General features: G+C 44.8%; 1 long non-coding RNA gene across 1 annotated transcript; it reads right to left on the bottom strand.

Moving 5' to 3' along the window:
* Positions 1-15,577: 15,577 nt before the first annotated feature.
* Positions 15,578-60,610, bottom strand: LOC105375302 (uncharacterized). Its single transcript, XR_001745217.1, has 3 exons — positions 60,413-60,610; positions 27,212-27,316; positions 15,578-15,809 (listed from the first exon to the last, which is right to left on the bottom strand). It is a non-coding gene; the product is annotated as an uncharacterized LOC105375302 (long non-coding RNA).
* Between the last annotated feature and the right edge of the window lie 11,479 nt (positions 60,611-72,089).

The following is a 72,089-nucleotide window of genomic DNA, read 5'->3' as shown; positions in this document are numbered from 1 at the left end:
TAAGTTTTGTAATTTTAGTAGAGATGGGGTTTTGCCATGTTGCCCAGGCTGTAAATTTTTGAGGGAAACAAAGCAACATTTGCTGGAAACCTTAAGAACTACTAGCCTGAAGCAGTTCATAGTTTCAAAAGTAGTTAGTTAGAAGTGCATTTCTTTACCTTTAAGGTGGGTGTTGTTAATCACCGCGATGAAAGCAAGTATTGTGCTAAAGTCAGTGTGGAATAGGAATAAGGTCCAGTGGTTGAGATCCAGTCCGATTTTAAGATTTGAAAAGTTGTGCTGTGTGCCCAACAGGCACAAACATCCCATTAGTAAGTAAATTGTGCTTTTTTAAGAAAGAAACAAAAATACTGTTTCTACTTCCATCGCGTGTTATTTTTTATGTGTACTTGCAAATCCATCACCAAAATAAAAATAATGAACATATCTAGCACTCATAAAAGTTTCCCCTTGCCCTTTTATAATCCCAAACTTTCTGTATCTTCCTACCTTACCACTCTCCCTGGCAATCACCAATCTGTCACTATAAAATAGTTTGCCTTGTCTAGACATTTATATAATTGAAATGTAGTATGCACCCTTTTTTGGAGGGGTCTGGCATCTTTCACACAGCATAATTATTTTGAGATTCAGCTATATTGCAGGCATCAATAAGTCATTAATTTTATTACTAAGTAGTATTCTATTGTGCAGATCGGTCACAACTTACATATCCATTTGCCTGTTGATGGGTTTTTGCATTGCTTCCGGTTTTGGACTTATACAAATACATTTGCAATGAACATTCATGTACATAAGTTCCTATAACTTTGAGTAAATATTAGGAGTGCAATAGCTAATAGGTTTAGGTTTAGTTTTAAGAGACTGTCAAAATGTTTGCTAAAATGGTTGTACCATTTTATATTTTTATCAGCAGTATATAAGAATTCCACACTCTTGCCAACACTTTGTATGGGCCTTCTTTTAAAAGTTTAGACATTTTCATGTGTGTACAATAGTATTTTATTGTGGTTCCATAATGCCTAATAACATTTAGTATCTATGTACTTACATGCCATCTGTATATATTTGGTAAAGTGTATGTTCACTTTTTTTTTGGCTTCTTTTTTTGTTTTTTTTCTTTGCTTTTTTTCTCATTATTAAATTTTAATAGTTTCTTTATATACTCTGGATTCAAATCCCTTATTAGATATGAGACTTGCCAGTATTGTCCCCTTGACTTTTCTTTTTTGTTCTCATAACACTATCTTTCAATTAGCAGATGCTCTTAATTTTGATGGGGTCCAATTTATTAATTGTTCTCATGCATTTGGTTTCTGGGGCTTCATCTAAGATATTTTTGATTAATTGAATATTATGAAGTTTTTTTTTCTTTATTTTCATCTAAAAGTTCATAGCTTTTAATACTTTATTTTATATTTAAGTTAATGGTCCTATAAGTGACAGAGCTTTAACCCAAGTCACTGTCATGCATAGGTGGACCCAGGGGCTTATATAAGATCATCAAGAAATGTTCTCCTTCTTTCTCTTGACACTTTTCCTTTTGTTTTAGCCTCATTTTTTCCTTCTGAAGGTGACTCTCTTCTCTCTCTGTAGCAAGAGATAGTGCTACAAATAACCCACTTTACTTTGTCCTCGCAGACCACAGTGGTAGAAAAAGCAAGAGTCCTTCCTGATGATTCCAAAAAAAAAGTACTGAAACAGTTGCTATGATCCAAGGGTAGAGTCTTTTGCCAGAGCTGGGCATCATGATCACCTCTAGGGCTGGGGCTGGTAGGTTGGGTCAGGCCTAGTTGGTGCCCATTGAAATGGTCCTCAAAGAAAAGGGGGGCTCTCAAGAGGAGGGTTGCTGAACACCCCACCAAAAAATAGCCACTGTGTACATACCTACAATTCCTTGCCAGTTTATAAGCAACTGGTTGGGTGGAAAATGACTAGAAATTCAGTTGTCATTAACTTTCCTTTATAATGTCAGTAGGATGAGCCATACATTTCACATGTTGTGGGTTATGTCCATGATAGTCATTTCTGTGTATTAGGTATCAATTTGGAGTATCATCTGAAGAAATATACTATTTTGTGATGTTATCCTTAAATTAATATTTTTAGGATAAAGAATTATAGGATGAAAGAAAAGTGTAGGATAGAAATAAAAGAATAGAGAAAATGAGAGCATGGATATACTGCAGAAAATGGCCAAACAGGAAAAGTACTTGTGAGAGGTACTGAAGTACATAAGTGATATCACATAGACCTCCAGGAAATTACAACTACTGGCATAAGAACAAATTATCCGAATAGTCTTTGCTAATACTGAGTCTTTTCTGCTTGCAAAAGAAGTAAGAATGGTAAGGAATCGGGACATTGTTCAGATAGGCCTCAATGCATTTATTCATTTACCTGTTGATGGGGTTTGGGGGTATTAATGAAGGATGTTAAAAAATAATAATGGGCATGCTAGGTAATCATAATTGATTTGTCCATTTGGTGTGAAGAACATTTTGCCTACCTTCTTTTTTGTCGAGGGATTCATTTTTAATGTCATGTTGGATTCTATGGCTTACTAAATGTGTAATTGCCTATTTATGGATTCTGAAGAATTTTATAAAATGTATTTGCCAAACATTTTGAAAGCTTAGAACTTCTCCAAGGAAGAAGTTCTTTAGTGCTTTAGTGCTGCCCTGACAAATATGGTAGCCACAGCCATGTGAATATTGAGCATTTGAAATGTGGCTAGGCTGGATTGAGATGTGCTGTCAGGGGAAAACACACACCAGATTTTGAAGACTTAGTAGGAAATAAAATTAAACATATCTAATTAATAACTTTTATATTGGTTAGACATTGACATAATATTTTGTATGTATTTTACATATAAATATACATTCATGTGTATGTGTAATTAATATCTTCACATGAAATACTTCTCAATTACAATTGGAAGAATGATGACTTTGTGGTGGAGAAATCTGGCACAAACTTGATCATATGCCTCCTGCTGTGATGTCCTAGGAAGACCACAGCATTATTTCTGTGGTTTTCTTGTGAAAGATACATGACCTAAGTCTGGATATGGAAACCCATCAGATGGAAAAAGGTGAACACATCCTTCATAAATGCTTATGATCTTTAAAACTCTTAAGGTTATGAAAAATAGGGCAAAAGAGAGGAACTGTTTGAAGTTGAAGGAGCTTAAGAGACATGACAATTAATGCAATGGGAAATCCTGGATTGGATCCTGGATTACAAAGTTCAAAAAAAATGTATTTAGGGCGCCACTGAGAAAATTTGGATGAGATTATAACATCTGTTGATTGGACAGTAGTGTTGGGTGAATGCTGATATCCTGACATGGATGATTATGTTCTGGTTATGAGAACTTTTCCCAGATTCCTCATTGTTTGCCCATTGCGTTCATGGACAATGTGGTGATGGTAGCAGGAGAAGATGCTGCATGTTTCCAATAATATGAACTTCCCTGCAGCAGTGCTGCCTACTGCCCAGATGAGTGCCCTGACTGCCGACAATAAGCAATGCTGAGACCCTGGAAAGAGGAACTACCTTGCCTAGACCAGACAGATTTCTGGTAATGTTGTAATAATATTTTTTCCCTTCCTTCATGGAAGTGGTAAAGAATTGCCCTCACTGGAATAGATGCATATCGGAATATGGACTCCACTTCATATGCTTCTCATAGCATCAAATTATTTACATTTGCTGAGTTCTTATTCTCTGCTGTCATACAATTACTACTGATGATGGAGCTTATTTTACAAAAAAAAGGAGTGATGCGATGGGCTTCAGCCCAGATTTATTGGTCTTGTGACATCCCACATCACCCAGAGGAACATGACCTCAAAAGAATCAGTTACTTCACCAACTGTGAGACCCTGAGGGGCTGGGTTTCTATCCCCCAAGATGTGTTAGATGCCCTGACCCAAGAGCCCTCCTACCCAGAATGCATGGTTCCATGTAGCAAGGATCAATGTGATGGTGGTGATGATGATGGTGAGGATGGTGACGGTGAAGGTGGAGGTGGTGATAATGAAGTGATAGTTATGTTGAGGATGATGAAGGTGATGATGATGATGAGAATGGTAAAGGTGAACATGGTGATAGTGAGAATGGTGATGGTGGTGATTGTGATGGTGATCATAAGGATGGTGATGGTGAAGGTGGTGATGATAATAGTGATAGTTATGGTGAGGATAATGGTGATGATGATGAGGATGATGATGGTGAGAATGGTGATAGTGATGATGATAGTGATGGTAATGATGATAATGATGATGATTATGAGGATGGGGAGGGTGACAATCATTATTATGGTGAGGATGGTGATGGTGAAGGTGGTGATAATGATAGTGATAGTTATGGAGAAGATGCTGGTGTCGATGATGGTGAGAATGGCGGGGGTGAGAATGGCGGAGGTAAGAATGGTGATGGCGATGATGATAGTGTTGGTGATTGTAAGGATGGTGATGGCGATCATGGTGATGATGATGATGGTGCTGACTGGGCTATGAGGTAATGGAGGCAGAAAAGTGGAAGTTTCTAGGAAGTATAGAGCCAGCTGGGAACTGCAAGGCAACCTTAGTGGGGGTGGAAGATGTCGGGCCCCTGCCTCATTTCTAGACATCTGGGGAAAGCTCACCCCTCACAGTAGTTCCAGGAACCCCTCCATCCAGCATTTCCTTCTCGCAATCAGCATGGAGCTTTTGGGGTGCAGAGAAGTGTCTTCTATTCACTGCACTCTGTGGGAAGGGAAAATGGGGAGTGCTATTTATGAACCCAGTATAATACAGTAGGGTCTTATCTAATATATTCTGGGAGAATTTTCAGCTGAAGAGAGCAAGCCTCAGAGAAGTCAGGTAACTTTATCTTCAATAGCATCCAGTTGTGATTTATTGAGCAGTTACTATGTGCCAGGCAACATGCTGGGTGGTTCCTTATATGTTATCTCATGAAATCCTACAGCAACACAAGGAGACAGGCATAACTACCCCATTTTAAAAATTGTGGTAAAATTAACTAAAATTTACTGTCTAACTATGTTTAAGTTTACATTTCGGTGGCATTAAATACATTCACAATGTTGTGCAATCAATTTCCAGAATGCTTTTCATCTTGTAACACTACCATTCTGTAACTCATTTAAAAACAACTCCCCAATCCCCACCCTCCCCAGGACCTGGTAGCCACCATTCTCCTGTCTGTCTCTATGGATTTGACTACTCTAGGTGCCTTGGAAAAGTGGAATAATACAGCATTTGTCTTTTTGGTCTGGCTTATTTTGCTCAGCCTAATGTCCTCAAGGTTCATTCTTGATGCAGCAGGTGTCAGAATCTCCTTCCTTTTCAAGGCTGAACACTATTCCACTGTATGCAGAGACAGCATTTTGTTGATCCGTCCGTCCATCCATGGACACTTGGGTTGTTTCCACCTTTTGGTTATTGTGGATGATGCTGCTCTGAACATGGTTGTGCAAGTGTCTCTTCCAGGCTAGCCCCATTATACAGAAGAGCATAGAGAGATTCTGGGAAGGGGCATGACCTGCCTGGGGCCTTTGGTGAGGTCCTGGTGGAGGATCTCCCAGACCTCAAAGGCAGAGCTCCTCTCCTCACCCCACTGCCTTTCTTAGGACCTGCCTCCTGCTCCACCACACAGTGCCCACTCCCTGGTACTAGACTTGCTAAGGCCTCTTTTATTTATTTATTTATTTATTTATTTATTTATTTATTTATTATTATTATACTTTAAGTTTTAGGGTACATGTGCACAATGTGCAGGTTGGTTACATATGTATAAGGCCTCTTGATACCTGAAAGTTCAGGGACAGGAACTGGTGGGCACAACTACAGTCACTCACTTCTCTGTCCCCTACTTCAGATTCTGTGCCAAAAAATACATGACAATGACCTGCTTTCTACTCTTTCACCAGATGTGGATGAGGCTCTTACTGCATGCCAGGCATGTGTGGGCACTGGATGGAGACCCCTGGGAAATGAGATGTGAGCTCCTCAAGACCAGGGGCATCCCTTTCACTTGCTGCTACCCTGTGAGGGATGGAGGGGAACCCTGAAGCATTGGAGAAGTACATGAGTGACCTAGCTCAGATGATGATATCATAGTAACCCTGTTTATTATGAGCTACCATGTGCCAGGCATTGTGCAAAGTACTTTGCACACATTACCTGCTGTAAAGCTCAGAGACAACTGTAGGAGTGAATCTGTTATACCTCCCACTTTACAGGGGAGGAAACTGACCCCCAGAGAGGTGAACCAGTCTTCCCCAGGCCTTGCAGCTAGTCTCTGGGATGTGGATCCAGGTGGTCTGACTCAGAGATCCCCTCATCCTCTTGGTTTTTGTCCCTGCAGCCCTCTGGCTTGTCTCCAGGGCCCCGTACCCTTGGCCATCCCCAAGATGACCTGGACATGGGCTTCAGCAAAGGCAGCAACCCGAGCACATCTCCTTTTGATAGGGAGGAACCTCAGGCCCACCACAGGAGCCCTGGGCTGCAGGTGGTGTAGGTGCTGGCTGAACCACGGTGCACCCATGTTGGAGGATGCACCCTAGGATGGGCAGCAGCAGGAGGTCTCCCTGCCCAACAACTGGTAGTGGTACCTGAGAACAAAGGAGGATGAGACTTTGGACACAGGTATGGAGAAGCCCAAGAGGAAGAAGATTTGGACTATGGGCTGCTGGATGGCCTCAAGGACCCCCTCCCAGAAAAGGAACTTTGAGACTTATACCCAGGGCTGAGATGAAAGTGCTCCCTATTTTCTATCCTGGAACTGCTGCAAACCTCAGTGTGACATCACAGGGCCTCATTTCCCTATTTGTAAAATCGGATTTTATGGGGGTTCCAATGAGACAGTGGACCCAGAGCATTTTGGGAATTGTAAAAAATGTACAGTGAGGGAATAATTATTATCAATGGACCATTGCTCTTCCAATAGTTAGTATTCTTTAGCAAATATTTGAAGGTAAAATATGATTTGTTGAGGAGGTTTGCAGCAGCTGAGGCCCTCAAGAGTCTTTTCTGTCTCCGTTCAAATCTGGCCTCTGACAGGGACCTTCTTGGGGTTACCCCTGGGCCCCTCATCCTTTGTGCAGGCTTCTCAGGGTTCTTATTTCTATTGCATCTTGTGGTTCCCTAGTGGATGGCATGCTCCGTCTTCACTCAGAGCTAACTGCATCTCCTCCAGGTCCATGTCCCTCGTGCAGCACCCACTGCTCCCTCACCAGGATTCAAAACCTTCTGTGACTGACTTCTGCTGACCTCCCAAATTTATCCCCCCTCATTCTTTCTGCTCCTCCAGTTCCATGCCTGCACCCCTCAATCCTGTGACTCACACTCTCACCCAAGCTGTTCTCCATCAGGATTTCCTTGGCTCCCTTTTCTGCTAGGCAAATTTGTGTTCATCCTTCCAAGCCCTGCACAGATGTCCTCCTCTGAAAGCTCTCCCTGAGGTCACAGAGTCCTGGAACAAGGCAGTCTTTGCTCCTCTGCTGCCTCTGGGTTTTGTGCCTTTATCACTTTGGTGTGACTGCCTGCCTCCTGCTGAAGGGAGGCATTTTGGCTTTACTCACCTCAGTATCTCCTGGGTCCAGCTGGGTGTCTGGCCTGGCCCAGAATCGGTGCTCATCGAAGGTGTATAGAACTCACAAGGACCCAGGAATGTTTTGCAAATAACACCACCCTCCCACACTTCTCCAATGTTTACTTTCTAAGCTCCTTTACTCTTTGACATTCAAATTTCTAAATGGCCTGTATGTATTTACAAAGCCTGGGAAAACGCCCTCAGAGGACAAACACACCCCACTGGCAGAATGTATTTGCATTGACTAGCATTATGGATGAAATTCAGCTTTCTGGCAAATGAATCATTTGGCATTGACTGAGTATCTGCTCTGTGCGGGATACTCAGCTGTGATCTCTAGAAAGAGACGTGAACTAGTGACGCGGTCCTTGACCCCGAAGAGCTCAGAATCCAGTGAGCTTGATTTCTTGTAAGTTAGAGACAGAGTTCAGAGCAGAGCTCAGGCAGGAGAAGAGAAGTAAGGTGGACACACCAGAGGCAGTGACAGACACACAGCTGTCTGGGGACACTGAGTGCAGCAAGAAATAGCTTAGGCTGCCTTGGCAGCCCACGAAGGTATCACAGTCTCCTATTGCAGCATCTCAGTAATGCTTTTGTTATGCTGATCTCTGCAAAGCCCCGCTGTGCCCCAGCCCAGGATGGTGGCAGCCATGCTGTAGAGAAAAGGGCAGTGACCAGGACCACAGGCTCAGAGCTTGCACCCTGGACAACCTGGGAATGGGAGCCCTTCACATGTTCTCTGCCTCTGTGTTCAGGTTGGGGGGGTCTTTGTCAAGGAAGGGAGATGACCCCCATGCTGGGTCAAAAGGACACACTCCCAGGAACAGACTATCTCTTCTTTCTGGGTAATTTCTGCCTCTGCAGTGAATGGTGAAACCAGACACATCCTCTGTGTTGGTATGACACAAAGACAGGCATTCCTGCTCATGGGCTGAATCTTCAGATGAGGGGAGGTGTAACACACTCCTGTGCTCTGCTGACTAAGGCAGGGACACATGTCACCCCATCAGAATGAGTGCCAGACCAATGGCTACAATAAAATCATTTCCAATATTCAAAGGAGTCACCTTCATTCATCTACAAATACTTTTCCTTTTCTTTTCTTTTCTTTTTTTTTTTTTTTTTTTTGAGATGGAGTCTTGCTCTGTCGCCTAGGCTGGAGTGCGGTAGCATGATCTTGGCTCACCGCAACCTCCGCCTCCTGGGTTCAAGCGATTCTCCTGCCTCAGCCTCCCAGGTAGCTGGGACTACAGGCACCCAACACCACATCTGGCTAATTTTTGTATTTTTCATAGAGACAAGGTTTCGCTATATTAGCCAGGCTTGTCTTGAGCTCCTGACCTTGTGATCCGCCCACCTTGGCCTCCTAAAGTGCTGAGATTACAGGTGTGAGCCACCGTGCCTGGCCCAAGTTTTTTTCTATAAAACCACCTATTGCACTCAGGGTAGGGTAAATGACGCATCATGCCTGCTGGCAACATGGGCCCTATCTGGAAAGTGAGTGCCACCACCATGGCACAGTGCTGTGCAGTGCCTGTGTGGTGCTGAATCTCAGGAGCAGCCCCCATCCTGTGAACCACAACTACAGGGAAAGCCGAAAAAAGTGGTGGTGCCTAGGCCTGTGCCCGGTGGAAGGGGGGAACAAGTGACATTTCCATCACAGCAATGAAAAATTAAAGAAAAGCTGGGAACCAGGAGGGGGCTTGTAACTGACCAGAGCCAAATTTTGAAATTCCTGCCAGAGGAGCAAAGAGGTTTCTGCAAAATTCACCCTACTGCCAAAGCTCCATCGCCCAGGTAGCCCTCACACAACGTCCGCTGCAACAAGCCCCAGTCCCAGCCCCAGCCCCAGACCCAGCCCAGTCCCCTTGGTTCCCTGACATTCGTTAAAGCCAAAAGATCCAGGGAGTCAGTCCACCCAGGAGCAGAGGAGAGGATGTCCCTCAAGAATGAGACAGGAAGTGCAGAGGAAATGTGACACAACCTGTGCTAGAAGACAAGGCAAGGCCAAGTCGGCTAGAGCTCATTCTAGGCAATCCACCCACCCATGAAGGGAAACATGGAGAACAAGCAAGCTTTTCTGTCTGAGACACTTATGGGAGCAAAGAGCTCCACGGTCACTAGATCTGCCCAATCAAGCAGAAACATGTTTGGAGAGAGAAACAATCATAACAGGGATCTCCAGGAAATGTCTTCCTGACAGAGTGGGAAGTCAAGGACTGGGAAGTCCCTCACGGACAGGGAAGACATGTGGCCAGAGCAAGAGGCATCTAGGACAGGGGAGGCAGAGCAAGAGGGAGGAAAGAGCAGAAGGAGCAAGAGGGAAGACAGCGCAGAGGGAGGACAGAGCAAGAAGGAGGACAGAGCAGAGGCCGGCGCCCAGGCAGGATACAGTATCGTGCCACCGCCACGGGTATAAGGGGAGGGGTTCCAAAAGGGTGGCTTGTCCAGAGAGGCCAGCGTTCCAATGACAGGGATTGTTGCCATCTCCGATTCCCAGCTTCCTCCTGCAGACTGTATTGTAGTGTGGCTTCATTTCTCAGAGAAGAGCCGTGAAAAGATAAAATCATCTTCTCTGATGTGGGTCCGCTCCTCTCTTGCGGGACAAAGAGCTCCTGTAGGGCTCTTGTCCTCGGCTGCAGTGTGTTCATCTTGATCCTAGAAAAGAGGCCGCTCAGGATGGGGATGAGATTTCAATTGCTCCGGGACCGACGCATCTCCTCACATGGACCAGGTCTTCACACACCCAAAGCGGCTTCGCAGCGGCAAAAACAATTGACAACCAGTCTCATGACCCAGGCAGAGATGCAGAAAGAGGCTCACCAAAGACAGGCCGCCATGAGAGAAATCGCTTTGTGGTGCAAAGGGCACATTCGGACAAAGACACACACACACATGGACACACACACACAAACCGACAGAGAGAGGGAAAGAAACACACAGAGACTGAGAGACAGAGAGAGAAAAGAGAACCGGACACACACACAGACACACACACACACACACACAAACACAGACACACACAGACACACACACAGAGTCATACAGCAGAGGCATTGAAACACACACCCCCAGGCAAGCCCTGAGGCTGCGGGGTTCTGCTCTCGAGGAGAACGACACTCGGGTGAGAGAGCAGCCCAGGGGCATGCAGGCAGACCTGTCCTCGAGATGACGGCGGCACGACTTTTGGGGAGACTCACCCCAACCAACACCGTCTGGGCAGGCCTGAGGCTGGGATGCCGTGCTGCCTCCCCCAGACTCTGCCTGGGGCTTCCTCATCCTGGTCGGCCCTTTGCGACTCCTGGCATCCGGAGACGTCCCGGTCGACCCCGTGGAGAGGTCAGGCCGGAGTCTCAGAGCCCCGACACCCAAGCACTGCCACGGAGGGCTCCTGTTAGCCAAGCCTTGGGGACTGGTTTCTAAGACAACCGTGGGAACCACTGTGAGGGGAGAAGGCGCTCACGCCTCGCGCGTGCGCATTGGCTGGGCCAACTGGCGCTCCGCTCCTGGCAGTCAGGCCGCGTCCCCTTTAAAGAACGCCGCGGCGGCGGCGGCGTCTGGATCCGGAGTCCAGTTTGGGGTGGCGTGGGAGAGGGGGCTGTGGGTGTCTTGTCCTGTCCCAGGGCCAAACCCCCAGGAGTCCTGCCCTCAGGACCTCCTGGAGCCGACTTCCGCCGAGGGAGGGGGAGCTTCAGGACGCCTGCTGTGTTCTCAGGACTCCCCTGAAGATCCGATTTTGGCCCCCTACGAGGGGGATAGGATGGGCTCACCACATCTGGTGAGGCAGGCAGGGCCTCGCTGCAGCACAGAATGATGCCATAGGTCTCAAGGCCTAGTGTCAGCTGTAACTTCACTGATCCATCAGCCCTCTGCGCCCCTCGTCCTTGGAAAGAGCAGTGGCCTGCCCCGCTTCTAAAAGCCCTGGGGCTCCGGAAAGCTGACGGCTCTTTACAGGACTCGAGCAAACAGGAACAGGGGCGAATCCGAGGGGGAGACCATGTGACCACACGCGGCACTGGCATATCCCACAGCGGATGGTGTGAACGTGTGTCACCGGAGGCATACAGGGCCACCGTGAAACAAACGGTGGTGTCCAGGCATGTGCCGGTGGAAGGGGGGATCGAGGGAACTTTCCCTCAATGCCAAGGAAAATCAAAGAACACCTGGGACCTGGGGGGTAGGAGTCCTGTTCCTGACCCAAGCCACGTTTTCCAGTGCCTACCAGGGAGCAAAGAGGTTTCTGCAAAATTCGCCCCACCCCCAACCCTCCACCGCCCCGGTAGCCCTGACGCAACTTCGGCTGCACCCAGCCCCAGCCCAGTCCCTTTGGTTCCCTGATATTCGTTTCGGCCAGAAGATCAAGGGAGTCAGTGCACCCTGGAGCGGAGGAGAGGATGTCCCACAAGAATGAGACAGGAAGTGCTGAGGAAATGCGACACCACCTGTCCTGTAAGACAAGGCCAGTCACGGTCGCCCAGCGCTCATTGTAGGCAATCCACCCACCCATGAGGGGAAACGTGGAGAAGAAGGAAGCTTCCCTGCCTGAGACAGGAATGGAAACCAAGAGCTCCAGGGTCATGAGACCTGCCCAATCCAGCAGAAACACGTTTGGAGAGAGAAACAATCGTGTGACACGGATCTCCAGGAAGTGTCTCCCTGACGGACTGTGAAGTCGTCTTTCTTGAAGACATTTGGCCAGAGCGAGAGGCATCCAGGCCCCTGAGAAACAGGGGACGCAGAGTAAGAGGGAGGACAGGGCAGAGGCCGGAGCCCAGGCAGGATACTGCACCGTGCCACCGCCGCGGTCATAAGGGGAGGTGGTCCCAAAGGGTGGCTTGTCCGGAGAGGCCAGCGTTCCAGTGACAGGGATTGTTGCCATCACTCATTCCTGGCTTCCTCTTGCAGACTGTATCATGGTGTGGCTTCATTTCTCAGAGAAGAGCCGTGAAAAGATACAAGCATCTTCTCTGACATGGGTCCACTGCTCTCCTGCCGGACAAAGAGCCCCTGTGGGGCTCTTGTCCTCAGCTGCAGTGTGTTCATCTTGATCCTAGAAAAGAGGCCGCTCAGGATGGGGATGAGATTTCAGTTGCTCCGGGACCGACGCATCTCCTCACGTGGGCCAGGTCTTCACACACACAAAGCGGATCCGGGGCGGTGAAAACGATTGACAACCGGCCCTCATGACCCAGGCAGAGGCGCAGAAAGAGGCTCACCAAAGACCGGCCGCCATGCCAGAAGCCGCTTTGTGGCGCACAGGGCACATTCGGCCAAAGACACACACGCACACGGGCACATACACACAAACCCACAGAGAGAGGGAAAGAAACACACAGAGACCGAGGGACAGAGACAGAAGAGCGAATGGGTGACACACACAGAGACACACACACACAGACACACCCAGACACACACACAGAGTCATACAGCAGAAGCATTGAAACACACACCGCCAGCCAAGCCCTGAGCCTGCGGAGTTCTGCTCTCAACGAGAACGACCCCTGGGTGTGAGAGCAGCCCAGGGGCACGCAGGCCGACCTGTCCTCGAGATCACGGCGGCACGACTTTTGGGGAGACTCACCCCAACCAACACCGTCCGGGAAGGCCTGGGGCTGGGATGCGGTGCTGCTTCCTCCGGACTCCGCCTGGTGTTTCCTCATCCTGGTCGGCCCTTTGTGACTCCTGGCATCCGGAGAGGTTCCCGTCGACCCCGTGGAGAGGTCAGGCTGGAGCCTCAGAGCCCCGACACCCAAGCACTGCCACAGTAGGCTCCCACTTTGCCAAGCCTCGAGGACTGGTTTCTACGACAACAGTGGGAAGCACTGTGATGGGAGAAGCCGCTGGCGCCTCGCGCATGCGTATTGGCTGGTCCGACTTGCGCTCCCCTCATGGCAGTCAGGCTGCATCCCCTTTAAATAACGCCACCGCTACTTGGCAGCGGCAAGGCTCCTGATGCAGCTGAGGTGGTGGCTGGATCCGGGGTCCAGTTTGGGGCGGCGTGGGAGATTGGGCCTTGAGTATCGTGTCCCAGGGCCAAACCGCCAGGAGTCCAGGCTTCAGGACCTCCTTGATCAGACTTCCACCGATGGAGGGGGAACTTCAGGGCACCTACTGGGTTCTCAGGACTCCTCTTCAGATCCTAGTTTGGACCCCTCCTTGTTAGAAAGGATAAGCTCAGCACATCTGGTTATTCAGGCAGGGCGTCGCTGCAGCACAGAATGTTCACATGGCCCTGAAGCCGTGGTGTCAGCTGAAAGTTCACTAATCAGTGAGCCCTCTGCCTCCCTCCTCCGTTGAAAGAGCAGTGACCTGCTCCGCTTCTAAAAGCTGTTAGGCTCTTGCAAGCAGACATGGCTTTCCAGGATAGGTGCAAACAGGGACGGTGCAAATCCGAGGTGGAGACAATGCGATCACGCATGGCACTCGCGTATTTCACAGCAGATGGTGTGAATGTGTGTCACCGGAGGCATATGTTGTGATGGCGAAACCAACACTGGTGTCCAGGCATGTGCCCAGTGGAAAGGCGGAACAAGTGGCCTTTCCCTGAGCTCGAAGGAAAATCAAAGGACACCTGGGAATAAGGAGGAGGCCTGGGCCTCAGTCCAAGCCGCATTTTGAAATGCCTGCCAGAGGAGCAAGGAGTTTTCTGCAACATTCACCCCACCCCGAAGCCTCCCCTGCCCAGGTAGCCCTGACACAACCTTCCCTGCACCCAGCCCCAACCCCTTCCCCAGGGCCAGCCCAGTTCCTTTGGTTTCCTGACATTCGTTACAGCCAAAAGATTCAGGGAGTCAGTCCACCTATGCGCAGAGGAGAGGATATCCCTCATTTGTGAGACTGGACGTGCAGAGGTAATGGGACACCATCTGTCCTAAAAGACAAGGCCAGTCACGGTCACCTAGCGCTCATTCTAGGGAATCCACCCACCCATGAGGTGAAACAAGGAGACCAAGGAAGCTTCCCTGTCTGAGACACGTATGGAAGCCAAGTGTTCCAGGCTCATCAGACCTGCCTAATCCAGCAGAAACAGGTTTGGAGAGAGAAAGAGTCATGACACGGATCTCCAGGAAGTGTCTCCCTGATGGACTGGGAAGCGATCTTCGTATAAGTTATTCAGCCAGACCAAGAGGCAACTAGACCCCTCAGAAACAGGGGAGACAGAGCAAGAGGGAGGACAGAGCAGAGGCCAGAGCCCAGGCAGGTTACAGAACCTTGCCATCGCCACGGGCATAAGGGGAGGAGTGCGAAACATGTGACTTGTCCAGAGAGGCCAGTGTTCCAGGGACAGGGATTGTTGCTGTCTCCCATTCCCGGCTTCCTCTTCAGAATTGTATCGTGGTTTGGCTTCATTGCTCAGAGAAGAGCCGTGCAGGGGTACAACCATCTTCTTGAAGGTGGGTCTGCTCCTCTCCTGCCGGACAATGTGCTGCTGTGGGGTTTTGTCCTGGGCTGGAGTGTGGTCCTCTTGATCCTAGAAAAGAGGCCGCTCAGGATGGGGATGAGACTTTGATTGCTCTGGGACCGACGCATCTCCTCACATGATCGAGGCCTTCACAAACCCAAAGTGGAACCACCGTGAAAATGATGGGCAACCGGCCACAGGACCCAGGCAGAGACACAGAAAGAGGCTAACCAAAGACTGGGAGACATGCAAAAAATCACATTTTGGCGAACAGAGCACATTCTTCCAAAGACACACACGCACACGGGCATACACACACAAACACATACACACACACGCAGACCGATAGAGAGAGGGAAAGAAACACACAGAGGGTGAGAGACAGAGAAGAGATAATGGGAGACACACACACACACAGAGTCCCACTGCAGTGGCACAGAAACACACACTCCCAGGCAACCCCTGAGGCTAAATAATAGTGGAAAATATGTATCTAAGAATACACTTGGAACAGAAATGTGAAAAACCAAAAGTAAGACATATTATGAAGGATCAAATATAAAATGACCCAGTGCTAAAGAGGCAACAAAGAAAATTGTAGAAGAAAATGACAAGAGGCATTGTGCCTTAATGAGTTTGTGCTACTATATAAGAAAATACACTAGGTTGGGTAATTTCTGAAGAACAGAAATGTATTTCTCACAGTTCCATAGGCTGGAAGTCCAAGATCAAGGTGCCAGCAGGATTGGTGTCTGGTGAGGGTCTGGTCTCTGCATCCAAGATGCTATCTTGAGCACTGTGTCTTCAGGAGGAAATGCACTGTGTCCTCACATGGTAGAAGGTGGAAGGGCAAAACAGGGGAAGCCCACTCCCTCCAGTCCTTGTGTAAGGATCCTAAACTCATTCGTGAAGACTCTCCCTTCATGACTGAATCACTAGCTAAAAGCCCTACTTCCTAATCCTATGACATTGGTGATTAATTTTAGGGGGACACATTCAGAGCATAGCACCCTATATTCAATTTCTTAAAAATTATTTTGTTGTTTTGCTTTTCTGTTTTTCAAATGGCTTAAAGTGCACAAAATTGGATTAATCATAATCCTTGGCTCATAGCATACCTTGGCTCCATTTCATCCTTGTCTGTGCCTGGGCCTCTGTGTAAATGTATTTGAACAACATGGTAATTACTTGTGAACTTACAACACAACCAAAGAACTAGGGTTCTGACCCTAACATCTCCTCCTCTGTCCTTTTTCCCGATTTTCACCCTTCAGCCCGAGGGTAACTACTACCCTGAATTTATGTTTAGGATTCTCTTCCTTTAAAAAAAAAATTGTTTTATTGCATACATATGATTACCCTAAATGACATATTATTTAGTTTTTAAGGGTATAATTTATTTACCCATTCTCCTATTAATTTACCCATTCTCCTATTAATGAACATTTGGCTTATTTCCAGATTTTTGCTATTATGAATGGCATTACATGAGCATTTTTTTTTTTTTTACTACTTCTTGTACATATGGGCAAGAGTTTCTCCAGGGCCTATGGTAGAGGAATTACTTTGCCATAACATATGAGAATGCTCAAGTTTATAAGAATCCAAATTGCTTTCCAAAGTGGTTGTTCTAATTTAAACTCTCACCTCCTGTATTAGTTCGAGATGATCTTGTTGATCCACAGTCTCTCCATATTTGGTGATATGGTTTGGCTGTGTCCACATCCAAATCCCAGCTTGAATTCTATCTCCCAGAATTCCCACATGTTATGGGAGGGACCCAGGGTGAGGTAATTGGATCACGGAGGCCAGTCTTTCCTGTGCTATTCTCATGATAGTGAATAAGTCTCATGAGATCTGATGGGTTTATCAGGAGTTTCTGCTTTGGCTTCCTCCTCATTTTCTCTTGCTGCTGCCATGTAAGAAGTGACTTTTACCTCCTGCCATGACTCTGAGGCCTCCCCCACCATGTGGGACTGTAAATCCAATTACAGTTCTTTTTCTTTACACCTCTTTTTCTTCTCAGACTTGGGTATGTCTTTATCAGCAGTGTGAAAACAGACTAATACAGTAAATTGATACCAGTGGAGTGGGGTGCTCCTGAAAAGATACCCAAAAATGTGCAAGCGACTTTGAAACTTGGTAACAGGCAGAGGTTGGAACAGTTTGTAGGGCTCAGAAGAACACTGGAAAATGTGGGAAAATTTGGAACCTCCTAGAGACTTGCTGAATGGCTTTGACAAAAATGCTGATAGTGTTTTGAACAATAAGGTCCAGGCCGAGGTGGTCTCAGATGGAGATGAGGGACTTATTTTGAACTGGAGCAAAGGTGACTCTCGTTATGTTTTAGCAAAGAGAATGGCAGCATTTTGCCCCTGTCCTAGAGATTTGTGGAACTTTGAACTTGAGAATGATAATTTAGAGTATCTACTGGAAGAAATTTCTAAGCAGTAAAGCATTAAAGAGGTGACTTGGGTGACGTTAAAGACCTTCAGTTTTGTAAAGGAAGCAGAGCATACGGTTTTGGAAAATTTGCAGCCTGACAATGTGATAGAGAAGAAAATCCCATTTTCTGAGGATAAATTCAAGCTCTCTGCAGAAATTTGCATAAGTAACAAGAAGCTGAATGTTAATCCCCAAAACAATGGGGAAAATGTCTACAGGACATGTCATAGGTCATCACAGCAGCCCCTCCCATCACAAGCCTGGGGCCTAGGAGGATAAAATGGATTTCTGGGTTGGGCCAGGTTCACTGTGTGGTGTGTACCCTAGGGCCTTGTTTCTCTGCGTTTCAGCCCCTCCAGCCATGGCTGAAAGGGGAAAACATAGAACTCAGGCCATGGCCTTGAGAGTGCAAGCACCAAGCCTTGGCACCTTCCACGTTGTGTTCAGCCTGCACATGCATAGAAGTCAAGAATTGAGGTTTGGAAACCTCCACCTAGATTTCAGAGGATGTTTGAATACACCTGGATGTCCAAGCAGAAGTTTACTGCAGGGGTGGTGCTTTGATGGAGAACCTCTGCTAGGGCTGTGCAGAAGGGAAATGTGGGGTTGGAGCCCCTACACAGAGTCCCTACTGGGGCACTTCCTAGTGGAGCTGTGAGGAGAGGGCCACTCTCCTCCAGACCCCAGAATGGTAGATTCACTAACATCTTGCACCATGAGCCTGGAAAAGCTGCGGACACTCAACATCAGCCCAACTCAACATCAGCCCATGAAAACAGCCACGAGGTGGGCTATACCCTGCAAAGCCACAGGGACAGAACTACCCAAGGCTGTGAGAGGCTGCCTCTTGCATCAGCATGACCTTGATGTGAAACATGGAGTCAAAGGAGATCATTTTGAGCTTTAAAATTTGACTACCTTGCTGGATTTTGGACTTGCATGAGGCCTATAACCCCTTTGTTTTGGCAAATTTCTCCCATTTGGGACAGCTGTATTTACTCAATTACCTGTACCCCCATTGTATCTAGGAAGTAACTAGCTTGATTTGGATTTTACAGGGTCATAGGCAGAAGAGACTTGCCTTGTCTCAGATGAGACTTTGGACAGCAGACATTTGGGTTAATGCTGAAATGAGTTAAGACTTTGAGGGACTGTTGGGAAGGCATGATCTGTTTTGAAGTGTGAGGACATGAGATTTGGAGGGGCCAGGAGCAGAATAATATGGTTTGACTATGTCCCTACCCACATCTCAACTTGAATTGTATTGCTCAGGATTCCCATGTGTTCAGGGAGGGAAGCAGGGGAAGTAGTTGGATCTTTGGGGCCGGTCTTTCCCATGCTATTCTTGTGATAGTGAGTAAATCTCACAAGATCTGATGGGTTTATCAGTGGTTTCGTCTTTTGCTTCTTTTTCCTCCTTCTCATATTCTCTTGCCACTGACATGTAAGAAGTGTTGTTCATCCACCGCCATAACTCTGAGGCCTCCTCAGCCATGTGGAACCCTTACTCCAATTAAGCCTCTTTTTCTTCCCTGTCTCGGTTATGTCTTTATCAGCAGTGTGAATATGGGCTAATACATTTCGTATTGTCAAACTTCTTAATATTTGTGGAGAGAATAGATGTGTAGTATCTTGTGCATTTCCCTGATTACTAATGAGCTTGAGAAAATTTTTATGTTTTGCAGGCTTTCTCTTTTGTGAAATCCCTATTAATGTCTTTTCCCAACTTTCTGTTGGGTTGCTATTTTTAAAATTAATTCATAGGAGCTCCTTATACTTAGTTGATACGATATTAACTCTTTCATAGGTTTCAGTTACTGCAAATATCTTCTCTAATTCATAGTTTATCTTTTCACTATTTTACTTTATTTTTTAATTTCTATTTTTTGTTTTTGAGACAGAGTCTCACTCTGTCATTCAAGCTGGAGTGCAGTGGCTCACTGCAACCTCCACTTCCCGGGTTCAGACCATTCTCGTGCCTCAGCTTCCCAAGTAGTTGGGATTACAGGTGTCTGCCACTAATACCCCGCTAATTTCTTGTATTTTTAGTAGAGATGGGGTTTCACCACGTTGGCCAGCCTGGTCTCAAACTCCTGACCTCAGGTGATGTACTGTTGGGATGACGGGCTTGAGACACTGTGCCCAGCCTATCTTTCCACTTTTTGATGTAAAAAGTTCTTGATTTTGTGATAGTCAAAATGTCTAATCTTTTTTAATGGTTAAATGGCTTTTTGTGTCTCATTCACTTACATTTTCTACGAAAAGTTTAAAGTTTTGTTTCTGACATGTAAGTCTTTTGTCCGTCTGGAATTTAATGTTTGTATATAGAGTGAAGTAGGAATATAATTTCATTTTGTTTCTTATATCGATAACCATTATTTTTCTATTCTATTTATTGAAAAGCCCTTTCTTTCCTTGCTGATCTGCCATTTCACCTACATCACATATCAAAGATTAAATTTGTGGAGATTTGCTTGGGAACTCTCTATCCTGTTTCATTAGTCAATTTATCAGTGAGAACCACACTGTCTTAATTGCAGTAGCTTTATAAAAGTTCTGATATTTGGCAGGACAAATCTTTCCTCTTCTTCAATGTCTTTGATATACTTGGCCCCTTCCCTTTTCATACACACACACACACACACACACACACACACACACACACACACACACATATATATATATATATATATATATGTATATATATATAGAGAGAGAGAGAGAGAGAGAGAGAGAGAGGTCTCACTTTGTTGCCCAGGCTTGAGGACAGTGGTGCAATCATAGCTCACTTCAGACTTGAACTCCTGGGCTCAAGAGCTCCTCCTACCTCAGCCTCCCACATAACTGGGACTCTAAGGCATGCATCACCACATCCAGCTAATTTTTTTAAAAAATTATTATTTTTTGCAATGATGGGGATCTTGCTATGATGCCCAGGCTGGTCTCAAACTTTTGGCCTCAAGCAATCCTCCCATCTCAGGCTCCCAAAGTGCTGGGATCACAAGAGTGAGCCAACACACCTGGCTTCATTTTCCATATTTTAAGACCATTTTTAAAAAGCTGCTCAAGACTTCTTTTTTCTCTTGGTGTTACTTGCAACCCCCTTACTTAGCCTTGGAAATACTGTTAGTGAAGAAAATCTAAAGAGTCAAAAAATAAAATATTATTTCTTTTCTTCCCATTGCAAAAGAGCCAGACACCCTCCTGAATCATAAAGCTAGTTTTGATAAATTGGTGAACTAAGAGCATACACAGTATTATTAATTCTGTTCTAATTTCTGCTTCACTGTGGAGTGTCTTCACAGAGTCTTAAAAGATTATTGCTGTGAAATATTCTTATACATGTAACACATAAGCTCTACAATTCTGCAATTGTACTTGTCTGTCTTACCTAATACTCAGTTGCTTTGCTTCATGATATTTAAATTGGCATCTCTAATTTCCAAAAGGCATAAATACTAGTATAGATTTTTAGTTAAGCCAGAAGAAAGTAGCCTTTATTTACTAACATATCTTATATGTAAAAGTTTAATAAATCTCCCTGCTTCTTTTCTTTTGCATCATAACAACCACTGAAAATAGTATTTCTATAGCAGTTGGGGGTAAATGGACAATGACTTTTGTGGCCAGAGGTGAATGGCCCAGGGGCTTCTGCACTCCAGGTCCCACTGAGCCTGCCACACAGCTGAGGGCATCGGTATTTCCACACACCTATAGTGCACGCTGTCCCAGAACACAGATCAGATGCTCTCCTTTATTCAAATGGGGAGTTGAGAGTATTGTCGTTGTACTTAAATTAATAAATACATATTTATACACTGTTAAAATCTGGTTGGATTTGTGTCCCTTCACAAAATGAATTGCTTAAATGATACCACAGAGTTAATATAATTGAGTACATTTGCTTCTATGAGATGCTCTTTTAAATGGAATTATAATCTAATTTGAAATGTCAATTAAAAGTTTAAATATTCAACTCAATTACATTTAGATTTTTGTTTTGTTTTGTTTTGAGATGGAGTTTAGCTCTTGTCACCCAGGCTGGAGTGCAATGGCACAATCTCAGCTTACTGCAAGCACCTTCTCCTGGGTTCAAGTGATTCTCCTGCCTCAATGTCCCAAGTAGCTGGGATTACAGGTGCCTGCCACCACACCCGGCTAATTTTTGTATTTTCAGTAGAGATGGGGTTTCACCATGTTGGCCAGGCTGCTCTCGAACTCCTGACCTCAGGGGATCCACCCACCTCGGCCTCCCAAAGTGCTGGGATTATATGCATGAGCCACCATGCTCGGCCTTTTAGACTACTTTATTTTAGTTACTTATTTTTATGACTTTATTGTTATAAAAATGCTAATTTTAAAAAATCAATCAATATAACAAAGAACATAGAAGATGATCAACAAGCATTCCCACCTCTGTAATCTAGAAATAACTGTCATCAATCCAAAAGCTTACACATGGCGGGTCCCTTCACATCAGTTCACAGTACAAAGTAACTCCTTTCTTGTAGAAAACATTATTATTATCATTATTATTTTTGAGATGGAATTTGACTCTTGTAGCCCAGGCTGGAGTGTGATGGTGTGATCTCAGCTCACTGCAACCTCTGCCTCCCAGGTTCAAAGGATTCTCCTGCCTCAGCCTCCCAAGCAGCTGGGATTACCGGCATGCACCAAGATGGCCTGCTAATTTTTTGTATTTTTGTAGAGATGGGGATTCACCATGTTGGCCAGGCTGGTCTTGAACTCCTGACCTCAGGTGATCCACTTGCCTCAACCTTCCAAAGTGTTGAGATTACAGGCAGGAGCCACCACACCCAGACTAGAAAACATTATTCAATAGCAAACAGTAGCAGTATGCTTGGGGGTTTTAGGATTGATTATTTTCAAATCTCTAGAAAAGCTCAATGCATTACCTTAGGCTATAATCTCAGGGCAGAGTCTCATCTGTTAATGGGGGGCTGGTCTAAGGGTCCTTCCACCTCTCAGATTAATGGTTTCCCATGTTGAACTGCTCCCTGTCACCCACCCATCCTCAGTTTTGTTTGTTTGTTTTTACAGAGACGAGATCTCACTATATTGCCCAGGCTGGTCTTGAACTCCTGGCCTTAAGTGATCCTCCTGCCTTGGCCTCCCAAAGTGCTGGAGTTACAGATGTGAGCCTCTGTGCTCAGCCCATCCTTGGCTGTTCAATTGTGGAGGTAAGTAGTAGATGCCAAGTTTACCTCCAGGTCAGAAGGGGCAGATGCCCCAGGGCAGAATCATAACCATAACCAGGCCTCCCAATGCATGAAGACATTATGTTCTGAAGCTTAAACCTGGACAAAGTTCTGACCAGTAGCACTGTGTTCATGAATATCGGGTCAAAAATTTAAAACTGGGACTATCCAGAAGAACCTGGTAGATGCAGGTGCAGTCTACAGTCCAATGGTCAGCCATGATAACAGGCCACCTGTACTTTCTCTTTATCATGGAGTTCTTGATGTAAAAATTGATGACACTTTCTTCCTTCTGATGTGCTTCCCTTTCTTCTTCATTTTCCATAAGTAGTTTCCTCCATCCCACCTCCCAACAGGCCACAGTCAATTCAGGACATTTTAACCATGAAAATGAGTGTCCATAACATGAATTTAGAGGCCAGACAGGGTGGATCATGCCTGTAATCCCAGCACTCTATGAGGCTGAAGTGGGAGAATGGCTTGAGCTTGGGAGCTTCAGACCAGCCTGGGCAACATGGTGAAACCCTGTCTCTAACAAAAAATAATTAAATAAAAAAAAATAAGCCATGTATGGTGGTGCATGCTACTAGTCCCAGCTACTCAGGAGGCTGAGGTGGGAGGATTATGGGGCCAAGGAGGTCAAGTATGGAGTGGGCCAAGATCATGCCACTGCAATCCAGCCTGTGCAATGGATTGAGACCTTATATCAAGAAAAAAAAAAAAAAGATTTAAAGGACAGGCTGACTTTCTTGTTACAAGCCAATGCTCATTTGCTATTCCATAAATCCTAGGGCACCTCTTAAGAATTATGCTAAATCTACTCTACCCATGCTCTATAAATGGAACAACAACACTTGGATGATATCAGAGCTGTTTACCGCATGGGTTACTGAGTATTTTAATCCCACTGTTGAGACCTACAGCTCAGAAAAAAAGATTCATTTCAAATACTTCAGCTTTTTGACAATGTACCTGGTGACTAAAGAGGTCTAATGGAGATGTACAGGGAAACGCATGCTGGTTTCATGCCTGCCAACACAACATCTATTCTGTAGTCCATGGATTGAGGCATCATTTTGACTTTCAAGCCTTATTATATGAGAAATATATTTTATAAGGCTGTTACTGCCATAGGTCATGATTCCTTTGATGGATCTGGGCAAAGTCAATTGGAAACCTTCTGGAAAGGATTCACTATGATAGATGCCACTATGAACATTCATGATTCACCAGAGGAGGTGAAAATAGCAGCATTAATAGGAGTTTGGAAGAAGTTGATTCCAACCCTCATAAATGACTTTGAGGGGTTCAAGACCTTAGCAGAGGAAGTAACCACAGTTGTGGTGAAGATAGCAAGAGAACTAGAATTACAAGTGGAGCCTGAAGATGTGAGTGAATTGCTGCAATCTTTTTTTTTTTTTGAGATGGAGTTTTGCTTTATTGCCCAGGCTGGAGTGCAATGGCGTGATCTCGGCTCACCACAACCTCTGCCTCCTGGGTTCAAGTGATTCTCCTGCCTCAGCCTCTTGAGTAGCTGGCATTATAGGCATGTGTCACCGCATCCAGCTAATTTTGTATTTTTAGTAGACAAGGTGTTTCACCATGTTGGTTAGGGTGGTCTCAAACTCCCAACTGCAGATAATCCGTCTGCCTCAGCCTCCCAAAGTGCTGGGATTACAGGCATGAACCACCACACCCAGCCAAATTGCTGCAATCTTAATGGAAATAAATGGAATTAGATGGAAAAAGTTTAGCCTGGGGCTCAGGATCGGCTCTCCCTTTACTACGACATTCCTCTGCAGGGCACCAAGGAATCAGAGAATTCTACACTCGACTTTGACCTTGTGGGTGATTATGGCAGTATATTTATCAAAGTAGGAGAATAGAACACATTTAACTATTTGTTAGCTTCATTTATAACTCATAATTATTTAGACATAATGCAAATGTGGGCTGGAATTCATGTTCTGATTTTTTGTGGCCTTGAGCTAAGGAAAAGGGACCCAGGGAGATGGAATTTATATGCTTGGATGGCTTCATGGAATCCCCAACTTCTTTAGCTTCTGTGACAACTCAAGATTGTTACTAAAATCCACTTTGTATTATCTTTAAAAACCAAGGGATATCACTTTTGCTTATATAATACATAATATTATAATACATATTATATTATAATAATACATAATATAATATATATTACATTATAATAATACATAATATAATATATATTACATTATATATTATTATATGATGTTATATGGTATATATAATTTAGATTATATAATACATATATAATATATATAAAATAATATATTATTGTTGCTTATTATGAATGAGGAAAGAAAGTGGTTTCTTGGGATGGAATCTACTCCTGGTGAAAATGCTGTGAACATTGTGGAAAGAACAACAAAGGACTTAGAATATCCTATAAACTTAGTTGATAGAGGAATGGCAGGGTTTGAGAGGATTGGTTCCAATTTTGATATAAATTCTACAGTGGGTAAAATGCTGCCAAACTGCGTAGCACACTACAGTGAAATCTTTTGTGAAAGGAAGAGTCAGTTAATGCGATAAAATTCATTGTCATCTTATTTTAAGAAATTGCCACTCCCTCTCCAGCCCTCAGCAACCACCACCCTGATCAGTCAGTAGCTATCAACATTGAGACAAGACCACCCAGCAGCAAAATGATGATGACTTGCTGAAGGCCCAGATGATGGTTAGCATTTTTTGGCAATCACGTATTTTCAAAGTAAGGTATATACATAATATTTTAGACATAATGCTATTGCACACTTAATTGACTACAGTAGCTTAAACATAACTATTTTTTTTTTTTTTTGAGTTGGAGTCTGGCTCTGTTGCCCAGGTTGGAGTGCAATGGTGTGATCTTGGCTCACTGCAAACTCTGCCTCCCAGGTACAAAAAATTCTCCTGCCCCAGCCTCCTGAGGAGCTGGGACTACAGGTGCACACCACCATTTCTGTATTTCTGGTAGACACAGGGTTTCACCATGTTGGCCAGGCTGGTCTCGAACTTCTGACCTCAGGTGATGCACCCGCCTCGGCCTCCCAATGTGCTGGGATTACAGGCATGAGCCACCATGCCTGGCAACATAACTTTTATATGCACCAGAAAGCAAAAAATTTTGTGTGACTTGCAGAAAATTTCGTGTGACTTGCGCTGTTGTGATATTCACCTTATTGTGGTTACCTAGAACCAAACCTGCAATATCTCCAAGGTGTGCCTGTATCCCTAGAAGCAGAGCTGGAGTAAGGACTTGGGTGTGGGTGGTTTATTTGGGAAGTGATTCCAAGAAGCAAGAGTCAGAAGTGGGAAGAGTGAGCCAGGCAAGAAAGAAAAGCCAAAATGACATGCTATTGAGGCTCCTGCCATGCAGTTTTTTCTGCAGGACCTTCCGAGAGGCTCCGGAAAGTTATCCAGAACTGTCCACCTGAAACATGAGCCTGCAGCATTTGTCCACCTGTCCCACACTGGTTGAGGTCTTCCCCTGAGGCTGTTAACCTGCAAGTGCTTCTGGGCTGTATTTGTGCTCAGGCAAAATCCTACAATAATGGAGATGCCCTAGGGCAGAAAGTGTAGCTTGAGTTTGCTGGCAGCACAAGGGAAGCCTGCGCTTCCATGGAACTTCCCACAGTGGCTGAGACTGAATGAAAGGTGAGCTGAGAAGACATGACACAGACGCCATTGCACTAAGCAATCGTAGCCATCAATCTGGGCAAGAGGAACCCTACCCTGAATCCTGCACTTTAGAAGGTGCCTCTCTGGCCCTCCACTGACTGTACCCTGGCCCACCCAGAGCTCTCACCCTCTCTTCTAGGGCACACGCTGGGCACTCAGGGCCCTGGCGAAATGTGCCTGAGCCTGCATGGCCTCTTCCCTGGGTCCATTTCAAAGCGCAAACTGTGCTTGTCCAAATGGTGCCCAAGGCTCTGCTGTCTGAAGGGGTGAGAATTGTGGATGGAGCTTGCATGGGGCCTAGGGAGTCCCCCACACAGGGGTACGCAAAGCTTCTCAAGTGCGGACAGGGTTACCTACGATGAAAGAAAAAAGTTTAGCCTGGGGCTGAGGATCGGCTCTCCCTTTACTACGACATTCCTGTGCAGAGCACCAAGAAATCAGAGAATTCTACACTTGACTTTGACCTTGTGGGTTATTATGGCAGTACATTTATCGAAGTAGGAGAATAGAACATATTTAATTATTTGTTAGCTTCATTTATAACTCATAATCATTTAGACATAATGCAAATGTGGGCTGGAATTCAAGTTCTGATTTTTTGTGGCCTTGAGCTAAGGAAAAGGGACCCAGGGAAATGGGCTCTATATGCTTGGATGGCTTCGTGGAATCCCCAACTTCATTAGCTTCTGTGATGACTCAAGATTGTTACTAAAATTCACTTTGTATTATCTTTAAAAACCAAGGAATATTATGTAGATCAGTGGTTAGAAGGCACTTGACTCAAAATATCTATGAACCAAAGGATATAAATGACTAAAAGCAAGAGGACTATTATTACCTGAAGAGGTGGAGGGTTGATCTCAGGATATGACCTGTGAGATCCTTCCTGCTGGCTCAGTGCTGGCTGAAAGAGGGACAGGAGAGCACCAGGAACAACACATATCTGGGACAGGAGGGAATGCAGGGAGGAAGGAAAGAGAAATAGGCCCTTTTATTTTTATTGATACATGGCAATTATACATATTTCTAGGGTACGTGTGATATTTTCATACGTGCATACACTGTGTAGTGATCAAATCAGGATAATTTGCATATCCATCACCTCAAACATTTATCATTTATTTGTGTTGAGGACATTCCACATCTTTCCTGTAGTCATTTTGAAATATATGTTATTGTTAATGATCGTCACCCTACTGTGTTATTGAGCACTAGAAATTCTTCTGTTCCTTCCATCTAACTGTATTTTTGTGCCCATTAACCAACTTCTGGGAAGGGCAAAAGAGTGGGTGGATGAAAAGGGCCCTTTTTAAGGAAAAGTAAATCTTACAAGAAGGGAAGACATCTTAGGAGGAAAGATAAAAATGTGGACCATGGGCTTAGAGTAGGGACTGCAGAAATTGAATGGCAAAGAAAAAACCAACTTAGCAATGTGAAAATACATCTCAATGTCATTCCTTTCACAGGTCCAGTGTCTGACTATTTTGGGAAGCTGGATATGAAGTCAGAATCTTTCTTTGAGTCATACATTTTTATGATTATGATTATTATTGAATGATAGCTGACAATTATTGAGAGCAATTATTGAGGACAATTATTGAGCTTTCACAAGCTCTTTTCAAAGGCCTTTACATACATTTTCTCCACTTCTAATTGTGAGATATTCTTATTATTCCCATTTTGTAGATGAGGGATGCACAGGCATAAAGCCTATGTGGAGGCAGAGAGCAGCTAAGTAACCTGACCATGGCCCAACAGCAAACAAATGATGGGGCCACATGCAAATCCAGGCAGAACCCTTCTATTATATAAAGCTCAATGTTTTCTTGTTTGCATCTTGTTATGAATACATCTATTTGCAAATGGGCTTTGAAGCTACTTTAAAACATTTTGTGGCTGTGAGTGGTGGCTGACACCTGTAATCCCAGCATTTTGGGAGACCAAGGTGGGCAGATTGCCTGAGCTCAGGAGTTTGAGACCAGCCTGACCAACATGGTGAAACCCTACTAAAAATACAAAAAAATTAGCCAGGCATGTTGGTGTGCACCTGTAATCCCAGCTACTCTGGAGGCTGAGGCAGGAGAATCACTTGAACCCAGTAGAGGAAGGTTGCAGTAAGCTGAGATCATGCCACTGAACTCCAGCCTGGGCAACAGGTGAGATTCTGTCTCCAAATAAAAAATAAATAAGATTGAATTTTGAGCTCCTGACCATGTCCCTAGATTGTACTCATATGTATTTTGATGTCTAATAATATTTATTCTTAGTGTGTTTTTTAAGTGAAAGTATTTATTGAGCATCTACTGTATACCATGTGCTGAGATAGGCACCAGTGGTGCAGGGAACATATGGCACAGTCTCTGACCTCAGGTAATTTTTCACTCTCATACATATGTATTAGGACACCAATACATATGTGAATATAAGATAGTATGATAGATATTGCAACAAGTAATTTTTTACTGTAAACCTATTTTATAGGATTTTGAACTTAAACTACTTTCACCCTATTTCCAAAAAAAGTATTGCATAACTTTAAATGGATTCTCAGTTTGAAATCATCATACAAACTGCAGTAGCATCTTCTGGTGAAATACTGCTTTGTATCTATTAGAATAGTCCAAACAATTGGGAGAGAACTGCATTATTAGAGCTGTAAAAGTTACTGTCTAGAAATCTCAGAGAAGAAGAGGAAGTTCTATGGTAGATGAATAAGATGACATCTAAACTGTTCTCTTAAGCTACTGAAGTTCTGTGGATATCTCACAGCACAAAGTTCAAATGTATGCCCACAACTCCTCATGCCACAAGATGTGACAACTTTCCAATCTCTTTTTGCAAAAGTTTCCAATTATGTCTCTTTTAAGAGTACTTTTTATACCCACATATTCTGGATTTTGTAGTGCACACAAAGACAAGATGGGAAGGGGCTTCCATTTATTGATGCCAGTTGCTCTATGGACCAGGCCCTGCCCATGCATCCGTGTTGGTTCTTTTATCCCCACATCAACCATAGCCCATAGGCATTAACTGCCATTGCACAGATGAGGAAATTGAAACTCTAAGAGAATATGCAATCTACCCAGAGTCATGCAGCTTGTGTATGTAAGGGTTGGAATGAAAATACAATCTGTGTGAGTCCTAAGTCCCCTTCCACCATATGGTTTCCATTTCATTTTGCAATCAGCTTGGCTGGGATATGTCTGCCCTAAAAGATAGTAAGTAGAAATATTTGTCTCTATACCTTAACCTGACATCCATGGGCTTGCTTTTTGTATTTGGATGTGTCATAACATTGTAATAATAATTTGATCTTATTTGAACCATGAATATTATACTACTCAGTCTAGAGATTTATGACATCCCAGTCTAAACTGTGTGATAGCAATGAAGCTTCTTCAAGGAGACAAGTATGAGTAATAAGGTAGTAATAAGTTGAATTTCTATGGAGTTGCTACTTCTGAATTAAAACTAGTTGAGGTTAAGTAGATATTCAAAAAGATCGCTATAATCTTCACTTGAATAATACACTTATTATTTTTACATATTTATTTATTTATGGAACATAGATGTAATTTTAAAACAAAATTTTTGCAAATTGTATTAAAATATATTAAAAACATAATACATTATGACCCAATAGAGTTTTTCACAGTAATTCAGTGTTAGTTTAAAATGTGAAATTCAATCAGTATAATTCACCATAGAATACAGTGTGTATGTCAGTATAATATATATATCAAAATTGGAAAGAAGTAAATTTATCTTTGTTTTGTAATAAGATGAAATTAAAATTTTAATGAATTTCAACTTTCATTTTAGATTCCGGAGGGTACCTGTGCAGGTTTATTACATGGGTGTATTGTGTGATGCTGAGATTTGGGGTATGAATGAAGGTGTGAGTGCCTGTCTTGAACTTGCACCGAGAGCAATCTCCCCTGATCAGCAGAGGGTAAACTAACTTGAGTTACACTTGAATTTCTTAGGAGAGCAGGTCACAAAGGGCAAATTGTGGTCCAGAGACAAAAGTGCTCAATGGTCTAAAATGAGCCTGCCATATCACTGAGGGTACAGGTCTTCACAGAAATATATTTCAGAAAGGGGTCAAAACCTTGTTTAAAGATAAATGTAAGCTGGGTGTGGAGGCACATGTCTATAATTCCAGCTACTCAGGAGGCTGAGGCAGGAGGATCCCTTGGGTTCAGGAGTTTAAGACCAGCCTGGACAACATAGGAAGATCCATCTCAATTTTTAAAAATGAGAAAAAAATAGATAAACTTAAGCATATTAAATTTTTAAAGAGTTTATTTGAGCAAACAGAGATTCATGGATCAGGCAGCTCCAAACTGAAAGTGGTTGAAGGATCTACTGGAGGTGTTTGTAAGGAAGGCTTTTATAGGGTGAATATAGAAGTAGAGTAGAGAAATTATTTGGTTGGCAAAAATTTGGGCAGTTGCATTATTTGAACTATCCTGGTGGTAGGTCTCTCATTACACAGCTAATACTCAGCGGGCCACTTGCTGATGGGCTAAGCTTGTTTCATTTTGTCTATGTAGGAACCCTGGCCATGGGAGCTATCTCAGCCTAATGCTCTCCCATTATGATATTTTACACCTTCTTTCTGTATCAGGGTAAGTGGGGGTCTTCCCCAGGAGGGTTCTTACCACCCTGTTTCCCTCAGCAAAATGAAACTGTCCCTTTTGCCTCTGTAGGCAATCTTCTGAACAAGGCATTCCTAATATTCTTATCTCATCTTATTTTATCTTATCCTCTTCTCTGTACCTTGTTTACATGCTTCTGGAACACTTGTGTGTCTTGCACCCATCTCCTGCATTATTTAGGCAATCCTAAAAAAAGACCACTAGGATGGATTGGTAGAGAACTGCTGGCATATTGAGCCCTCTCTCTTCATATCTGGAACTTTCATAATTACCTTAGTTCTCCATTCCAATTTTGCACTTATCTTTGTTCTCCACTTCAAAATACATTTACCTCTAACAGAAGCTGAGTACATAAAAGGGACCTTGTCCAGTGGTACTTATGAGGCAGGAGACATGATATAGTTAAAATTATAAACTATAATCACTATATAGTTATATACTATATATAATCACTATATCACTCCCGGGTTCAAATGATACTCCTGCCTCAGCCTCCTGAGTAGCTGGGATTACAGGCATGTGCCACCACACTAGAATAATCGTATATGTTTTAAAATAGGAATAGATTTTCTCAGCTAAACTGTAGGGAAATGCTAAGGAAAGAGTGAGATTTGACTTGATAATTATGTGTCTGAATGAATCAGCCAATTAATAAAATGAAAACAGGCTGGGACAGTGGTGCATGCCAGTCATCCCAGCAATTTGGGAGGCTGAGGTGGGCAGATCACTTGAGTCCAAGAGTTTGAGACCAGCCTGAGCAACATATCAAAACCCCGTCTCTACAAAAAATACAAAAATTAGCCAGGTGTGGTGGCTCATGCCTGTAGTCCCTGCTACTTGGGAGGCTGAGGTAGGAGGATCACCTGAGCCTGGAGATGTAGAGGCTGCAGTGAGCTGTGATCATGCCACCGCACTTCCAGCCTGGGTGACAGAGTGAGACCCTGTCCCAAAGAAACTAAACTAAAATGAAAACGAACACAAGATAAAAATTGATGGATTTATTTTAACACATAACGTGATGAACACACATAGATAACAATACTAACCCAGTGGATTTTTGTCAGTCAAACTCATGGTCACTAGTCTAAAGGAAATAGGAATAATGACTTTGAATTAACAACCATTTACAACATTAGAAATAAAAAATACAAATTATCATCAGATATATCAGACTCACAATTATCTGACCTTTTAAGAATTCATCCTGCTCTCCATAATGAATAAGAAAATATTGATAACTCTTTTTTCTCTTAACTTAGCCCTTCATGCTCCAGAATCTCTGAATTTGTGTTTACATCTTCACACTCTTTTTTTGTAATTATTTTCTGCAGCTTTTTTCTCTTCACTTGAGACATCTCGTATATTCTCTTTACACTTTTCCACAAATGACTCAATTTTTTTCATAAGCTTCATTAATGAGTTCCATGTATGTGATGATAGTGTAATGATAAATTATCCATGTAGTTTCCCTCCAGTCTTGTTCATTACTCAAGTGACTCTCCTTGGTTTAGCAACAGGCTAGGAGGTACCTATGACATTTTGTTCAGGTTAAGCAGAAAGAAGAAAACAAAATCTATGTTCTCTTTTTTATATTTTAAACAAAAGTCAACAAATAATTTGGAAGTACCCATGATTAGACAGGGAGGATTTTATGCTCCTTCAAGAGTAATTGAGATTGTTTAATTGTATGGAGGAATGAGCATATCTCAAGGGGAATTGAGAAGATATAATATTTGGATGACAGAATCATTAAGAACTGGCTTTGCACCCTGGCTACACCATTGTACACAGGAAATATTAGGGTGCAGTGGTGCATGCCTGTAATCCCAGCACTTTAGGAGGCTGAGGCAGGTGGATCACCTGAGGTCAGGAGTTCAAGACCAGCCTGACAAACATGGTGAAACCGCATCTCTACTAAATACAAAAAATTAGCTGGGTGTGGTGTCACATGCTTCTAATCCCAGCTACTTGAGAGACTGAGGCAGGAGAATCACTTGAACTTGGGAGGCAGAGGTTGCAGTGAACTGAGATAGTGCCATTGCACTCCAGCCTGGGCAACAAGAGTGAAACTCTCTCTCAAAAAAAAAAAAAAAAAATTAACTGTGCCACCAACTTTTTCACATAGGATGATTAAGGATTACAAAGCCCATGCTACCTCTAGGGGCTCCTACCACTGCCACACCACACATATATCTTGACAGGGCCTGTTACAGAGAAGAAAAGGCACAGTAAATTAATATCACAATCATTGCCACATACCCACCAAAAGACTCAAATTAAAATTTTGACGAAATTAAGTGTCAAGAAGAATGCAAAGATTAGGGAATTATCAGACATTGTAAGACTGTCAGTTGGTGTGTTAACATTGGGATGAAACCAATAATACCTAGTAAAACTGAAGATATGTTTACCCTGTAACCTATGGTTTCACCTCTTGCTTTATACTATACATAAATACACACTAATGGTAACCAAATGGAAATACAAACATGTTCACAACAACATCATTTGTAACTGACAAAAATGAACACAACCCACATGTCCACCAACAATGAAGGGATACACACTGGTCCAATTTTTATTTATTTTTATTTTTTTATACTTCTTTTATGTATATAAATATAAATTTATATATATTTTTTGAGACAGAGTCTTGCTTAGTCGCCCAGGTTGGAGTGCAGTGCAGTGGTGCGATCTCGGCTCACTGCAACCTCCGCCTCCCGGGTTCAAGCAATTCGCCTGTCTCAGCCTCCCCACTAGCTGGGATTACAGGTGCGTGCTGCCACTCCTGGTAAATTTTTGTATTTCTAGCAGAGATGGGGTTTCACCTTGTTGGTAAGGCCAGTCTCAAACTCCTGTCCTGAGGTGATCCACCTATCTCGGACTCCCCAAGTGCTGGGATTACAGGTGGCAGGCACTGCGCCTGGGCTTTTTTTTTTTTTTTTTTTTTTTTTGAGACTGTCACTCTATTGCCCAGGTTGGAGTACAAGGGCGCGATCTTGGCTCACTGCAACCTCCACCACCTCCCAGGTTCAACTGATTCTCCTGCCTTAGCCTCTCAAATAATTGGGATTACAGGCACACACCACCACAGCTGGCTAATTTTTTTTTTTTAAACAGAGTCTAGTTCTGTCACCCAGGCTGGAGTGCAGTGGTGCAAACTCGGCTCACTGCAACTTCTGCCTCCCAGATTCAAGTGATTCTCCAGCCTCAGTCTCCTGAACAGCTGAGACTAGAGGCATGTGTCACCATGCCTGGTTAATTTTTTGTATTTTTAGTAGAGATGTGGTTTCACCATGTTCGCCAGGATTGTCTCCATCTCCTGACCTCGTGGTCCACCTGCCTTGGCCTCCCAAAGTGCTGAGATTACAGTCATTAGCCACCACATGGCCTAATTTTTGTAGTTTTAATAGAGATGGAGTTTCACCATGTTGGCTAGGGTAGTCTGGAACTCCTGATCTCAAGTGATCTGCCTGCCTCGGCCTCCCAAAGTGCTGGGATTATAGGCATGAGCCATCCTGCCTGGCTGGTGTACTGTTTTAATAGAATGCAGAAACAATGCTAAGTGTGACTCTTAGATACTTAATATTGAGTAAAAGGGGCCAGATGCACCAGGATACAGACTTTTACTCCAATTATGTAAGAGAAAAACCAGGCAAAATCAGACTTTACTTTAGGCATATAAAAAATGCATAATAAGGCCAGGCACTGAGGTCAGGAGTTCTAAACCAGCCTGACCAACATGCAAAACCCCATCTCTAGTACAAATACAAAAATTATCCAGGCATGGTGGCACATGGCCCATGCCTGTAATCCCAGCTACTTGGGAAGTTGAAACATGAGAATCGCTTGAATCTGGGAGGCGGAGGTTGCAGTGAGTCAAGATCATGCCACTACACTCCAGCCTGGGTGACAGAGTGAGGCTCCATTCCCCCCCCCAAAAAAAAAAGATATAAAATACATAATAAAATTATAAAGATAACCAAGGAGAGGATGGCAGATATCCACAGGTAATGTGGATATCTGTTATATCTGTTACTAATAAGGGGAAGGAAGACTTTAGGATCAGTTAGGGGCATACAGATGACTTCTCGGTGGTGATAGTGCTCTATTTCTTCACATGGATAGGTATCACACAGATGTTTATTTAATAACTGATGTATCCATATCTTTGTTTGTATATTTTAAAATAAGAATGAAATAGAGGAAAGGAAGGTGAATGGAAAGAGATTTCTCCATTCATCAAAATTTTAAAGTCATGTTTTTCCTCAGATTCTTCTCCAAGCTCAGTCTGAAATGATGAAAGCAGCCAAGCATTGTGGCTCACGCCTGTAATCTCAGCATTTTGGGAGGCTGATGTGGACGGATCACCTGCGGTCAGGAGCTGGTCAACATGGTAAAACCCCATCTCTACTAAAAATACAAAAATTAGCTGGGCATGATGGTGGGCACCTATAATCCCAGCTACTCTATAATCCCAGCTACTCGGGAGGCTACAGTGAGATGAGATCACACCACTTGACTCAAAAGAGTGAAACTCTGTCTCAAAACAAAACAACAACAACAATGACAAAGGAAACAGGAAAACATCCTCAATAATAGAGGATTTACTAAACTAGGGTGCAGCCACTCATACTGTGTCTTGATTTGTAGATTAAGAAAATGATGATCCTTCTTAGGTACTGATTTAGAGTGACATTTCTGTGAAAATAGAGAAATACTTACATATCCATAGAATACATATATGTATTTAAAATTGTATATGAGCATGACATATACATACATATTTGTGTGTATGGCATCTGCATCCTTGTATGTTTAAATACGATCTGGCAATTGCATTCTTTGGTATATACCCAAATATTTGAAAACTTATATCCACTCAAATCCTGCACATGAATATTTACAGCAGCTTATACACAACTGACAAAGATTGGAAGTAACCAAGATATCCTACAATAGAGAAATGGATAAACTAACTCTGAAACATTCATGCAATGGAATATTCTTCAGGAATAAAAAGAAATGAACTACAAGGCATGAAAAGACATGGAGGAATCTTAAACATGCATTTCTAAGTGAAAGAAGCCAATACAAAAAGGCCACATAATATAGAGTTCCAATTATATGGAATACTAGAAAAGACAAAACTAGGCAGATGGTATTATAAAAAGTTCAGTGGTTGCCAGAGGCTTGAGCAGAGGGAAAGATGAATAGGTGGAGCACAGAAGATTTTTAGGGCAGTGAAACTTTTCTGTGTGACCCTATAATGGTGGATATATGTCCTTAAGCATTTGTCAAAGCCCATAAATGGTAGAACACAGAGAGTGAATCTTAATATTAGCCATGAACTTAATAATATCAATATTGGCTCATCGAGCATAACAAATTACCACACTAACAAGATGATAATAGAGGAAGTGTGTGTACTATGGTGTGAGGTGGATATTAGAGCTCAATATGCCTTCTGCTCTATTTTTCTGTACACCTACAACTGTTCTAAAAATTAGGTCAGATATTTATTTATTTACTTTTTTTTTATTTTTTGAGATGGAGTCTCATTCTGTCACCCAGGCTGGAGCACAATGGCCCGATCTCGGCTCATGGCAACCTCCGCCTCCCAGGTTCAAGTGATTCTCCTGCCTCAGCCTCCTGAGTAGTTGGGATTACAGGCACCAGCCACCATGCCTGGCTAATTTTTTGTATTTTTAGTTGAGACGGGTATTCACTGTGTCACCCAGGATGGTCTTGATCTGCTGACCTCGTGATCCAACCGCCTTGACCTTCCAAAGTGCTTGGATTACATGCATGAGCCACCGCGCCTGACCTTATTTATCTTTTTGAGACAGGGTTTAGCTCTGTCACTCAGGCTGGAGTGCAGTGGTGCAATCATGGCTCAATGCAGCCCCAACCTCCAGGGCTCAAGTAACTCTCCCGCCTCAGCCTCCTGAGTAGCTGGGACCACAGGCATGTGCCACCATGCCCAGCACATTTCTTAGACCTCTGAAACGATGCCCAACACCATATGTCACTAGGGGATTCAAATTAAAACAATGATGTGATACCATTACACATCCCTTAGACTGGCTTGAATGCAAACACCAATACCAAATGCTGGTGAAGACATGGAGCGACAGGAACTCATCTCTATTTCTGCTGAGAATGCAAAGTGGGACAGCCACTGTGGAAGGCAGTTTTGCAAGTTCCTGCCAGACTAAACATACGCTTACCATACGATCCGGTGAAAAAATGAAATTTTAAAAACATATTTTATATACTTAAAACATATACATTTAAATAAATACATATTTTATATATATTTTTAAAGTATATATATTGTTATTTTTTGTAGAGACAGTCTCTACAGACCATAGCATGCAGAATCTATTAATTTTAAACTCTTGGACAAGCGTTTTAAACTCTTGAACAAGAAATTATTTGAAGAGTGAAAAATAAAATGATAGAGTATTGATTGGTAAATTCCAAGTGTTGTATATTACATAATTTGGATTAATTTTAAATTCCAAAAAGTGAAAATTTAAAAAATATTTAAAAAATTTCCTAATCCGAGGTCAAACCTAGTTCAACACATTCAAGAGCTGATTTCAGAGGAGAGATAAGTGGTCAACAAGTCCTTAGGTTTTGACTTTGTTTTCCGACTATTTGTGTTTGTGAATGCTTAATTTTTAGATTTCGTTCCTTTCTTCTTAGCGTATTGACTAATATTTTATTAAGCCAGAGAGACAGTAAGTTAGAATTATCTGTTTGTCCATTTTATCTGTTATAAATATTTCCTCCAAATTCACTTATCTAAAGTTTTTGGTATATTTAGTCGGGTGCAGTGGCTCACGCCTGTAATCTCAGCACTTTTGGAGGCTGAGGTGGGGGATCACTTGAGGTCAGGAGTTCAAGATCAGCCTGGCCAACATGGCAAAACCCCGTGCCTACTGCCATACAAAAATTAGTTGGGTGGCTGGTTGTTTTGGCTCACTCCTATAATCCTAGCACTTTGGGAGGCCAAGGTGGGCAGATCACCTGAGGTCAGGAGTAAAGAAACAGAGAGTAAAGAATTTCTGAGACCAAAAAGTCTGAGAACAGCTGCTCAATATATTCATTCAACAAATATTTGTCTCCTTACCGTGTGCATGGTACAGTTCTAGGCTCTAGGGATAAATAGCATTGAACAAAATTGACAATTCTCCTGCTCTCATCAAGTTTACATTCTAGGGGACATAATAAAAGAACAGAGATGATTTGTCAAAAAGCAGTCCGGGCACAGTGGCTCATGCCTGTAAGCCCAACAATTTGGGAGGCCGAGGCAGGGAGATCATTTGAGGTCAGGGGTTCGAGATCAGCCTGGCCAATATGGTGAAACCCTGTTTCCACTAAAAATACAAAAATTAGCCAAGGCTGGGTGTGGTGGCTCACCCCTGTAATCCCAACACTTTGGGAGTCTGAGGTGGTTTGGGTCACCGGAGATAAGGAGTTCAAGACCAGCCTGGCCAACATGGTGAAACCCCATTTCTACTAAAATACAAAAAAAAAAAAATGTTAGCCAGGTGTGGTGGCAGATGCCTGTAATCCCAGCTACTTGGGAGGCTGAGGCAGGGGAACCACTAGAACATGGGAGGAGGAGGTTGCAGTGAGCCGAGATCACACCAATGCACTCCAGCCTGGGTCACAGAGTGAGACTCCATCTCAAAAAAAAAAAAAAAAAGTTTTAAGTGCTATGGAAAAAAAAGGGAAGTGGTAAATAGATTCAATTTCAGATAGGATGATCTCTGACAAGGCAAGAATCATGTTAAGACATGAAGAAAATTAAGACAATGATCCTTACAGGTATATGGAGGGAGAGCTTCTTTTCTTTCCTTTTCTGTTTTATTTATTTATTTATTTATTTATTTATTTATTATTTATTTATTTATTTAGACAGAGTTTCACTCTTGTTGCCCAGGCTGCAATGCAATGGCACCGTCTCAGCTCATTGCAACCTCCACCTCCCGGGTTCAAGTGATTCTCCTGCCTCAGCTACTCTCCCAAGTGAAAGGTGACCAAGAGAGCCATTGAAAATAGTGAGAGTGGCTGGGTGCGGTCCCAGCACTTTGGGAGGCCGAGATGGGTGGATCATGGGGTCTGGCATTCGAGACCAACCTGGCTGAGAGGGTGAAACCCCATCTCTACTAAAAATACAAAAATTAGCCGGGCATGGTGGTGTGCCCCTGTGATCCCAGCTACTCTGGAGGCTGAGGCAGGAGAATCACTTGAATCTGGGAGATGGAGGTTGCAGTGAGCCCAGATCATGCCACTGCACTCTAGACTGGGTGACAGAGCAATATTCTGTCTCAAAAAAAAAAAAAAAAGAAAAGAAAAAGAAAATGGTGAGAGCACCATGTTTGAAAAGTGGTCCAGGCACTGGGGTAAGGGGTGAGTGTCAGCCAAGTCATCAGCTATCAGAACAGGAAGCCATCAGGTAATATATCAAGTTGATATATTGAGAAGGAGCAGGATCTACCTATTATATAATATAGAGATAAGCACTCAGATATATAGATTAGAAATGGTTTAGAAAATTTAAACATTTGATTATTCAGGAAGTATACCTGGGAGCATTGGAGAAACAGGGTGGGGGAGTAGACTGCATGGAAAGCTCTTTCTTAGTTTGTGAATTTTCAATTATGCACATAGGTTTCTTACATAACATGGAAAATTCAATTAAAGAAGAAACAACATTGTGTTCTGAGGTCCCAAAGTTTAGTGATTAATTAGAAAGACTCACAAAACTGAGTGAAGCTGTTATACTCATAGTTTATTACAACAAAAAGATATAGACTAAAATCAGCAGCAGAAAAAGGTGCATAGGGCAGAGTCCAGGAGAGACAAAGCACAAGCTTCTGGTTGTCCTCTCCCAGTGACATCGTGTGGACAGTGCTTAATTCACCCAGAGATATGTGACGAAAAGTACAGAATATACTCCCCAACAAAAACCTTACCTGAGCCTTGGTGTTGAGCATTTTACTGGAGTTTGGTCACATGGACAAGAGCACCCATTTGGTTGACCTTAGTTTCTCTGTCTCCACCCTTCCCAAGGTCAAGCTGACACTGCATGGTCCAAGGTCCCCATAATAAATCACGTTGTTAACTCCCAGATAGGCAGGAGATTCCAAGGACTTAGAGGTTATTTCCTGGGAACTAGGATAGAGTCAAACTTTTCTTTGGAGTATGCCAGGTTTGGGCAATTCAGGCCTACTAAGTTTCCTTGATTGCACACAAGTGATAATATGTAGGAAATGAGTAGTCACATATATTGCTGGTGAAAGTACAGTGTTATATAACCGTTTGGAAAGAAATCAAGTGTGTCTCACATAAAGATTATATTTGGTTTGTTTTTGTTTTTGTCTGAGATAGGGTCTCACTCTGTCACCCACACTGGGGTGCAGTGGCATGATCATAACTCACTGCAGCCTCGACCTCCCAGGCTCCAGCTATCCTCCCACCTCAGTCTCCTGAGTAGCTGGGACCACAGGCACCTGCAAGTACACCCAGCTAATTTTTGTGTTTTTTGTACAGATAGGGTTTCACCATGTTGCCCAGGCTGATTTCAAACTCCTGGGTTCAAACAATCCCCTACCTCAGCTCCCCAAAGTGCTAGGACTACAGGAGTGAGCCACTGCACCCAACCTATATTTGTATATACATTAAATTGTATATGTTAGGCCGGGCATGGTGGCTCACACCTGTAATTCCAGCATTTTGGGAGGTCAAGGTGGGCGGATCACTTGAAGTCATGAGTTTGAGAGCAGCCTGGCCTACATGGTGAAAACCCATCTCCACTAAAAAAACAAAGTTAGCTGGACATGGTGGCAGATGCCTGTATTCCCAGCTATTCAGGAGGCTGAGGCAGGAGAATCACTTGAAACAAGCAGTGGAAGTTGCAGTGAGCCAAGATCATGCCACCGCACTCCAGACAGGATGAGAGACCAAAACTCCATCTCAAAAAACAAAACAAAAAAATTGTATATGTTATTGTATGTATGTGTATATATGAAGTTGTATAGACACATGTTAAATATATATACATATATTACACTTTATACACATACACTTGTTTCCTCATGCAATTTGTTTCAGCAGAAGTAAAAATTAATAAACATATAAGTAAAAGAATATTTATAGAAGCACTATTTTTTGTGGCAAAAGTACTTTAATATCTTAAATGCTCATATAATGAAAGATACTTTAACTCTTACAAAGAATGAGTTAGCTTTTTATCTACTATAAAGGTATCCTAATATCTTTATACCTAAAGTGATATATGTGGCCAACTGTTATACTAAAAAAGGAGAATGCTTTATAATTAAAGAAAAAAGAAAGAAACGTTATATAGTAGCCCTCCCTTATCTGCAGGAGACGTGTTCTAAGACCCACAGTGGATGCCTGAAACTTGGGTAGCATTGACCCAATTGCTGTCAATCAGAACACATTTCTGTTTATGATTTCCACGCACAAATTTAATGCCTTTTTCATCTTAACTAAGCACTTATCACACACGTGGCTGTACTTTTTAGAGCTTGGGGTGCAACAAACTAGACTAACAGAAATTTCTTTTCCCTTCTTAACATTTTCACCACTAGAGGATTTCTTACTATCGATCTTAGCAACCTGAGCACACTACTTCTCTCTTTTTCTTTCTTTCTTCCTTTCTCTTTTTTCTTTCTCTTTCTTTCTTTTTCTTTCTTCTTTCTTTCTTTTCCTTTCTTCTTTCTTTCTTTTTCTTTCTTCTTTCTTTCTTTTTTCTCTTTATTTTATGTATTTACTTATTTATTGAGATGGAAGCTCAGTCTGTCATCCAGGTTGGAGTGCAGTAATGCGATATTGGCTCACTGCAACCTTCTCCTCCCAGGTTCGAGAGATTCTCGTGCCTCTGCCCCCCAAGTAGCTGGGATTAAGGCGCTCTCCACCGTGCCCAAATAATTTTTGTATTTTTTGTAGCAATGGGGTTTCACCATGTTGGCCAGGTTAGTCTCGAATTCCTAATCTCAAAAGATCCACCAGCTTCAGTCTCCCAAAGTGCTGGGATTACAGGCATGAGCCACCATGCCTGGCCTGTATATTCTGTTGTTTGCTGGGCAATACTTATATGAATCTTGGAGAACATCATGGAAAGATGCTCATCATCTTGTTAACTGGTTATTTCAAGAGTGGAACTGGAGGAGGAATCGTGCCTTTCCTGTGTATTTATTTGTAATGTTTCATTTTCATTATGAACATGTATTATTTTAATATGTTTAAATATTAATAAAGACAGGTAAATATATGTAATTTTAATTCAAGCTGAAATCCTCAAGGCAATCACATATAATTAAATAGATGGAGGAAAGAAAACATTTAAAATCCCTGAAGGAAAAGGAGGGAAGTCCAGGCAAGGAGTCTCATGCCTATGTCAGCAATTTGGGAGGCCAAGGCAGGCAGATCACTTGGGGTCAGAAGTTCGAGACCAGTTTAGCCAACATGGTGAAACCCTGTCTCTACTGAAAATACAAAAATTAGGCAGGCATGATGGCATGCACCTGTAATCCTAGCTACTTGGAAGGTTGAGGTGGGAGAATCGCTTGAACCCGGGAGGGAGAGGTTGCAATGAACTGAGATTGTGCCACTGCAGTTCAGTCTGGGTGACACAGCGAGACTCTGTGTCAATCAATCAATAAAAGGAGGGGGAAAAATGCAGCTAAAAAAATAAGGGATTCAAAAGTAGCAATGTACCATAATGCCTAAATTTGTGGGATTGGCGGGGTGTGATGGCTCCCACCTGTAATCCCAGCACTTTAAGAGGCCAAGGTGGGTCGATCACCTGGTCAGGAGTTAGACACCAGCCTGACCAACATTGTGAAACCCTGCCTCTACTAAAAATAAAAAATTTAGCAACGTGTGGTGGCGGACACCTGTAGTCCCAGCTACTAGGGAGGCTGAAACAGGAGAATCACTTGAACCTGGGAATCAGAGGTTGCAGTGAGCTGAGATTGCCCCACTGCACTCCAGCCTGGGTGACAGAGTGAGACTCCCTCCAAACAAACAAACAAACAAACACTTTGGGACAAATTCCAATCGAGTCCAGGGGAGCACACACTGGAGACCAACATCCCCCCTCGGGTTGCTTCAGGGTCGAGAGAGTGCATCTGGAACAGACTGGGAAACTCCAGCAGGCAAAGTAAGGTGCCAGGAATAGACAACACCTGACACACTCCATGTTCCCTCCACCCACCCCTCTCCCCACCAGTCTTCCATCGGGCTCCAATTCTGCACTCTCCCCAAGAACCTGAGACTGAAACATTGCAAGGAAGACACCGATACTCAAAGTCACAGGCTTAGGAATCTGAGCTACAAAGAAAAATGAGCCCCTGCTCCCCCAACTGCCTGGTACTCCCCTCAGCACTGCTGCCCTGCACCTGCCCCCTCCTCCATAATTTGAACTGTCCTCACAGAAGCTGGAGAGACGGCCCACCTGTCAGGAAAGAGAGGACCAGCATGTGGCAAATGCCTGGGGTATGTAGGAGCAGATGGTGAGATTAGCACAGGGTTGTAAGAAACAAGTGGCTCTCAGACCTAAGAAGACTCTGCGGGAGACAGCACATTAAGCCTTCATAGGGGCATGCGCTGGACAGGAGCTCCCCAGTTACCGAAACAATTATCTGAGAAAAGCTCTGATCTGACCCGAAATGCCCTTGGATCCCATGGCAACGCCTCAGCGTCTGGCAGTAATAGGCTTCTGTGCCCAGAATCTCTAGGTCTGGAGGTCCCGCCTCCACCAGCCTCTCACAGCCCAGAGGTGCCTCCCATTGGCGCCTGATGTGTTAGGGAGGCTGTTCTTCCAGCTGTGACAGATCCAGCCTAGGAGCGCTCCTGGGTCTTAGTTGTTTCTTCCCGCACACCTGACACTCAAAGCCACAACCCACTTGCCCGCCACCTTGAGAACACCTTAAAACGACCGTCTAGATCTGATCGCACTAAGGGAATGGTCAGCTTTACTCCCATTAGATGGTTTGGCCCAAAGGACCTAGCGACTACCTAGACAAAAATTTCTTCCTAAAAGCTGCATGTGTCTGTGGTCTCTAAGAGGCAAAACTAAACCCTAAAGAAAAAGCCAACCCACCCCTACCTCCACCACAAAACAAAAACAAAACCTACCGCCAACCCACCTTTCATGTGAGGAGTCCTTGAGAAGGGCCTCTCCAGCCAGGACAAGGCAAGGGAATCTGTGCACTTGGCCAGACCCAGAACACACAGTGTCAGGGACCTGACAGTCACACTCTGACCCCATAGAATTTCCACCACTGACACACAGATCAGGATGTGTCAGCCTGAGAGATGACATCACAAATCTGGCTTTCACAGATTGATTCCACACACATCCCATCACTGACACCAGATTCCCTCATCACTGACCCTACATACCCACAATCATTGATTCCATGGACCTCATCACTATCCCAAAGACCACCCATCACTAATCTACAGATCATCATCTCTCACCCCAGGGGCCCCACAGATTCCCCATCCCTGATTCCAGGATCTATAGAACCTCATCTCTTACCCCCACAGACCTATTAATAAAAGCATACATTCATAGGAGACTGTGTTGACCATTTTACACACCCATTGTGTGTGTGTGTGTGTGTGTGATGATTAATGGACTTAGGTAAACTTTAGTGTTTTGGTAGGCAATGCAATTTTTCAATGTCTTTTCTTTCTTTTTCTTGTACATCTTTAAAGGCCTTACTCCAGTAAGTGTGCATTGCAGTTTATTAATGCCTATCCCTTATTGAGTCTTTGTCATGCATATTTGTTATTAATCATAATTCACAATTCTTATAATTCAGAGACACTAGAGATTCACATAAGAAGAATGGCTTTGGGTTTTTATTTATGTATTTGTTTTGGTTTCTGTAGATTATCAAATTCATTCATTTGTATCAAGTCACTAAGTGTATACTTTGTTTTCTAAAAAAAAATTGCAATTAATTTTTTTTTTAAGACAGGCTATTGCTCTGTCACCCAGGCTGAAGTGCAGTGGTATAATCATGGCCACTGTAGCCTCAACCTCCTGGGCTCAAGTGATCCTCCCTTCTCAGCCTACATAGTAAGCTGAGACCACAGGCATGCACCAATATGCTCACCTAATTAAATTTTTTTTTTGTAGATATGTGTGTCTCACTATGTTGCAGAGACTGGTCTTGAACTCCTGGGCTCAACTGATCCTCCCACCTTGGCCTCCCAAAGTGTTGAGATTACAGGTGTGAGCCACTGTACTCAACTGATAAAATCTTAAAAAGAGGAAAATACTTTGGGACCTAACGTAAAATTTCCACTGAGATGATGCGTCAGAAATTAAGGTGGAATAAGATGGCCCTAGGGCATCAAAACAATGGAAACTAAATCTTGGGCTGGGTGCGGTGGCTCATGCCTGTAATCCCAGCAATTTTGGAAACCAAGGTGGGGGACTCTCTTGAGGTCAGTAGTTTGAGGCCAGTCTAGCCACCATGGTGAAACACTGTCTCTACTAAAAATACAAAAATTAGCCTGGAGGTTTCAATGAGCCAAGACTGTGCCAATGCACTCCAGTCTGGGCAACAGAGGGAGATACTGTCTCAAAAAAAAATAGAAGAAGAAACAAAATCTTAATTTCTTCATCAAATGTAAAAACTATGGACTGGACTATGGAGGAATAATACACAAAAAGACACATAGGCACTATTTTTTTTGAAGTTTTATTGAGAAATATTGATAACATACCACACAAGCCACTGATTTAAAGTGTAAAATTCAATGGTTTTCAGTATATTTGCACTGTTATGCAAACATCACCACAATAAATTTTAGATCATTTTCATTACCCTGAAGTAAACACCATATCCCTCCATTTCCCCCCAACTCCCCTAACCCTGGGCCACAACAAATCTCCTTTCTGTTTCTATGTATTGGTCTATTTTGGACATTTTATTTAAATGGAATTACATAACATGTGGTCCTTTGTGACTGGCTTCTTTCACTTAGCATAATATTTTCAAGGTTTTTTCAATCTTGCATGTGCAAAGGGGGCACTTTACATAAGGGTAAACCTGGGGTGGGGGGTACTTACTGATTGATTTGGAAACTTCCCTCCAAAATTGTAAAGGGTTTCAAATAGAGGAAAAACCTATTCAGGCTAAAATCCTGTTTTCAGCAGTTTGTAATGTGGGGTTTTATTGCAAAGAATGGCAAGATTTTTGGGCTTATTTTCTGCAAATTCTCCCTGTGTTTGGGGAACAGTCACAGAATGTAGAGGAATGGGCTTCTAGGCTCTGTGGCTGGAGATTCACATCTGGGAGAACTCAGGTCCCAGGTAGGCAGAGAAAAACAGTGTAAGAGTGCCAACAGAATGCTTTGAAATGGAAAATTTAAAATGTTCCCTCCAAAAGGAGTCTCAGATAACCACACAAAAGAGGACTTTGCTGGGCAGGTCCATCGCAATTGTTCAATAACAAGACACAGACAGACTGGGAAAGAAGGAAGTTTATTTCTGCAGCCATTTACAGGGAGAAGCACCAGGTAACTCACCAGATCAACTCAAAGTTACAAGTTTTTTTTTCTAGTGCTTATATACATCTTAAGCTCCATGTGAGATTGCACCTACAAGCAGGACTGTTTCATTCAATCAACATCTAATCTTTAACTTGGGTCTAGAGTCTGGAAAGATTTCTCTAGAGTCTTGGAAAGTTTCTGAATCTTAAGACAGGCCAAGGTGAATGTGTACCAATGCTATCATTATTCAATCAAACTTTAGGAGCTGGGCTAGAGTCACACCATTCTTTGGAGTATGCCAGGTTTGGGCAATTCAGGCCTACTAAGTTTCCTTGACTGCACACAAGTGATAGTGAGTATGTAGGAAATGAGTAGTCGCATATATTGCTGGTGAAAGTACAGCGTTATATAACCCTTTGGAAAGAAATCAAGTGTGTAGTGCATAAACATTATATTTGGTTTGATTTGTTTTTGTCTAAGACAGGGTCTCACTCTGTCACCCATGCTGGAGTGCAGTGGCATGATCACAACTCACTGCAGCCTCGACCACCTGGGCTCCAGCTATCCTCCCACCTCAGTCTCCTGAGTAGCTGGGACCACAGGCACCTGCAAGTACACCCAGCTAATTTTTGTGTTTTTTGTACAGACAGGGTTTCACCATGATGCCCAGGCTGGTTTCAAACTCCTGAGTTCAAAAACTCCCCTACCTCAGCTCCCCAGTGTGCTAGGATTACAGGAGTGAGCCGCTGCACCCAACCTATATTTGTATATACATTAAATTGTATAAGTTAGGCCAGGCACGGTGGCTCACAAGTGTAATTCCATCACCTTGGGAGGGCAAGGTCGGTGGACCACTTGAGGTCAGGAGTTCGAGAGCAGGCTGGCCAACATGGTGAAAACCCATCTCCACTAAAAAGACAAAGATAGCTGGACTTGGTGGCAGATGCCTGTATTCCCAGCTACTCAGGAGGCTGAGGCAGGAGAATCACTTGAATCCAAGATGTGGAGGTTGCAGTGAGCTGAGATCACACCACTGCACTACAACCTGGGTGACAGAGCAAAACTCCATCTCAAAAACAACCAAAAAAATTGGGTATGTTATTGTATGTATGTGTATATATTAAGTTGTATATACACGTTAAATATATATACATATATTATATTTTATACACATACATTTGTTTCCTCATGCAATTTGTTTCAGCAGAAGTAAAAATTAATAAAGGTATAAGTAAAAGAATATTTACAGAAGCACTATTTTTGATGGCAAAAGTACTTTAACATTTTAAATGCTCATATAATGGAAGATACTTTAACTCTTACAAATAATGAGTTAGCTTTTTATATACTATAAAGATATCCTAATATCTTTATACCTAAAGTGATATCAATGGCAAATTGTTGTATAAAAAAGGAGAATGCTTTATAATTAAAGAAAAAAAGAAAGAAACGTTATATAGTAGCCCTCCCTTATCTGCAGGAGATGTGATCTAAGACCCGCAGAGCAGTGGATGCCTGAACCTTGGATAGCATTGACCCAATTGCTGTCAATCAGAGTGCATTTCTGTTTATGATTTCCATGCACAAATTTAATGCCTTTTTCATCTTAACTAAGTACTTATCACACATGTGGCTGTACTTTTTAGAGCATGGGGTACAACAAACAAGACTAACAGAAATTTCTTTTTCCTTCTTACATTTTCTCCACTAGAGGATTTGTTCTTACCATCGATCTTAGCAACCTGAGTACATGACTTCTTTTTCTTTCTATTTCTTTCTTTCTTTCTTTCTTGGTTGCTTGCTTGCTTCCTTGCTTTCTTGCTTCCTTTCTCTGTCTCTTTCTCTCTCTTTCTTCCTTTTTTCTTTGTTTCTTTCATCTTTCTTTTTTTCTTTCTTTCTTTCTCTTTATTTATTTATTTATTGAGATGGAATCTCACTCTTCACCCAGGTGGGAGTGAAGTAATGTGATATCGGCTCACTGTAACCTTCATCTCCCAGGTTCAAGTGATTCTCGTGCCCCCACCTCCCAAGTAGCTGGGAATACAGGCGCCCAACACCACGCCCAAATAATTTTTGTGTTTTTTGTAGTGATGGGGTTTCACTATGTTGGCCAGGCTAGTATTGAACTCCTGACCTCAAATGATCCACCTGGTTCAGTCTCCCAAAGTGCTGGGATTACATGTGTGAGCCTATGGCACCTGAGCTGTATATGCCATTGTATGATTGCAAATAATTATATGAATCTTGGAGAACATCATGGAAAGATGTTCATCATCTTGTTAACTGGTTATTTCAAGAGTGGAACTGGAAGGGGAATACTGCCTTTCCTGTGTATTTATTCATAATGTTTCATTTTCATTATGAACATGTATTACTTTAATATGTTTAAATATTAATAAACACAGGCAAAAATATGTAATTTTAATTCAAGCTGAAATCATCAAGGCAATCATACATAACGGAGCAAATAAAACATTTAAAATGAATGAAAAGGAGGGGAGGCCAGGCACTGTGGCTGACGCCTATAATCCCAGCATTTTGGGAGGCCAGGCAGGCAGATCACTTGGGGTCAGAAGTTTGAGACTGCCTTGGCCAATCGAGACCCCTGGACTTGATTGGAATTGGTCCCACAAACGTTTTTTTTTTGAGGGAGTCTCACACTGTCACCCAGGGTGGAGTGCAATGGGTTAATCTTGGCTCACTGCAACCTCTGCCTCCTGGGTTCAAGCGATTCCCCTGCCTCAACCTCCCTAGTAGCTCGGACCTCAGGTGTCCACCACAACACCTCACTAATTTTTTTCTATTTTTAGTAGGGACAGGGTTTCACAATGTTGGTCAGGCTGGTCTCAAACTCCTGACTTCAGGTGATCCACTGGCCTTGGCCTCTCAAAGTGCTGGGATTACAGGTGGGAGCCATCACACCCCACCAATCCCACAAATTTAGGCATTATGATACATCGGAGCCACCATGTCCCACCAATTACACATATTTAGGCATTATGATATATTGCTACTTTTAGAATCACTTGGTTTTTATATTGTGTTTTTTCCCTTCCATTTGTTTGTTTATTTATTTATTTATTGAGACAGAGTCTCGCTGTGTCACCCAGCCTGGAGTGCAGTGGCACCATCTTGGCTCACTGCAACCTCCACCTCCCAGCACTCCATCTCCACCACACTGCCAACTAACATGCTTCCTCAAGCCCCCTCAGGGTCTAGAGAGTGCGTCTGGAACAGACTGGGAAACTCCAGTAGGCAAAGTAAGGTGCCAGGAATAAAGACACCGCCTGAAACTTTCTCCATGTTCCCTCCACCCACTCCTCTCCCCACAACTCTTCCATCTGGCTCTAACTCTGCCCTCTCCCAAGAGCCTCAGATTGAAACGTTGCAAAGGAGACAAAGATTCTCAAAGTCACAGGCTTGGGAATCTGAGCTACAAAGAAAAATGAGCCCCTGCTCCCCCAACTCCCCCGTACTCCCCTCCGCACTGCTGCCCTGCATCTGCCCCCTCCTCCATAATTTGAACTGTCCTCCCAGAAGCTGGAGAGAGATTGTCCGCCTGTCAGGAAAGAAAGGACCAGCATGCGGCAAATGCCTGGGCTACGTAGGAGCAGACGGCGAGATTAGTGCAGGGATTTAAGAAACAAGTGGCTCTCAGACCAAAGAAGACTCTGCCCGAGATGGCACACTAAGCATTCATAGGGGCGTGCGCTGGACAGGAGCTTGCCAGTTACCCAAAGAATTGTCTGAGAAAGGCCCTTGTCTGTCTGACCCGAAAGGCCCTTGGTTCCCACGGCAACTCCTCAGCGTCTGGCAGTAATAGGCTTCTGTGCCCAGACTTTCTGGGTCTGGAAGTCCCCCTCCGCCAGCCTCTTGCAGCCCAGAGTCACCTCCCATTGGCGGCTGATGGGTTGAGGAGGCTGTTCTTCTAGCTGTGACAGATCAAGCCTGAGGACCTCTCATGTGTCTTTCTTAGTTGTTTCTTCCCGCCCACCTGCCACTCAAAGCCACAACCCACTTTCATGCCCCCGAGTGGACCCCTTAAAGCGACCATCTAGATCTGAACTGCGCTGAGGGAATGGTCAGCTTCGTTCCCATTAGATGGCTTGGCCCAAAGGACTAGCGATTGCCCAGACAAAAATGTCTTCCTAAAACTGGATGTGTCTGTGGTCTCTAAGAGGCAAAACCAAACCCAAAAGAAAAAGCCAACCCACCCACCCCTATCACAAAACAAAACAAAAACAAAAACCGCCGACAACCCACCTTTCACATGAGGAGTCCGTGAGAAGGGCCTCTCCAGCCAGGATCAGGTAAGGGAATCTGTGCCCTTGGCTGGACCCAGAACACCCAGTGGCAGGGACCTGACTATCACACTCTGACCCCATAGAATTTCCACCACTGACACAGATCAGGATGTGTCAGCCTGAGAGATGACACCACAAATCTGGCCTTCACAGATTGATTCCACACTCTCTCATTGATTCCACACACATCCCATCACTGACACCAGATTCCCTCATCACTGACCCTACATACCCACGAGAATTGATTCCATGGATCTCATCACTGTCCAAAAAACCACCCATCACTAATCTACAGATCCTCACCTCTCACCCCAGGGACCCCACAGATTCCCCATCCCTGACTCCAGGATCTATAGAACCTCATCTCTTACCCCCACAGACCTATTTATAAGAGGATACGTTCATGGAATACCGTGTTGACCATTTTTCACATCCATTGCGTTTGTGTGTTTGTGTGCGCTGATTAATGGACTTAGGTAAACTTTAGCATTTTGGTAGCCAATGCAGTTTTTCAATGCCGTTTCTTTTTCTTTCTTTTTCTTGTACAACTTTAAAGACCTTACTCCAGTAAGTGTGATTTGCAATTTATCAATGCCTATCTCTTATTGGGTCCTTGTCATGCATATTTGTTATTAATCATAATTCACAATTCTTACAACTCAGAGACACCAGAGACTCACATAAGAAGAATGGCTGTGGGTTTTTATTATTGTTATTTTTTTGGTTTCTGTAGATTATAAAAGTCATTCATTTGTATCAAGTCAGTAATTGTATATTTTGTTTTCTTAAAAAATGTAATTAAAAATATTTTTGCTGGAATGCAGTCGTATAATCATGGCCACTGCAGCCTCAACCTCCTGGGCTCAAGTGATCCTCCCACCTCAGCTTACCTACTGGCTGAGACCACAGGCATACAACAATATACCCACCTAATTAAACAATTTTTTTTTGTAGAGATAGGCATCTCACTATGTTGCAGAGATTGGTCTTGAATTCCTGGGCTTAACTAATCCTCCCACCTTGGCCTCCCAAAGTGTTGCAGTTAGAGGTGTGAGCCACTGCACTCAGCTGATAAAATCTTAAAAAGAGTAAAATACTTCAGGAAGTAATGTAAAATTTCCACTGAGATGATGCATCAGAAATTAAAGTAGAATAAAATTGACCTAGGGCATCTGAAACAATGGAAACTAAATCTTGAGCCAGGCGTGGTGGCTCATGCCTGCAATCCCAGCACTTTTGGAGGCCAAGGTGGTGGACTTATTTGAGGTCAGAAGTTCGAGACCAGCCTAGCCAACATGGTGAAACACCATCTCTACTAGGAATACAAAAATTAGCTGGGAGGTTTCAGTGAGATGAAATCGTGCCACTGCACTCCAGCCTGGGCAACAGAGGGAGACTCTGTCTCAAAACATAAAATAAATAAAATAAAAATAAAGAGGAAGAAGAAACAATATCTTGATTTCTTTATCAAGTGTAAAAATGTGGACTCTGGAGGCACACAGGTACTCTTTGAAGTTTTATTGAGAAATATTAACATGTCACAGAAGGCACCCATTTAAAGTGTAAAATTCAATGATTTCAGTATATTTGCACAGTTGTGCAAACATCACCACAATAAATTTTAGATCATTTTCATTGCCCCAAAGTAAACCCCATATCCCTCCATTTCCCCCAACTCCCCTAACCCTGGGCCACCACTAGTCTACTTTCTGTCTCTATGCATTCATGTATGTTGGACATTTTATTTAAATGGAATTACATAACATGTGATATTTCGTGACTGGCTTCTTCCACTTAGCATAATATTTTCAAGGTTCATTTAATCCTGAATGTGCGGAGGGGGCACTTTGCATAGGGATAAACCTGGTAGGTGGGCTTACTGATTGATTTTGAAACTTCACTCCAAAATTGTGTGTGTATATGTATATATATATTTTTTGTTTGTTTGTTTGTTTTGAGACAGAGTCTGGCTGTGTTGCCAGGCTGGAGTGCAGTGGTGTGATCTCGGCTCACTGTAACCTCTGCCTCCCTGGTTCAAATGACTATCCTGCCTCAGCCTTCTGAGTAATTGGGATTACAGGCATGTGCTACCACACCTGGCTACTTCTGTATTTTTAGTAGAAACAGTGCTCTTCCATGTTGGTCAGGCTGGTCCTGACCACCACCATGTCCAGCTAATTTTTTTTTAAGACAGGGTCTCACTCTGTTACCCAGGCTGGAGTGCAGTGGCACAATGTCAGCTCACTGCAGCCTCGACCTCCAGAGATCAAATGATCCTCCCACTTCAGCCGCCCAGGTAGCTGTGACCACAAATATGTGCCACCACACCTGACTAATTTTTGTATTTTTAAAATACAAAAAAACCTGTTAAGACAGGGTTTCAGCAGGTTGTCCAGGCTGGTCTCGAACTCTGGAGCTCAAGTGATCCACCTACCTTGGCCTCCCAAAGTGCTGGGATTACAGGTGTGAGCCACTGCACTTGACCTAATTTTTGTTTTTTTTTTTCCGAAGAGATGAGGTCTTGCTGTGTTGCCCAGACTGGTCTCAAACTCCTGGCTCAAGCAATCCTCCCGTCTTGGCCTTCCAAAATGCTGGGATTACAGGTGTGAGCCACCACACTGGCCCATTCTTTCTTTTATACTGAGTATTCAGAAATTGTTTGAAATGTGTTTTCCACTTACAGCATTTCTCAGGTTGGACTAGCCATCTTTCAAGTGTTCAGCAGCCTTATTGAACAGCACAGCTCCGGAGGGTGATTTTATGTACATTCCCACTGCTCTCTCTGCCTCCTTGATTCCCGTCTACCCCAAACCTCTGCAGTCTGCGACTATCGTGTCTCTCTCTCCTCTCTTTCTGTTTCTTGTGTTCCTTTAATATGGAGAATTATTTCCAATTCCTTAACATCGTCCCCTGATTTTTTTCTGTCCTATATTCAAGGGTCACAGTTTTCCTCTCACCATCATTACAGTCTTTTCCCATAACATGTGACATGCCTTTTTGTCTTGGTTGAGTATTTATTTGCAATACATGAATGGTTGTTTTTTTGATACATTAGTGACTTACATACTTTTTTTTTTTCTGAGATGGAGTCTTGTTCTGTCACCCAGGCTGGAGTGCAGTGGTGCGATCTCAGCTCACTACAACCTCTGCCTTCCAGGTTCAAGTGATTCTCCTGCCTCAGCCTCCTGAGAAGCTGGGATTACAGATGTGCACCACCACATCTGGCTAATTTTTGTTCTCTTAGTAGAGACAGAGTTTTGCCATTTTGGCTAGGCTGGTCTTGAGCTCCTGACCTCAGGAGATCCACCCTCCTCGGCCTCCCAAAGTGCTGGAATTATAGGTGTGAGTCACCTCACTTGTCCAGTCTGCACTATTCCTTAGAGTCAGACAATTTGAGGCAAACAATGTCTTTCTCATTCAGATGTGACCTTCAGGGTCTGACTTTTGTATTTTTAGTATAGACAAGGTTTCTTTTCTTTCTTTCTTTCTTTCTTTCTTTTTTTTTTTTTGTTGTTTTTGAGACAGAGTTTCACTCTTGTCACCCAGGCTGGAGTGCAGCGGCATGATCTCAGCTCACTGCAACCTCTGCATCCTGTGTTCAAGCGATTCTCCTGCCTCAGCTTCCTGGGTAGCTGGGATTACAGGCGTCTGCCACCACACCCGGCTAATTTTTTGTATTTTTAGTAGAAACAGGGTTTTGCCATGTTGGGCAGACTGGTCTCGAATTCCTGACCTTAGGTGATCTGCCAACCTCAGCCTCCCAAAATGTGGGGTTACAGGCGTGAGCCAGCACCTGGCCTCTCCTGGCTAATTATTTGTGTTTTTGAAGAGATGAGGTTTCACCATGTTGGCCAGGATGGTCTTGATCTCCTGATCTCGTGATCCACTGGCCTCAGCCTCCCAGAGAGCTGGGATTAGAGGTGTGAGCCACTATGCCCAGCCTCAATGTAGCTTTTTATCCAAGTATTTATGTAGGAAAAATCAATCAAAGGGCACAACCGTTTCAATACTTAGGTTATTTAAGATGAAATTTGTGACCAGAAGAGTGCCAGACACACATGAAATGTTTTGTGCATGAAGGAACCACAAATTAGATAAACAAAGTTGAAGGAACTAAGTAACAAATAATTTTCTGTTGTTTGTTTTGGTATGTTATTTTGGTAATGTGATTAATCATGTATGTCGACGGCATTGGGAAGAATTTCCAGATTCTCTGATATGCATGATATCTTAATCATATGAAATAAAAGAAGGCTATCTTAGGAAATTAGGTATCACTGCCAAGGACCTTTACATGAGAAGATAAATTAAAATTACTATTAAATTGGTAACAATCAGATGGGCTGGCAGGCAAGTTGTATCATTTTTTCTTGGCATTTTTTCTTTTCCTTGATTCAATAAAACAAACCTAAATGCCAGCTATCTGCAGAACCCTCACTAGACTATGTTTAATGATATGTGAAACACAGTCTGCACACTCACAGATCCTTGCCATGTCCCGTTCCCATCCTCTCAAAACCTGTGTTACCCTGTGGCTAGATTTCTTAAGGAGATGAAAGACAGAGACAAATGAGAACTATATTTTTTGAGGTCACTCTACACAGCTCCTGCAGGTAGACAATGAACTCTCCGGTGAGGCTTTTATCCTTGGCTCGGGGGTGGAGGCCTTAATCCTAGAAAAGAGGCCTCTCAGGGTGGGGAGGTGATTTAAATCCTTATGAGATAGACGCAGCTCCCCACCTCTTCCAGACCTTCACAAACCCAAACTGGAACCACCGGAAAAACGACTGACAAATGGCCTCAAGACCCAGGCAGAGACGCGGGGAGAGGGTGACCAGAAGAAAGGCCGACGTACAAGATACCGCCCTCTGGCACACAGGGCACATGTGTCCCAACACACACACGCACACACAGACGGGCACAGAGTGAAAGAGCGAGAAAGGAGAGAGAGAGAAATAAGAGAGAGACTTACGCACACACACAAACGCACAAAGACATAGGGCAGTGGCACGGTAACACCCACCCCCAGGCAGCCCCTGAAGCTGCTGTGTTCTGCTCTCTGCAACTACGACCCACCAATGAGAGAGCAGCTCATGGGCACACAAGCAAACCTCTCCTTTTTTGAAGATACTCACTGGCACACCGTCCATGCAGTCCTGAGGCTGGGATCCCGCCCTGCTTCTCCTGCCCTCCGCCAGCGGTTTCTTCCTCTTGGACGACCCTCCGTGAATCCCGGCCTCCAGAGATCATCCTGTTGATGCCCTGGCCAGGACTGGTCTTAGCCTCGACTCTGATTAATCCCTCTAATCCCAGGTACTCGCGAGGCGGAGGCAAGAGAATCATTTGAACCCAGGCGGCAGAGTTTGCAGTGAGCTGAGATCCCGCCACTGCACTCCAGACTGGGTGACAGGGTGAGATTCCGACTATTAAAAAAATGATAAAATAAATGATGGCGGAGCGGCGGCTGCGGGGACTCGGGCGGTGGCTGGTGAAGTGAAGATTGGGAGAGGGGCCTCATCAACCCTCCGCAAATCCTGGCCTGAGGCTGGGATCTCGCGCTGCCTCCCCTGCGATCTGCCTGAGGTTTCTTGCTCCTGAGGTTTCTCCCTGGTTGTCGACCCTCCGAGAATACCGGTCACTGGAGACCATCCTGTTAACACCCTGGCCAGGACTGCTCTCAGTCTCGACTCTGACGCACTATCACACAAGGCTCCTACTTTGCCAAGTCTCAGGAACCTATTTCTGGGCAGCAGTGCTGGACACTGTTACCAAAGCTGTGGCTCGGACCTCGCGCATGCGCGCTGGCGAGGCCGACTCTGCCCTTGCTCTGGAGAGTCAGGCTGCGGACCCTTTAAAACATGGCTGCAACACAGCTGACTGCGGGGACTGGGGCGGTGGTACAGTCCGAGGCGGCGGGTGGGAAGGGTACTAGGAGGGGGCCTGCAGGAGACCCAGGGTTGGACCCATAGGAGTCCTGTCGTCAGGACCTTCTCGATCCGTCTTCTGCTTCAGTTCCTGGTGGAGGAGGAGCTTCAGGGTGCCGCTGGGCTCTCCGGACTCCTCTTCTGATCTGATTATGGATCCGAAAGGGGGATCAGAAATGGGGTTACAATGTAGTGAGGCGGGAAGGGTCTCGCTGGGGCACAGAAAGATCCCAAGGGCCGTAAGGCGTACTGTAGGCTGAAAATGCAATGACCTATGAGCCCACTGCCTCCCTCCTTCCTGGGTGGAGCAGTGGCCTGCCTTTATCTCCAAGGCCCGGGGCTCTGGCATCCCGAAACTTCTTTCTGCCACATGTGCAAAGAGAGAAAGAGGCAAGTCCGAGATGGAGCCAATGTGACCACGAGTGGCACTGATGTCACCCAAGAGCAGACGGAATGAGCGTGTGTCTCTGAGGCCATATGGGGTGATGCCGAGACAGACAGTGACGTCCAAGTGTGTGCCTGTGGGCCACTAGGACCTCCCACATAAAGCTGAGGAAAAGCCAAGCACACCTAAAAACCTGCGAGACAGGGCCTGTGCCCGAGTCCAAGCCACATTCAGGGATGCCTGCCTGAGGGGCCCAGAGATTTCCACAAAGTACATCCCACCCCAATCCTGCCAGTGGGTAGGTACCTCTGATGCCAACTCCCCTGCACCCAGCAAAACCCAGTCCTCTCGGTTCCCTGACATTCGTGGCAGCCAAAAGATTCAGTGCTTGAAGGCACTCTCCCCAGGAGCAGAGCAACCAGATGGCCCTCAGGAATGAGAGAGAAGTACAGGTGGGATGCAACACCGCCTTTCCTAGAAAACAAAGGTCAGCCACGGTCAGGTCACCTCCTGCTCTTCCTGGACCGACTACACAGCCATCACTTTGGACATGGAGACCAAGGGAGCTTTGCTGTCCAAGACAGGTATGGAAGCCCAGAGCTCCAGGATCATCACACCTGCCCAATCATCCAGAAATAGGTTTTGCAGAGGGAAGCAATCATGAAACGGACCCCAAAGAAATTTCTCCCTGATGGACTGGGAAGTGTTCTTTGTTGAAGATGTTGAGCCAGACTAAGAAGGCTCTAGGATTCCCAGAGCCTGGGCAGACAGAGCAAGAGGGAGGACAGAGTAGAGGCCAGCGCCCAGGCAGGATACGGCACAAAGCCACCATCATGGGCATCCGGGAAAAAGTGTCAAGCGGGTGACTTGGCCAGGAAGGCCAGCGTTTGGGTGACAGAAATGCTTGCTGCATCCCGTTGCTGGCTTCCTTTTCTGTCGCCGTGTCGAACTGTTCCTGGATTTCTGAATGAGGGCAAAGTGCAAGAGGAGTGAAAACCGTCTTCTTCAAGGTCTGTGGGCACCCTCCTGGGGGTGGACAATGAGCACCTGTGAGGCCTTTGTCCTTGGTTGGGTTGTGGTCGTCTTGATCCTAGCAAAGAGGCAGCTGAGGATGGGAAGGGTGTTAAAACCCTTGCGAGTCAGGCTGGAGGCTCAGAGCCCCAACAAGGAAGCAGGGCCACAGAGAACTCCTGCTTTGCCAAGCCTCAGGGGCTGGATTCTAAGAACCATGGAAATCAATGTGATGAGAGAATCAGCTAGAGCCTCGCGGATAGGCATTTGCTGGGCCTACTCACGTTGTGCTCCTGGAAGACAGGCTGTGGCCCCTTTAAACAATGGCGACTGCACAGTGGCAGGGAGAATCCTGTTGCAGCCGCGGCGATGGCAGGATGCAGGTTCCAGTAGGGGGCGGCAGGGGAGAGAGGGCCGCGGTGGTCCCAGGGCCAAATCCCGAGGAGTCCTGTCTTAAAGACTTCCTTGAGCTGACTTCCACCGGTGGAGGGAGAGCTTCAGGGCACCTGCTGGCATCTCAAGACCCCTCTTAAGATCTGATTTTGGACCCCTCCGGGTGAAGAAGGATGGACTCACCACATCTGCTGAGAAAGGAAGGGCCTCATTGCAGGGCAGAATGATCACATGGGCCTCAAGGTGTGGTGTCAGCAGAAAAATCACTGACCCATGAGCCCTCTGCCTCCCTCCTCCTTTGAAAGAGCAGTCGCCTGCCCCACTTGTAAAAGCTCTGGGGCGCTTGCAAGCTGATACCTCTTTCCAGGGCACATGCAAACAGGGACAAGGGCAATTCCAAAGTGGAGTCAATTCCAACATGCGTGGCACTGGCGTATCCCAGAGCAGATGGTGTGAATGTGTGTCACTGAAGGCATATGGGGTGATGGCGAAACACAAGATGGTGTTCAGGCATGTGCCAGGTGGAAGGGGGGCACAAGTGACCTTTGCATCAATGCCAAGGAATATTGAAGAACACCTGGATCCAGGAGGCCAAAAGATTCAGGGAGTCAGTCCACCCAGAAGCAGAGGAGGGAATGTTTCTCAATAATGAGACTGGAAGTGCAGATGAAATGTGACACTGCCTGTTTTAGACTAGGCTGGTCACAGTGGCCTGCTGCTCATTCTAGGCAATCCACCAACCAATGAGGTGAAACATGGAGACGAAGGTAGCTTGCCTGTCTGAGAAACCTATGGAAGTCAAGCTCTCCAGGGTCATCCAACCAGCCCAATCAAGCAGAAACAGGTTGGGAGAGAGAAAAAATCGTGATGCGCATGTCCGCCAAGTGTCTCCCTGATGGACTGGAAAGTGATCTTTGTTGAAGACATTCAGCCAGACCTAGATGCATCTAGGCCCCTCAGAAACGGGAGACAGAGCAAGAGGGAGGACAGAGCAGGGGCCAGAGCCCAGGTAGGATACAGCACTTTGCCACCTCCACGGGCACAAGGGGAGGGGTGCTGAACCGGTGGCTTGTCCAGAGAGGCCAGCGTTCCCGTGACAGGGATTGTTGCCATCTCCCATTCCCAGCTTCCTCTTCAAGACTGTATCGTGGTGTGGCTTCATTTCTCAGAGAAGAGCCACGAAAAGATACAATCATCTTCTTGGACGTGGGTCTGCTCCTCTCCTGCAGGACAGTGAGCTCCTGTGGGGCTTTTGTCTTTGGGTGGAGTGTGGTCATTTTGATCCTAGAAAAGAGGCTGCTCAGGATGGGGATGATAGTTCAATTGCTCCGGACCAACGCGTCTCCTCACGTGGTCAAGGCCTTCACAAACCCAAAGTGGAACGGCCAGGAAAACGACTGACAGCCGGCCACATGAACCAGGCAGAGATGCAGAAAGAGGCTCACCAAAGACCAGCCGACATGCAAGAAATAGCTTTCTGGCTCACAGGCACATACGTCCAAACGCACAAACACACCAGGGCACGCATACACAAACACACACCCACACACACACCGACAGAGAGAGGGAAAGAAACAGAGTGAGAGACAGCGAGAGAGGAGAGAATGGGAGACACACACACATACACATACACACACCGTCACACGGCAGTGGCATGGAAACACACCCTCCTCAGCCCGAATGCCACCCCTGAGGCTGGGGGGTTCTGCTGTCGACGAGAATGACCCTCGGGTGACAGAGCAGCCCAAGGGCACACAGGCAGGCCTGTCCTAGAGATCACGGGGGCACGAATTTGGGGAGACTCACCCGAACACCTTCTGGGCAGGCCTGAGGCTAGGCTGCTGTGGTGCTTCCTACGGACTCCGCCGGGGGTTTCTTCATCCTGGTCGGCCCTTTGCGACTCTTGGCATCCAGAGACGTTCCTGTCGACCCCGTGGAGAGGTCAGGCCAGAGCCTCGGAGCCCCGATGCCCAAGTACTGCCACGGAGGGCTCCTGCTTTGCCAAGCCTCCTGGACTGGTTTCTAAGACAACCATGGGAATCACTGTGATGGGAGAAGCGGATCTCACCTCGCGCATGCGCATTGGCTGGACCGACTCGCGCTCCGCTCCTGGCAGTCAGGCGAGTCCCCTTGAAACAATGGCAGCTGCACGGCGGCAGGGGGGCTCCTGCCACAGCCTCCGTGGCCTCTGGATCCAGGACCCAGTAGGGGGCGGCGTAGGAGAGAGGTCCACGGGCGACCTAAGGCCAAACCCTCAGGAGTCCCGTCTTCAGGACCTGCTTGAGCCGACTTCCACCGATGGAGGGAGAGCTCGAGGGTGCCTGCTGGGGTCTCAGGACTCCTCTTTGAATCACATCTTGGACCCCTCAGGGTGAGAAAGGATGGGATCACCACATCTGCTAAGGCAGGCCGGGACTCACTGCAACACAGAATGTTCCCAGGAGCCTCAAAGCATAGTGTCAGCTGAAAATTCACTGACCCATGAGCTGTCTGCCTCCCTCCTCCATTGAAAGAGCAGTGGCCTGCCCCGGTTCTAAAAGTCCTGGGGCTTCTGCAAGCTGATACCGCTTTCCAGGACAAGTGCAAACAGGGACAGAGGCGATTCCCAGGTGGAGCCAAGGCGACCACGTGTGGCACTGGCGTATACCAGAGCAGATGGAATGGATGTGTGTCACCGAGGGCATATGGGGCGATGGCGAAACAAGCAATGGTGTCCAGGCATGTGCCCGGCTGAAGAGGGGCACAAGTGACCTTTCCATCAATGCCAACCAAAATCAAAGAACACCTGGGATCCAGGAGGGGTCCAAAAGATTCAGGGAGTCAGTCCGCCCAGGAGCAGAGGAGAGGATGTCCCTCAAGAATGAGACAGGAGATGCAGAGGACATGCAACACCGTGCCTGTCCTAGAAGACAAGGCCAGTCACGGTGGCTTACCGTTGCTTCTAGGCAATCCACCTACACATGAGGTGAAAAATGGAGACCAAGGTAGCTTCCCTGTCTGAGGCACGCATGGAAGCCAAGAGCTCCAGGGACATCAAACCTGCCCAATCAAGCAGAAACAGGTTTGGAGAGAGAAACAATCATGACACGGATCTCCAGGAAGTGTCTCCCTGAGAGACTGGGAAGTGATCTTTGTTGAAGACATTCAGCCAGAGCGAGAGGCATCTAGGTGCCTAAGAAACAGGGGAGACAGAGCGAGAGGGAAGGCAGGGCAGAGGCCAGAGTTCAGGGAGGATACAGCACCGTGCCACCTCCACGAGCACAAGGGGAGGGGGGCCAGAAGTGTGGCTTGTCCAGAGAGGCCAGCGTTCCAGTGACAGGGATTGTTGCCAACTCCCATTCCCGGATTCCTCTTCAAGACTCTATCGTGATGTGGCTTCATTGCTCACAGAAAAGCCGGGAAAAGGTACAACCTCATTTCTGACGTGGGTCCACTCCTCTCCTGCAGTACAATGAGCTCCTGTGGGGCTTTTGTCCTTGGCTGCAGTGTGGTCATCTTGATCCTAAAAAAGAGGCCGCTCAGGATGGGGATGAGATTTCAATTGCTCCGGGACCGACGCGTCTCCTCACATGGACCAGGTCTTCACACACCCAAAGCGGCTTTGCAGCGGCAAAAACAATTGACAACCAGCCTCATGACCCAGGCAGAGATGCAGAAAGAGGCTCACCAAAGACAGGCCACCATGCAAGAAATCGCTTTGTGGCGCACAGGGCACATTCGTCCAAAGACACACTTGCACACGGGCACACACAGAAACCGACAGAGAGAGGGAAAGAAGCACACAGTGAGTGAGAGACAGAGAGAGAAGAGAGAATGGGAGACACACACACACACACACACACACACACAATCATACAGCAGTGGCACAGAAACACACCCCGCCAGGCAACCCCTGAGGCTGCAGGGTTCTGATCTGGATGAGAACGACCCTAGGCTGAGAGAGCAGCCCAGGGGCACGCAGGCCGATCTGTCCTTGAGATCCCGGGGGCACGACTTTTGGGGAGACTCACCCAAACACCGTGCAGGCAGGCCTGAGGCTGGGATGCCTTGCTGCTTCCCCTGGACTCCGCCAGTGGTCTCGTCATCCTGGTCGGCGCTTTGCGACTCCTGGCATCTGGAGACATTCCTGTCGACCCCGTGGAGAGGTCAGACTGAAACCTCGGAATCCCGACACCCAAGCGCTGCCAAGGAGGACTCCTGCTTTGCCAAGCCTCAGGGACTGGTTTCTAAGACAACCATGGGAAGCACTGTGACGGGAGAATCCGCTCGCGCCTCGCGCATGCGCATTGGCTGGGCGGACTAACGCTCTGCTCCTGGCAGTGGGGCTCAGTCCCCTTTAAATAAGGCCGCGGCTGTGCAGCGGCAGGGGGGCTACTCCTGCAGCCTTGGCAGTGGCTGGATCTGGGGTCCCGTTTGGGGCCGCGTGGGAGAGGTGGCCGCAGGTGTCCTGGCCCAGGGCCAAACCCCCAGGAGTCCAGTCTTCAGGACCTCCTTGAGCGACTTCCACCGATGGACGGGGAGCTTCAGGGCGCCTGCTAGGTTCTCAGGACTCCCCTTCAGATCTGATTTTGGACCCCTCCGAGTGAGATAGGATGGGTTCACCACATCTGGTGAGGCAGGCAGGGCCTCCCTGCAGCACAGAATGGGCCTCAACGCGTGGTGTCAGCTGAAAATTCACTGATCCCTGAGCCCTCTGCCTCCCTCCCCCTTTGAAAGAGCAGCGGCCTGCCCCGCTTCTAAAAGCCCTGGGGCTCCTCCAAGCCAACACTGCTTTCCAGGACATGTGCAAACAAAGACAGAGGCGATTCCGAGGTGAGGCCAATGCGATCAAGCGTGGCACTGGCGTATCCCAGAGCAGATGGTGTGAATGTGTGTCACCGGAGGCATATGGGGCGATGGCAAAACCAACAATGGTGTCCAGGCATGTGTCTGGTGGAAGGGCAGATCAAGTGACCTTTCCATCAATGCTAAGGAAAATCAAAGAACATCTGGGAACCAGGAGGGGGCCTGTGCCTGAGTCCAAGCCACATTTTGAAATGCCTGCCGGAGGACTAAAGAGGTTTCTGCAAAATTCACCCCACCCCCAACCCTCCACGGCCAAGGTAGCCCTGACCCAACCTTCCCTGCAACCAGCCCCAGCCCCAGCCCCAGCCCAGTCCCTTTGGTTCCTTTCCCCGATATTCATTATGGTCAAAAGATCCAGGGAGTCAGTCCACCCAGGAGCAGAAGAGAGATGTCTCTCATGAATGAGACATGAAGTGCAGGGGAAATGCGACACCACCTGTCCTAGAAGACAAGCCTGTCATGGTCGCCTAGTGCTCATTCCAGGCAATCCACCCACCCATAAGGTGAAACACAGAGAGGAAGGAAGCTTCCCTGTCTGAGACAAGTATGGAAGCCAAGAGCTCCAGGGTCGTCAATCCTGCCCTATCAAGCAGAAACAGGTTGAAAGAGAGAAACAATCACAACAGGGATCTCCAGAAGGTGTCTCCCTGATGGACTGGGATGTGATCATTGTTGAAGATATTCAGCCAGAGCGAGAGGCATCTAGGCCACTCAGAAACAGGGGAGACAGAGCAAGAGGAAGGACAAAGCAGAGGCCAAAGCCCAGGCAGGATAGAGCACTGTGCCACTGCCACAGGCATGAGGGGATGGGTGCCAAAAAGGTGGCTTTTCCAGAAAGGCCAGCGTTCCAGTGACTATCTGTGAAAGTGCTTTGTGATGCGTGGGTTAGCCCTCAGAGTTAAACATTTGTTTTGACTTAGCAGTTTGGAAACACTCTTTTTTAAGAATCAATGAAGGGATATTTTGAAGCCCATGGATGAGTATATTGATAAACTATATATCCCACCATAGAAACTAGCAACAAATTATTAGTGAAAATGCTCTGTGATGTGTGGATTCATCTCACAGAGTTAAATTTTGTTTCTATTCTTCAGGTTTCAAACACTCTTTTGTAGAATCTACAAAGGAACATTTCAGAGTCCACTGAGGCCTATAGTGAAAACTGAATATCTTGTGATAAAAGCTAGAAACGAGCTATCTGTGAAAATGTTTGTGATGTGTGGATTTATCTCATGGAGTTATACCTATGTTTATATACAGCAGGTTGGAAACTCTCTTTTAGTAGAATCTAAAATAAGAAATTTCTGAGTTCTTGAGGCCTATTATAAAAAAACGAATATCCCTGATAAAAACTGACAACAAATTACCTGTGAAAATGCTTTGAGATGTGTGGATTTATCTCGCAGAGGTAAACCCTTGCTTTGGTTCAGAAAGTTGAAAACCCTCTTTTTGTAATATCTATGAAGGAATATTTTGGAGCCCATAGAGGCCTATACTAAAAACCAAATATCCCAGGATAAAAACTAGAAACAAGCTATGTGTGAAAATGTTTTGCAATGTGTAGAATCATCTCACAGAGTTAAACCTTGTTTTGATTGGGCAGGTTAGAAACATTCTTTTTGTAGAATAAAGGAAGGGACATTTTGGAGCTCATTGAGGCCTATAGTGAAAAACCACATATGCCATGATAAAAACTAGAACAAGCTATCTGTAAAAATGTTTTGCAATGTGTGGTTTCATCTCACAGAGTTTAACCTTTATTTTGACTTAGCAGGTTGGAAACACTATTTTTCTAGAATCTGCAAGGGGACATTTCAAGCCCAATGAGGCCTGCAGTAAAAAACTGAATATCCCACGATGAAAATTAGAAACTAGCTATCTGTGAAAATACTTTGCGATGTGTGGATTCATCTAACAGAGTTGAATGTTAGTTTTGATTCAGCAGGTTGTAAACTTAGCAGGTTGGAAACATTCATTTTGTAGAATCAAAGAGAGGACTTTTCTTAGCCCCCTGAGGCCTATAGTGAAAAACCAAATATCCTGTGATAAAAACTAGAAACAAGTTATCTGTAAAAATGCTTTGCAATTTGTGGATTTGTCTCACAATGTTAAACCTTTGTTTTGATTCCGCAGGTTGGAAACTCTCTTTTTGTACAATTGATGAGGAGATATCTCAAAGCCCATTGATTCAGGCTTATAGTGAAAAATCTAAAATCCTAAAAAAAACTATAAAGAAGCTATCTCTGAAAATGCTTTAAGATGTGTGATTTCATCTCATAGAGTTAAATCTTTCTCTTTATTCAGCAGGTTGGAAACATTCTTATTGTAGAATATATGACAGGACATTTCAGAGCAAATTGAGGCCTGTAGTGAAAAACAGAATATACTGTGATAAAAGCTAGAAACAAGGTATCTGTAAAAATGCTTTGTGATGTGTAGATTTATCATACGAAGTTAAACCTTTGTATTGCATCAGAAGGTTGGAAACTCTGTGCTTGTAGAATCTATGAGAGGTCAATTTGGAGCCCATTTTGGCAGGTAGTGAAAAACCAATATCCCACGATAAAAACTAGAAAAAAGCTACCTGTGAAAATGCTTTCTGATGTCTGGATTCATCACACAGTTAAATCTTTGTTTTGATTCAGGAGGTTGAAAACACTGTTTCTGGAAAATCTATGGAAGGCAGGTTGGGAACACTTCTTTTTTGTAGAACCTATGAAGAGACACTTTGGAGCCCATTGAGGCCTGTAGTAAAAATACAAATGTCCCATGATGAAAACTAGAAAAAGTTTTATGTGAAAATGCTTTGCAATGAGTGGATTCATCTCACAAGTTTAAAGCTGTGTTTTGATTTAGCAGATTGGAAGCACTATTTATGGAGAATCTACGAAGGGACATTTTGGAGCCCATTGAGGCCTCTTTTAAGAAATCAAATGTCCCACAATGAAAACTAGAAATAAGTTGTCTGTGAAAATGCTTTGTGATGTATGGATGCATCTCCCAGAGTTAAACCTTTGTTTTTATTCAGCAGGTTGCAGACAGTCTAATTCTGGAATGTATTAAAAGACATTTCAGGGCCCATTGAGAACTATAATAAAAAAACAAATATTCCTTGATAAAAACTAGAAAAATCTATCAGTGAAAATCCTTTGCGTTGTGTGGATTCAACTGAGAGTTAAAATTGTTTTGATTCAGCGGCTTGGAAAAACTCTTTTTTAGAATCTATGAAGCGACATTTCATAGCCCATAGAGGCCTATATTTGTAAAACCTTATTTAATTCTGCTATAAAAACAGGAAACAAGCTATCTGTGAAAATACTTTCCAATGCGTGGATTTATCTCACAAAGTTAAACCTTTGTTTTGTGGCAGCAAGTCAAAAACACTTTTTTTGAAGAACATTCAAAGGAATATTTTGAAGCCAATTGAGGCCTGCAGTGGAAAACGAAATATCTTATCATAAAAACTTGAAACAAGTTATCTGTGAAAATGCTTTGTGATGTGTTCATTCATCTGACAGAGATAAACCTTTATTTTGATTCAGCAGGTTGGAAACACTCTTTTTGTAGAATCTAGGAAGGAACATTTCGGAGCCCATTGAGGCCTATAGAGAAAAACCTAATATCCTGTGACAAAAACTAGAAACAAAATATCTGTGAAAATGTTTTATGATGTGTGAATTCATTTATCAGAGATAAAACTTTTTTTTGATTCATCAGGTTGGAAAAACTCTTTGTAGAATCTATAAAGGGATATTTCAGAGCCCATTGAGGCCTACTGTGGAAAACTGAATATTCTGCAATAAAAACTAGAAACAAGCTATCTGTGTAAATGCTTTGCCATGTGTGGGTTCATTTTACAGAGTTAAACCTTTGTTTGGATTCAGCAGGCTGAAAACAGTCTTTTAATAGAATCTACAAAGGGACGTTTCAAAGTACACTGAAGGCCATACTGAAAAACCTAATACCAGTGATTAAAACTAGCAGCAAGCTATCTGTGAAAATGCTTTCTGATATGTGGATTTGTCTCACAAACTTAAACCTTTGTTTTGATTCAGCAGGTTGGCAACACTCTTTTTGTACAAGCTGTGAAGGGACATTTTGGAGCTCACTGAGGCCTATAGTGAAAAAATGAATATTTCAAGATAAAAACTAGAAACAAGCAATATTTGAAAATGCTTGGTGGTGCGTGGATTCATCTCACAGAGGTAAACCTTTATATTGATTCAGCACGTTGGAAACACTCTTTTTAAAGAATCCACAAAAGGACATTTTGGAGCCCAATGACAAGAATATTGAAAAACTGAGTATGCCACGATACATACTAGCAACAACCTATTAGTGAAAATGCTTTGTGATGTGCAGATTCATCTCACAAAGTTAAACCTTTATTATCATTCAGTAGGTTGAGATCACTCTTTATGTAGCATATACAAAAAAAAAGACATTTTTGTGAACATTGAGGACTAAAGTAAAACACCAAATATTTCACGGTAAAAACTAAAAACTGTCTATCTGTGAAAATGCTTTGTGAAGAGTGGATTTATCTCAGAGTTAAACCTTTGTTTTGATTCAACAGGATGAAAACACCTTTTTTGTAGAATCTATGAAGGGACATTTCGGAGCCTATTGTGAACTAAACTGAAAAACCTAATATCCCAGCATAAAAACTAGAAAGAAGCAAAATGATTTGTGATGTGTGGATTCATCTTACAGAGATAAGCCTTTTTGTATCAGTTAAACCTTTTTTTTATTCCCCGCAAGTTGGAGTCCTCCCACCTGACCATGGGGCCGTGTTGTGGACAGCTTGTGCAATGAAGGGAATGCAAGGATGGAGTTGGAAGCACTTCCTGTGTCATCTGCACCTTTTTTGGCAGATGAAGGTGCAGGACCCCATCCACACCTCAGCAGACTGTATGCTCACCTGTATCTGACCTAATTGCTGCTCACACTCCTAGTTCTGGAATGAAATCCCAAGATGTTGGAGGAGTGCTCCCTTCATGATGTGAAGCACATGCTCGGCTGCAAACCGAATTCGAATTGGATTCAAGTGGCCTGCGGACAGGACTGCTAGGGTACCGCCTTGGGTTGGCCACAGGACAATGAGGCCCTGACAGGTGTCTGCTCCTGAGAGCGGTGTGCTCCTCTTCTTTCTAGAAGAGTGGTTCCTTCGTATGGGGGGGTGATTTGTACACCTGTGAGTCTCAACCATCCCCCCAACTCACCGTGGACTCAGGAACCATGGAAAAACAAAGAACATGCAGCCCCATAGGCCAAGCAGAGCCACACAGACAGGTGCACCAGAAGGTGAAGGGACTCAGAAAAAAAAGTGCTGCAGTGCATTAAACACATTCCTTTTAGCAGATGCCCCTCACACACACACATACACACAAACACACTCACATACAGCCACACACACAAACGCAGACATTCAAACACTCACAACCCTCCCAGAGAAACACACAGCCTGGCAGCTCCTGAGGATGCACGGTTCTGCAGAAAGCCCCTTCTGAGAGACAGCAGCCCTGGAAAACAGAGGCAGGCTGTATCTAGAAATCACAGGGAGGGAATTTTCAAAAAGACTCACTCCCACACCATCTAGGCGGGCCTGACTCATCGTGGGTATCCTTTTGGATCCTCAGGGATTTCATGGTTTATTCCTGGGGCTCCACTTGATGTTTCTTCAGGCTGGCTCGCCACTGTCCGCTCCTAGGATTGTGGGAATATCCCATAGAGCCCTCAGAGTAGACAGGTGAGAGTTCAATGCTGACACACATCCACAGAGGACTCCTTCTCCGCCAAGATGAAGGGACTTGTCACCAGACAATGGTGGCTTCACTGTGACGTGAGCCGCTGTTCACCACTGGTGCCTGGTGACCTGGCTGTCACATGCGCATTCACCAAGCAGGCTCAGGCACCTGGCTGTCAGGGCTGTAAGCCTGGCAAAGCTCAGGAAAATGGTACAGCCAGAGCTGGCCTAGTCTCCAGAAAAAGGCTGCCTGCAGCAACCCACTGCAGCATGCTAATAGTCTCGAACATAGAGCCTTCATGAGCCATCTCCGTGGTAGGGTCTCACAGGAGAAGGAGGAGTTTCAAGACTGTGAGGTGGGCTCTGGAGACTGCTCTTCTGACTCCATTCCCAAAAGAGGCTGTGTGCATGAATTGGGTCTCCTGGGGATGGGAATAAAGTCTGGTGAGTTGTTAAGAGGTCTCCAGGTGATGGAATAATATCTGAGATCCAAGAGGCAGGTGTCAGTGGAAGATGGCCAGGCCATTGAACCCCCTGCCTTCCTTCATCCTGGGCCTCACAGGGGCTCCTGCTTCTCAGCACGGCTCTCTGGGAAAGGCAGGAACCATGACAAAGGCAAGTCCAAGGTGGAACAGTGTTCTCACACCTAAAACAGGCCTCTCACAAGTGCACTTGAGGTTGAGAGAGTGTCTCAGAGGCTGTCTGGGGCAATTTGAAACCTGAAAATAAAGTCCAGGAGTGCTGTTGATGGGCACTGTGGACCCCCAATGAAAGCAAAGAAAAATCAAGTCTCTCCTGGGAGAATGAGCAGACTTGTGCCGGAATCCAAGCCATGTTCAAGGATTCCTGCCAGAGGACTTAAAAGCCTCCTGCAAAGTGCAAACAATGCCAGCCACCACTATGAGACCACTACCCACAACCTGGTGTGCAACCAGCCTACCCAAAATACCTTTTGCTCTCTGATATTCCTGGCAACCAAAATATCCACAATGAAAGTCAGTCCCACCCACCAACAGCCCAATGAAATACCCCATCCACAATGAGAAAGGAAGTGCAGACGACATGAAACAGAGTCTAGATTTCCAGGTAAAAGCCAGACACAGCTGCCTGTTTCTCATCCTACAGGAGTCATGCAGCTGTCCTTTAGAAGTGGGAGAACAAGAGTTATCTTGATGGTGGATATAATCGAAATTTATGAACCCAAAAGTATCACAACTGCCCAGTCATTAAAATGTGACAGTGTTTATAAGAAAACACTCATGCAATGGATTCCCATGAGAATCGTCCTCCACGAACTGGGAAACTTTTAGTGTGGAAGACTTTGAGCCAGACCCAGAAAAACCCCAGGTTCATGAGGAACATGGAAGTCAGACTGAGCCAGACCTAGGAAACTCTAGGCCCACAAGGAACATGGAAGTCAGGAAAAGAGGAGGCCAGTGTGGAGGCCACATCCAACCCAGCATCAATCCATCTCACTCCCATGTGGCTCCAGGAATGAAAGCTCAATTCTGGAGCTGGCCAGAAGGGCTCCAGTTTGCAATCCAACTTTTCCCTGCACGATTGAGTCATCCCACCTGGGCACCAGGCCATGCTGTTGACTGTGCAATGAAGGGAATTAGGGGATGCAGTTGGAAGCAACTTCTGTGTCATCTATCTGCACCTTTTTTGCAGGTGAAGGTGCGAGATCCCATCCACACCTCAACAGATTCTATCCTCACCCCTATCTGACCTTATTGTTGCTCACACTCTGTGTCCCAGAATAAAATTCCGAGACAATGGAGGAGTGCCTCCCTGATGACCTGAAGCACCTGCTCAGCTACAAACCAAAATCAAGGTAAATTCAAGAAGCCCTGTGACAGGACTGCTGGGGTCTGACCCTGGGTTGGCCACAGAACAATAAAGCATGGGGAGTTGTCTGTTTTTGGGGTGTGGTGTGCTTCTCTTCTTTGTAGAAATGTGGCTTTTTGGCAAGGGGAGGTGATTTTGACCCCGGCGGTTGTCAGCCATTCTTCCAATTCACTGTGGATTCAGGAGCCATGGAAAAATGAAGAACATGGAGACCCTCAGCCCCAGCAGAGCCACAGAGACAGGCCACTGAAATGTGGGGTGACAAAAAACATTGCTGCAGTGTGTTAGCCACATTTCTTTCAGCAGACTCCACTTACTCCCACACACAGACACACACACACACACACACACACACACTCACATGACCACACTCACACGCAGATATCCACAACTTGAAACATTCCCACAGAAACACACATCCTAGCAGTTTCAGAGTCTGTGTGTTTCTGCAGGAAGCTCCTCTTGGGAGAGAGCAGCCTGGGGAACACAGGCGGGCTGTACCTAGACATCACGGAGGGGGGCAAATTTCAAAAAGACTCACCCTGCACCCTCTAGGCAGGCCTCTTTGGCCATCTTCATGGTCAGGTCCCGCTGGAGGGGGAGGCACTTGGAGACTGTGATGTGGGTGCTGGAAACTGTTCCTCTGATTCCATTCCCCAAAGAGGCTGTGTGCAAGAATTGGGTCCCATGGGGGAAGGGAATACAGTCTGCTGAGATGTTAAGGGGTGTCCAGGTGATGAAATCATACCCAAGACCCCAGAGGCAGATGTCAGCTGAAAATGGCAGGGCCCTTGAGCTCACTGCCTCCCTTCATCCTGGGCCTCACAGGGGCTCCTGCTTCTCAACATGGCTCTCTGGGAAAGGCAGGAACCATGACAAAGGCAAGTTCAAGGTGAAGAAGAGTCTCACACTTCGAACTGACCTCACGGGTGCAGATGCAGTTCAGAGAGTGTCTCAGTGGCTGTCTGAGGCAATTGCAAGCCAAAAAAGTGTGTTTAGGAGCGCTGATGAAGAGTAGTATGGACTCCTTATGAAAACAATGGA

Source organism: Homo sapiens, chromosome 7, assembly GCF_000001405.40.
Source record: "Homo sapiens chromosome 7, GRCh38.p14 Primary Assembly".
In the NCBI taxonomy this organism is placed as follows: domain Eukaryota; kingdom Metazoa; phylum Chordata; class Mammalia; order Primates; family Hominidae; genus Homo; species Homo sapiens.
The sequence above is the reverse complement of the archived record's forward strand: the minus strand, read 5'-3'. Positions and strand labels throughout refer to the sequence as shown.